Below are 61,993 nucleotides of genomic sequence, written 5' to 3'. Positions count from 1 at the left end.
ATATCAATAAACAATACAGTGGATGCAAAATCTATAACTGAAATAAATAAAAGCAATGAGTGTAGGGTAAAATAAAAAGTGAACTAAATATGAATTAATAAATTTACCAATTTCTTTATAAAAATAAGCCATTCAAACAATAGATCCATATTCTACTGCTATCTTTACAAAAGTTGCATATTTGAATTCATTTTTTTCTAACCCTTAACTGATGAAATATAAAAAATAAATAGGAAAATAAAAGTATTAAGAATTTATAAGGGTTATAAACAAAATAACATAAATTTGTATATGATTTTCATAATTTTTGAAGGAGAAGAGATAAAACTAAAAACAAAAAAGACAATATACCAATAAAAGTTTAGTGAATGTGATTCATGGTGAGCTGAGCCAACTAATTAATCAAAATTTCAAAAATCTAAATCTAAAATTAGAAAGCAAAATAGCATTTTGCAATGGACGGAGAGCATTATCTTTATATACATGGTTAAAAATTATTCTACATTCAAAAAAAAATAAATGTAAAGTAAAAAATACTTACAAGGTAACCGATGATTAATTTAATATTATTGCAATCTTCTCTTTAGAGGAGAACAAATTATATTATATTTTAATCTCTTTACTTTTTGATTAATTAGTTAGCTAGCGTTTTTTGAACCATGAATCTCATGCACGTTTCACAGCTCTCTTTTTTGTTTTTAGCTTTAGGTTTCTTTCTTGAAACTTTAACTTATTTTTTTAATTGAAAGGCTATGAAAATAAATATGTAAATTTACATTGTTTTGTTTTGACTCCAATTCTTTTAGAAATTTCTAAAGTTATACCTATATCAATAAATAATATAGTGGGTGCAAAATGTATAACTGAAATTTTAGGCATAAATCTAGATAAAAGCAACAAGTGTAGAGAAAAATAAAAAGTGAACTAAATATGAAATAATAAATTTACCCATTTCTTTATTAAAATAAACCATTGAAATAATAGATCCATATTCTACTGCTATCTTTACAAAAGGTGCATATTTGAATTTATTTTTTTCTAACCCGTAAATGATGAAATATCAAAAATCAATAGTAAAAAAAAAGTATTAAGAATTTATAAGGGTTATAAACAAAATAACATAAATTTGTATATGATTTTCATAATTTTTGAAGAAGAAGAGATAAAGCTAAAAACAAGAAAGGCAATATACCAATAAAATTTTTTGAATGGTATTCATGGTCAGCCAACTAATTAATTAAAATTTCAGAAATCTAAATCTAAAAGTAGAAAGCAAAATAGTATTGTGTAATAGACAGAGAGCATTGGCTTTATATACATGGTTCAGAACTGTTCTGCATACAAAAAAAATATGTAAAATAAAAAATACTTACAAGGTAGCCGATGATTAATTTACAACTATTGCAATATTCTCTTCAGAGGAGAACAATTTTTATAATTTTTGCATCTATTTACTTTTTGATTAATTAGTTAGCTAGCCTTTTTTCCAACATGAATTTCATGCACGTCCCACAGCTCTATTTTTTGTTTTTATCTTTAGGTCTCTCCCTTGAATCTTTAACTTTGCTTTTTAAAAAGGCTATGAAAATAAATATGCAATTTTATATTGTTTTATTTTGACTCCAACCTGTTTCAGTGTTGCTTTTCTTTTAGTAATTTCTAAAGTTATACCTATATCAACAAACAATATAGTTGGTGCAAAATCTATAACTGAAACTTTAGGTATAAATATAAATAAAAGCAATGAGTGTAGGGTAAAACAAAAAGTGAACTAAATATGAATTAATAAATTTATCCATGTATTTATAAAAATAAGCCATTGAAACAATAGATCCATATTCTACTGCTATCTTTATAAAATATGCATATTTGAATTCATTTTTTTCTAACCCTTAACCTATGAAATATCAAAAATAAATAGAAAAATAAAAGTATTAAAAATTTATAAGGGTTATAAACAAAATAACATAAATTTATATATGATTTTCATTATTTCTGAACAAGAAGAGATAAAGCTAAAAATAAAAAAGAAAACACACCAATAAAATTTTTGTGAATGGAATTATGGTGAGCCATCTAATTAATCAAAATTTCAGAAATCTAAATCTAAAAGTAGAAAGCAAAAGAGCATTGTGCAATGGACAGACAGCATTGGCTTTATATACAAAGGTTGAGAATTGTTATAGATATAAAAAAAATAAATGTAAAATAAAAAATACTTACAAGGTAGCCGATGATTAATTTACAACTATTGCAATATTCTCTTCAGAGGAGAACATATTTTATAATTTTTGCATCTATTTAGTTTTTGATTAATTAGTTAGCCAGCATTTTTTTTACCATAAATCTCATGCACGTTCCACAGCTCTCTTTTTTGTTTTCTTGCTTAAGGTTTCTCTCTTTAATTTTTAACTTGGTTTTTTAATCGAAAAGGTTATGAAAATAAATACGCAAATTTACATTGTTTAGTTTTGACTCAAATTCTTTTATTAATTTCTAAAGTTATACCTATATCAATAAATAATATAGTGGGTGCAAAATGTGTAACTAAAATTTTAGGTATAAATCTAGATAAAAGCAACAAGTGTAGAGAAAAATAAAAAGTGAACTAAATATAAAATAATAAATTTACCCTTTTCTTTATTAAAATAAACCATTAAAATAATAGATCCATATTCTACTGCTATCTTTACAAAAGGTGCATATTTGAATTTATTTTTTTCTGACCCGTAACTGATGAAATATCAAAAATTAATAGTAAAAAAAATATATTAAGAATTTATAAGGGTTATAAACAAAATAACATAAATTTGTACATGATTTTCATAATTTTTGAAGAAGAAGAGATAAAGCTAAAAACAAAAAAGACAATATACCAATAAAATTTTTGTGAATAGTATTCATGGTCAGCCAATTAATTAATTAAAATTTCAGAAATCTAAATCTAAAAGTAGAAAGCAAAATAGTATTGTGTAATAGACAGATAGCATTGGCTTTATATATATGGTTGAGAACTGTTCTGCATATAAAAAATATATATGCAAAATAAAAAATACTTACAAGGTAGCCGATGATTAATGTATAACTATTGCAATATTCTCTTCAGAAGAGAACAAATTTTATAATTTTTACATCTATTTAGTTTTTGATTAATTAGTTAGCTAGCGTTTTTTCCACTATAAATCCCATGCACGTCCCACAACTCCCTTTTTTGTTTTTAGCTTAGGTGTCTCCCTTGATTCTTTAACTTGGTTTTTTAATCGAAAAGGGTATGAAAGTAAATATGCAAATTTACATTGTTTTGTTTTGACTCCAATTCTTTTAGTAATTTCTAAAATTATACCTATATCAATAAACAATACAGTGGATGCAAAATCTATAACTAAAATAAATAAAAGCAATGAGTGTAGGGTAAAATAAAAAGTGAACTAAATATGAATTAATAAATTTACCAATTTCTTTATAAAAATAAGCCATTCAAACAATAGATCCATATTCTACTGCTATCTTTACAAAAGTTGCATATTTGAATTCATTTTTTTCTAACCCTTAACTGATGAAATATAAAAAATAAATAGGAAAATAAAAGTATTAAAAATTTATAAGAGTTATAAACAAAATAACATAAATTTGTATATGATTTTCATAATTTTTGAAGGAGAAGAGATAAAACTAAAAACAAAAAAGACAATATACCAATAAAATTTTAGTGAATGTGATTCATGGTGAGCTGAGCCAACTAATTAATCAAAATTTCAAAAATCTAAATCTAAAAGTAGAAAGCAAAATAGCATTGTGCAATGGACGGATAGCATTATGTTTATATACATGGTTAAAAATTCTTCTACATTCAAAAAATATAAATGTAAAGTAAAAAATACTTACAAGGTAACCGATGATTAATTTAATATTATTGCAATCTTCTCTTTAGAGGAGAACAAATTTTATTATATTTTAATCTCTTTACACTTTGATTAATTAGTTAGCTAGCGTTTTTTGAACCATAAATCTAATGCACGTTCCACAACTCTCTTTTTTGTTTTTAGCTTTAGGTTTCTTTCTTGAAACTTTAACTTACTTTTTTAATTGAAAGGCTATGAAAATAAATATGTAAATTTACATTGTTTTGTTTTGACTCCAATTCTTTTAGAAATTTCTAAAGTTATACCTATATCAATAAATAATATAGTGGGTGCAAAATGTATAACTGAAATTTTAGGCATAAATCTAGATAAAAGCAACAAGTGTAGAGAAAAATAAAAAGTGAACTAAATATGAAATAATAAATTTACCCATTTCTTTATTAAAATAAACCATTGAAATAATAGATCCATATTCTACTGCTATCTTTACAAAAGGTGCATATTTGAATTTATTTTTTTCTAACCCGTAAATGATGAAATATCAAAAATCAATAGTAAAAAAAAAGTATTAAGAATTTTTAAGGGTTATAAACAAAATAACATAAATTTGTATATGATTTTCATAATTTTTGAAGAAGAAGAGATAAAGCTAAAAACAAGAAAGGCAATATACCAATAAAATTTTTGTGAATGGTATTCATGGTCAGCTAACTAATTAATTAAAATTTCAGAAATCTAAATCTAAAAGTAGAAAGCAAAATAGTATTGTGTAATAGACAGAGAGCATTGGCTTTATATACATGGTTCAGAACTATTCTGCATACAAAAAAAATATGTAAAATAAAAAATACTTACAAGGTAGCCGATGATTAATTTACAACTATTGCAATATTCTCTTCAGAGGAGAACAATTTTTATAATTTTTGCATCTATTTACTTTTTGATTAATTAGTTAGCTAGCCTTTTTTCCAACATGAATTTCATGCACGTCCCACAGCTCTATTTTTTGTTTTTATCTTTAGGTCTCTCCCTTGAATCTTTAACTTTGCTTTTTAATTGAAAAGGCTGTGAAAATAAATATGCAATTTTACATTGTTTTATTTTGACTCCAACCTGTTTCAGTGTTGCTTTTCTTTTAGTAATTTCTAAAGTTATACCTATATCAATAAACAATATAGTTGGTGCAAAATCTATAACTGAAACTTTAGGTATAAATCTAAATAAAAGCAATGAATGTAGGGTAAAACAAAAAGTGAACTAAATATGAATTAATAAATTTATCCATGTATTTATAAAAATAAGCCATTGAAACAATAGATCCATATTCTACTGCTATCTTTATAAAATATGCATATTTGAATTCATTTTTCTCTAACCCTTAACCTATGAAATATCAAAAATAAATAGAAAAATAAAAGTATTAAAAATTTATAAGGGTTATAAACAAAATAACATAAATTTATATACGATTTTCATTATTTCTGAAGAAGAAGAGATAAAGCTAAAAATAAAAAAGAAAACATACCAATAAAATTTTTGTGAATGGAATTATGGTGAGCCAACTAATTAATCAAAATTTCAGAAATCTAAATCTAAAAGTAGAAAGCAAAAGAGCATTGTGCAATGGACAGACGTCATTGGCTTTATATACATAGGTTGAGAATTGTTATAGATATAAAAAAAATAAATGTAAAATAAAAAATACTTACAAGGTAGCCGATGATTAATTTACAACTATTGCAATATTGTCTTCAGAGGAGAACAGATTTTATAATTTTTGCATCTATTTAGTTTTTGATTAATTAGTTAGCCAGCATTTTTTTTCCCATAAATCTCATGCACGTTCCACAGCTCTCTTTTTTGTTTTTTTGCTTAAGGTTTCTCTCTTTAATTTTTAACTTGGTTTTTTAATCGAAAAGGTTATGAAAATAAATATGCAAATTTACATTGTTTAGTTTTGACTCCAATTCTTTTATTAATTTCTAAAGTTATACCTATATCAATAAATAATATAGTGGGTGCAAAATATGTAACTGAAATTTTAGGTATAAATCTAGATAAAAGCCACAAGTGTAGAGAAAAATAAAAAGTGAACTAAATATGAAATAATAAATTTACCCATTTCTTTATTAAAATAAACCACTGAAATAATAGATCCATATTCTACTGCTATCTTTACAAAAGGTGCATATTTGAATTTATTTTTTTCTAACCCGTAACTGATGAAATATCAAAAATCAATAGTAAAAAAAAATATTAAGAATTTATAAGGGTTATAAACAAAATAACATAAATTTGTATATGATTTTCATAATTTTTGAAGAAGAAGAGATAAAGCTAAAAACAAAAAAGACAATATACCAATAAAATTTTTGTGAATGGTATTCATGGTCAGCCAATTAATTAATTAAAATTTCAGAAATCTAAATGCAAAAGTAGAAAGCAAAATAGTATTGTGTAATAGACAGAGAGCATTGGCTTTATATACATGGTTGAGAATTGTTCTGCATACAAAAAATATATATGCAAAATAAAAAATACTTACAAGGTAGCCGATGATTAATTTATAACTATTGCAATATTCTCTTCAGAAGAGAACAAATTTTATAATTTTTACATCTATTTAGTTTTTGATTAATTAGTTAGTTAGCATTTTTTCCACTATGAATCCCATGCACGTCCCACAACTCCTTTTCTGTTTTTAGCTTAGGTGTCTCCCTTGATTCTTTAATTTGGTTTTTTAATCGAAAAGGGTATGAAAATAAATATGCAAATTTATATTGTTTTGTTTTGACTCCAATTCTTTTAGTAATTTCTAAAGTTATACCTATATCAATAAACAATACAGTGGATGCAAAATCTATAACTGAAATAAATAAAAGCAATGAGTGTAGGGTAAAATAAAAAGTGAACTAAATATGAATTAATAAATTTACCAATTTCTTTATAAAAATAAGCCATTCAAACAATAGATCCATATTCTACTACTATCTTTACAAAAGTTGCATATTTGAATTCATTTTTTTCTAACCCTTAACTGATGAAATATAAAAAATAAATAGGAAAATAAAAGTATTAAGAATTTATAAGGGTTGTAAACAAAATAACATAAATTTGTATATGATTTTCATAATTTTTGAAGGAGAAGAGATAAAACTAAAAACAAAAAAGACAATATACCAATAAAATTTTAGTGAATGTGATTCATGGTGAGCTGAGCCAACTAATTAATCAAAATTTCAAAAATCTAAATCTAAAACTAGAAAGCAAAATAGCATTGTGCAATGGACGGAGAGCATTATCTTTATATACATGGTTGAAAATTATTCTACATTCAAAAAAAATAAATGTAAAATAAAAAATACTTACAAGGTAACCGATGATTAATTTAATATTATTGCAATCTTCTCTTTAGAGGAGAACAAATTTTATTATATTTTAATCTCTTTACTTTTTGATTAATTAGTTAGCTAGCGTTTTTTGAACCATGAATCTCATGCACGTTCCACAGCTCTCTTTTTTGTTTTTAGCTTTAGGTTTCTTTCTTGAAACTTTAACTTACTTTTTTAATTGAAAGGCTATGAAAATAAATATGTAAATTTACATTGTTTTGTTTTGACTCCAATTCTTTTAGAAATTTCTAAAGTTATACCTATATCAATAAATAATATAGTGGGTGCAAAATGTATAACTGAAATTTTAGGCATAAATCTAGATAAAAGCAACAAGTGTAGAGAAAAATAAAAAGTGAACTAAATATGAAATAATAAATTTACCCATTTCTTTATTAAAACAAACCATTGAAATAATAGATCCATATTCTACTTCTATCTTTACAAAAGGTGCATATTTGAATTTATTTTTTTCTAACCCGTAAATGATGAAATATCAAAACTCAATATGACGCGAAACCCTATGGCACAAGCCTCAAACCCACACGCACAAGTAGATACGGAATCTAAAGATCTGATAAACCCACCTCCTATGGCACCCCAAACTTAGAGAAGCTGAAACACCAATGATCGAAGGTTTTAGATGAGAATCCGACAAACGGCACAACGAATAGTTGATAAGTTAGCCAAGATTCCTGGTGCAATTGATGAAAGCAAATCCTCACTCTCACTCAAAGCAATACACGCCAAAGGCATGAAAGAAATTATGAAAAGTTTGATTAAAAGCTGCCTCTTACAATTGTTTCTTATCCTTATATAGTAAGGAGAAAAACAAATAAAACCCTAAGACACTCTTCTTGGACCTGACTTAAACACATAAGGTCCAAGCCCAATCACACACTAAAATAACATATAAGTATTAAAACATAAGCCCAAAACATGGCCCAACACTCTAAAACTTAAAAGATAAAGTATGGCCAGAATACAAGCCCAAACAAAGCTAAAATAAAACAAGTGTTAAATAATAAAAATATAGCTAGCCCATCATAACAAAGCTGAATCTGCACAAAAGCCTTACTTGATTTTCACTTTAGGCTTCCATTTGTGTAGTTTTAGCCCATAGGTTTGATTAGGCTCCCTAAGCCTATGATTGCAAGTGTTGCACCAAATCTGTCCCATATGAGTTGAAGCACGCCCCAAATATATATGGATCATATGAATATGATTTTGAACTCCTTTTAGATCCATTTCAATGACATAAGTTTGCTCCACACCATTGTTAGAAATTTGCCCTATTGGATCCGTATCATTCTCTCCTTCTTTAGAAAAGATTCGTCCTAGAATCTTACTGATATTTATGTCATAAAGGGAAGCTTTAGGAACCCATGTATCTTCAAAGACCTCCTTTTGAATAGGTGGAAATAGGATAAAACTTTTGTCATGAATATTTTCATCAACAACCTGCACATCAAGAACAAATGAACTAGGCATAAAAATATTAGTCATAGAAAGATCTTGTGGATGTGACCCATTCTCCTCTACAACTTCCAAAACAGTCTCATTCCCCTCCTCCACCTCATCAATCACGTGCTCCCCATGTCCCTCATCATTCACAACCTCTTCTATAATAAGTTCATTGATGGAATTCTCAACAACAACTATATTAGATTCATGCATTACAACTTCCTCTTCAATTTCAACCTCTATGGAAGTTGAGATTGAAACTTTAGCCTCTTCTTTCTCCTTTTCTTTCTCCACCTTCCCTCCTTGAACTAGTCTTAATTCTTTTCCAGGCTGTTTACCCTCAAACTCACTCTTTTCTGTCATCTTTTCCGCAGAATTCAAGCTCTCACTCCCCTTTGTGGCCAAGGCTGAAGCCTCCCTCTCCCTCTCCAGCATCTTTATGTGATCAACATATACCTCTTGAGGTGATAAAGGAGCGAGTATAACCTTCTGTCCTTCATGAGTGAAGGAGTACTTGTTATTGAACCCATAATGTTGCACCTTTCTATCATGTTGCCACGGTCTTCCCAACAACATATGGCTTGCCTGTATAGGTACCACATCACATAAGATCTCATTCTTGTACCTACCAATAGAAAATGGTATAACTACCTAGCGTGTAACCCTAACCTCACCACAATCATTCAACCATTGCAATCTGTATGGCTTAGGGTGGTCAATAGAAGCCAAGCCCAAATTCTCCACCATATACACACTTGCCACATTTGTGCAACTACCTCCATCAATAATGAGAGTACACACTTTTCCATTAACCAAACACCTAGTGTGAAATATGTTTTCCCATTGTTCTAGGCTTTCTTTCTTAACCTGCATATTCAGACCACGCCTAGCAACAAGCATCTCATAATGTGCAGCAAGCAACACATTATTAACCACCACATCCGAATCATCACAGGCATTATTGCAATTAAGAGTTCTTTGAGGTATTCTTGTAGAAGTGGAAGCTTGTGAGACATTCAAACTCTCCATAGTTTCAGTTAACCTCTCAAGAGTCTTATTGAGCCTTTGCAACTCACCACTGACTGACTTCTTAAAGAACTTATAATCGTTACCCATATTCGATTCACTTCCATCAGTACGATCCACCACATTCTTGTCTTTACTCATCCTACCTTAAATCAACAAAGAACAAAAAGAACTAGCAAATATTGTGTTAAAAAAAGAAAGTACTCAAGTGTTTGCACTCTTACCATTCTTTTGCTGATTCTTCAATTGCACTTTAGAAACTAGGGTCAACCAACCAACCACAAGGTGCGTTTAATGAAACAAAGAAGAAAACCTAAAGAAAGAAGGAAGCGTGCAAAAACTAGAAAGAAGACACTGACAATTTGGAAAGTAACACATGAACTAGGTTTTGTGCTACTTGAAAAATATCACCTAGAGTATAGACACAAGCAAACAATACTCCAGCAATGTCAAGGAAGCAAAAGCAAGCTTAAACAAAAAAAAAGAAACTTAGAAATCAAATAAAAACGAACCTGGACAAAAAATATTGCATTTAATTCACTTCAACGCAAATTAAATATGGATCTACTTAAATCTACCCAAAAAGGAAAGTATCAAAACCCCACAAATAGAATCAGAAAAGAAAAATGCAAATTTCTCTCAGATCAGAAACATGGACGAAAATTCTGGTGTTAAAAGAAGGATTTCACATCAAATCAATTTAGATGCAATTGCCCTAAATGTGCACTTTAGGAAATAGGCAGAATTTCTTTTATCTCCTAATCTGGATTCGACCAAATTTAAAATTCAAAATTCAAATTGATTCCCATAAATTACTGCAATTAATTGAGATAGGTAAGGCAATATATATGAAAAAGGAAGCAAATCACAATTTCGGCCAGATCAAGGTAAATAAGGCAAAGGCGATTTTTTTTTTTTGGATTTCGATTTTTTTTTTATGATTAATAATCAAGAAGGTGCAGCCATGGACACACAAGCTTTCACCGAAAACAACAAGGAAGAAAATGAAAACTCAAAAAAATAACTCTAGATCCTGAGATAAATAAGAATTTACCTCACTTTGGCTTTGATACCAACTGACGCGGAACCCTATGGCTCAAGCCTCAAACCAACACGCACAAGTAGATATGGAATCCAAAGATTTGATAAACCCACCTCCTATGGCACCCCACACTTAGAGAAGCTGAAACACCAATGATCGAAGGATTTAGATGAGAATCTGACAAACGCCACAATGAATAGTTGATAAGTAAGCCAAGATTCCTGGTGCAATTGATGAAAGCAAATCCTCACTCTCACTCAAAGCAATACACGCCAAAGGCATGAGAAGAATTCTGAAATTTTGATTAAAAGCTGCCTCTTACAATTGTTTCTTATCCTTATATAGTAAGGAGAAAAACAAATAAAACCCTAAGACACTCTTCTTGGACCTGACTCAAACACATAGGGCCCAAGCCCAATCACACACTAAAATAACATATAAGTATTAAAATATATGCCCAAAACATGGCCCAACACTCTAAAACTTAAAAGATAAAGTATGGCCAGAATACAAGCCCAAACAAAGCTAAAATAAAATAAGTGTTAAATAATAAAAATATAGCAAGCCCATCATAACAAAGCTGAATCTTCACAAAAGCCTTACTTGATCTTCACTTTAGGCTTCCCTTTGTGTAGTTTTAGCCCATAGGTTTGATTAGGCTTCCTAAGCCTATGATTGCAAGTGTTGCACCAAATCTGTCCCATATGACTTGAAGCACGCCCCAAATATATATGGATCATATGAATATGATTTTGAACTCCTTTTAGATCCGTTTCAATGACATAAGTTTGCTCCACACCATTGTTAGAAATTTGCCCTATTGGATCCGTATCACAATAGTAAAAAAAAAGTATTAAGAATTTATGGGGTTATAAACAAAATAACATAAATTTGTATATGATTTTCATAATTTTTGAAGAAGAAGAGATAAAGCTAAAAACAAAAAAGACAATATACCAATAAAATTTTTGTGAATGGTATTCATGGTCAGCCAACTAATTAATTAAAATTTTAGAAATCTAAATCTAAAAGTAGAAAGCAAAATAGTATTGTGTAATAGACAGAGAGCATTGGCTTTATATACATGGTTGAGAACTATTCTGCATACAAAAAAAATATGTAAAATAAAAAATACTTACAAGGTAGCCGATGATTAATTTACAACTATTGCAATATTCTCTTCAGAGGAGAACAATTTTTATAATTTTTGCATCTATTTACTTTTTGATTAATTAGTTAGCTAGCATTTTTTCCAACATGAATCCCATGCACGTCCCACAGCTCTATTTTTTGTTTTTAGCTTTAGGTCTCTCCCTTGAATCTTTAACTTTGCTTTTTAATTGAAAAGGCTATGAAAATAAATATGCAATTTTACATTGTTTTGTTTTGACTCCAACCTATTTCAGTGTTGCTTTTCTTTTAGTAATTTCTAAAGTTATACCTATATCAATAAACAATATAGTTAGTGCAAAATTTATAACTGAAACTTTAGGTATAAATCTAAATAAAAGCAATGAATGTAGGGTAAAACAAAAAGTGAACTAAATATGAATTAATAAATTTATCCATTTATTTATAAAAATAAGCCATTGAAACAATAGATCCATATTCTACTGCTATCTTTATAAAATATGCATATTTGAATTCATTTTTTTCTAACCCTTAACCGATGAAATATCAAAAATAAATAGAAAAATAAAAGTATAAAAAATTTATAAGGGTTATAAACAAAATAACATAAATTTATATACGATTTTCATTATTTCTGAAGAAGAAGAGATAAAGCTAAAAATAAAAAAGAAAACATACCAATAAAATTTTTGTGAATGGAATTATGGTGAGCCAACTAATTAATCAAAATTTCAGAAATCTAAATCTAAAAGTAGAAAGCAAAAGAGCATTGTGCAATGGACAGACAACATTGCCTTTATATACATAGGTTGAGAATTGTTATACATATAAAAAAAATTAATGTTAAATAAAAAATACTTACAAGGTAGCCGATGATTAATTTACAACTATTGCAATATTCTCTTCAGAGGAGAACAGATTTTATAATTTTTGCATCTATTTAGTTTATTATTAATTAGTTAGCCAGCATTTTTTTTACCATAAATCTCATGCACGTTCCACAGCTCTCTTTTTTGTTTTTTTGCTTAAGGTTTCTCTCTTTAATTTTTAACTTGGTTTTTTAATCGAAAAGGTTATGAAAATAAATATGCAAATTTACATTGTTTAGTTTTGACTCCAATTCTTTTATTAATTTCTAAAGTTATACCTATATCAATAAATAATATAGTGGGTGCAAAATGTATAACTGAAATTTTAGGCATAAATCTAGATAAAAGCAACAAGTGTAGAGAAAAATAAAAAGTGAACTAAATATGAAATAATAAATTTACCCATTTCTTTATTAAAATAAACCATTGAAATAATAGATCCATATTCTACTGCTATCTTTACAAAAGGTGCATATTTGAATTTATTTTTTTTCTAACCCGTAACTGATGAAATATCAAAAATCAATTGTAAAAAAAAATATTAAGAATTTATAAGGGTTATAAACAAAATAACATAAATTTGTATATGATTTTCATAATTTTTGAAGAAGAGATAAAACTAAAAACAAAAAAAAAACAATATACCAATAAAATTTTTGTGAATGGTATTCATGGTCAGCCAATTAATTAATTAAAATTTCAGAAATCTAAATCTAAAAGTAGAAAGCAAAATAATATTGTGTAATAGACAGAGAGCATTGGCTTTATATACATGGTTGAGAACTGTTCTGTATACAAAAAATATATATGCAAAATAAAAAATACTTACAAGGTAGCCGATGATTAATTTATAACTATTGAAATATTCTCCTTAGAAGAGAATAAATTTTATAATTTTTACATCTATTTAGTTTTTGATTAATTAGTTAGCTAGCATTTTTTCCACTATGAATCCAATGCACGTCCCACAACTCCCTTTTTTGTTTTTAGCTTAGGTGTCTCCCTTGATTCTTTAACTTGGTTTTTTAATCGAAAAGGGTATGAAAATAAATATGCAAATTTACATTGTTTTGTTTTGACTCCAATTCTTTTAGTAATTTCTAAAGTTATACCTATATCAATAAACAATACAGTGGATGCAAAATCTATAACTGAGATAAATAAAAGCAATGAGTGTAGAGTAAAATAAAAAGTGAACTAAATATGAATTAATAAATTTACCAATTTCTTTATAAAAATAAGCCATTCAAACAATAGATCCATATTCTACTGCTATCTTTACAAAAGTTGTATATTTGAATTCATTTTTTTCTAACCCTTAACTGATGAAATATAAAAAATAAATAGGAAAATAAAAGTATTAAGAATTTATAAGGGTTATAAACAAAATAACATAAATTTGTATATGATTTTCATAATTTTTGAAGGAGAAGAGATAAAATTAAAAACAAAAAAGACAATATACCAATAAAATTTTAGTGAATGTGATTCATGGTGAGCTGAGCCAACTAATTAATCAAAATTTCAAAAATCTAAATCTAAAAGTAGAAAGCAAAATAGCATTGTGCAATGGACGGAGAGCATTATCTTTATATACATGGTTGAAAATTAATTTACATTCAAAAAAAATAAATGTAAAATAAAAAATATTTACAAGGTAACCGATGATTAATTTAATATTATTGCAATCTTCTCTTTAGAGGAGAACAAATTTTATGATATTTTAATCTCTTTACTTTTTGATTAATTAGTTAGCTAGCGTTTTTTGAACCATGAATCTCATGCACGTTCCACAGCTCTCTTTTTTGTTTTTAGCTTTAGGTTTCTTTCTTGAAACTTTAACTTACTTTTTTAATTGAAAGGCTATGAAAATAAATATGTAAATTTACATTGTTTTGTTTTGACTCCAATTCTTTTAGAAATTTCTAAAGTTATACCTATATTAATAAATAATATAGTGGGTGCAAAATGTATAACTGAAATTTTAGGCATAAATCTAGATAAAAGCAACAAGTGTAGAGAAAAATAAAAAGTGAACTAAATATGAAATAATAAATTTACCCATTTCTTTATTAAAACAAACCATTGAAATAATAGATCCATATTCTACTGCTATCTTTACAAAAGGTGCATATTTGAATTTATTTTTTTCTAACCCGTAAATGATGAAATATCAAAAATCAATAGTAAAAAAAAAGTATTAAGAATTTATAAGGGTTATAAACAAAATAACATAAATTTGTATATGATTTTCATAATTTTTGAAGAAGAAAAGATAAAGCTAAAAACAAAAAAGACAATATACCAATAAAATTTTTGTGAATGGTATTCATGGTCAGCCAACTAATTAATTAAAATTTCAGAAATCTAAATCTAAAAGTAGAAAGCAAAATAGTATTGTGTAATATAGACAGAGAGCATTGGCTTTATATACATGGTTGAGAACTATTCTGCATACAAAAAAATATGTAAAATAAAAAATACTTACAAGGTAGCTGATGATTAATTTACAACTATTGCAATATTCTCTTCAGAGGAGAATAATTTTTATAATTTTTGCATCTATTTACTTTTTGATTAATTAGTTAGCTAGCCTTTTTTCCAACATGAATCCCATGCACGTGCCACAGCTCTATTTTTTGTTTTTAGCTTTAGGTCTCTCCCTTGAATCTTTAACTTTGCTTTTTAATTGAAAAGGCTATGAAAATAAATATGTAATTTTATATTGTTTTGTTTTGACTCCAACCTGTTTCAGTGTTGCTTTTCTTTTAGTAATTTCTAAAGTTATACCTATATCAATAAACAATATAGTTGGTGCAAAATCTATAACTGAAACTTTAGGTATAAATCTAAATAAAAGCAATGAGTGTAGGGTAAAACAAAAAGTGAACTAAATATGAATTAATAAATTTATAGTTGGTGCAAAATCTATAACTGAAACTTTAGGTATAAATCTAAATAAAAGCAATGAGTGTAGGATAAAACAAAAAGTGAACTAAATATGAATTAATAAATTTATCCATTTATTTATAAAAATAAGCCATTGAAACAATAGATCCATATTCTACTGCTATCTTTATAAAATATGCATATTTGAATTCATTTTTTTCTAACCCTTAACTGATGAAATATCAAAAATAAATAGAAAAATAAAACTATTAAAAATTTATAAGGGTTATAAACAAAATAACATAAATTTATATACGATTTTCATTATTTCTGAAGAAGAAGAGATAATGCTAAAAATAAAAAAGAAAACATACCAATAAAATTTTTGTGAATGGAATTATGGTGAGCCAACTAATTAATCAAAATTTCAGAAATCTAAATCTAAAAGTAGAAAGCAAAATAGCATTGTGCAATGGACAGACAGCATTGGCTTTATATACATAGGTTGAGAATTGTTATACATATTGATGATCTGAGATGCAGAGAAATAAGGTTTTTACAATTGGCTCTGTAAAACTTAGAAAAAGCTTAAACCTAGAAGAGAGTATTTCTCCTTTTATAGGTTTCCTTTTGTCTGCTAGTGACGTGCCAATAGAACGAGTATCAGTAGACCACCTGTCCGTGCTACGCTGATACGAACGTACGAGGGAATCAAATCTCTGCCCCATGCATAACGGCCTCTGATTCTCTCAGGGCGCGGGTAGGCGGGTCTGCAAAATGGATGGATGGGTCCTCTTTCGGGTTCTGGGCTGGACCGGAGAGTAGGGACAAAGCAGGGCCTAAATGGGATCGGTCCAAGGTGTAGAGAAGACGAGGCCGGCCTGGTGGAGAGAGCTAGATAAACCCGGTCGTGAGGCTTAATGGACTAGACCCAGTTGGCGTGAGTGGCTTGAGGATCTCTAAGTAATGGGCTATTTTCATGGGCCTGGCCCTAGACGGGGATGAGGTGAACTCAGAGGTCATCACATATAAAAAAAATAAATGTAAAATAAAAAATACTTACAAGGTAGCCGATGATTAATTTACAACTATTGTAATATTCTTTTCAGAGGAGAACATATTTTATAATTTTTGCATCTATTTAGTTTTTGATTAATTAGTTAGCCAGCATTTTTTTTACCATAAATCTCATGCACGTTCCACAGCTATCTTTTTTGTTTTTTTTGCTTAAGGTTTCTCTCTTTAATTTTTAACTTGATTTTTTAATCGAAAAGGTTATGAAAATAAATATGCAAATTTATATTGTTTAGTTTTGACTCAAATTCTTTTATTAATTTCTAAAGTTATACCTATATCAATAAACAAAATAATAGGTGTAAAATCTATAACTAAAACTTTAGGTATAAATCTAGATAAAAACAATGAGTGTAGAGAAAAATAAAAACTGAACTAAATATGAAATAATAAATTTACCCATTTCTTTATAAAAATAAACAATTGAAATAATAGATCCATATTCTACTGCTATCTTTACGAAAATTGCATATTTGAATTCATTTTTTTCTTCTAACCCTTGACTGATTAAATATCAAAAATAAAAAGGAAAATAAAAGTATTAAGAATTTATAAGGGTTATAAACAAAATAACATAAATTTGTATATGATTTTCATAATTTTTGAAGAAAAGAGATAAAACTAAAAAACAAAAAGGACAATATACCAATAAAATTTTAGTGAATGGTATTCATGGTGAGCCAACTAATTAATTAAAATTTTAGAAATCTAAATGTAAAAGTAGAAAGCAAAATAGCATTGTGGAATGGACGGAGAACATTGGCTTTATATACATGGTAAGAATTGTTCTAATACAAAAAAATATATATGTAAAATAAAAAATACATACATGGTAGCCGATGATTAATTTACCAATATTGCAATCTTCTCTTCAGAGGAGAATAAATTTTATAATTTTTGCATCTCTTTACTTTTTAATTAATTAGTTAGCTAGTATTTTTTCTACGATTAATCCTATGCACGTCTCACAGCTCTCTTTTTTGTTTTTAGATTTAGGTCTCTAACTTGAATTTTTAACTTGATTTTTTAATCGAAAAGGCTATTAAAATAAATATGCAAATTTACATTGTTTTGTTTTGACTCCAATTCTTTTAGTAATTTCTAAAGTTATACCTATATCAATATACAATACAAAGCAATGAGTGTAGGGACAAATAAAAAGTACCCATTTCTTTATAAAAATAAACCATTGAAACAATAGATCCATATTCTACTGCTATCTTTACAAAATGTGCATATTTGAATTCATTTTTTTCTAACCCTTAACGGATGAAATATACAAAATAAATAGGAAAATAAAAGTATTCATAATTTATAAGGGTTATAAACAAAATAACATAAATTTGTATATAAGTTTCATAATTTTTTAAGAAGAAGAGATAAAGCTAAAAACAAAAAATACAATAAACCAATAAAATTTTAGTGAATGGGATTCATAGTCAGCCAACTAATTAATCAAAATTTCAGAAATCTAAATCTAAAAGTAGAAAGCAAAATAGCATTGTGGAATAGACGGAGAGCATTGGTTTTATAAACATGGTTGAGAATTGTTCTACATACAAAAAAAAATATAAAATGAAAAATACTTACATGGTAGCCAATGATTAATTTACCACTATTGCAATATTCTCTTCAGAGGAGAACAAATTTTATAATTTTTGCATCTCTCTACTTTTTAATTAATTAGTTAGCTAGCATTTTTTTGACCACTAATCCTATGCACGTCTTACATCTCTCTTTTTTGTTTTTAGCTTTAGGTCTCTCTCTTGAATTTTTAACTTGATTTTTTAATCGAAAAAGGCTATGAAAATAAATATGTAAATTTATATTGTTTTGTTTTCACTCTAATTCCTTTAGTAATTTCTAAAGTTATACCTATATCAATAAACAATACGGCGGCTGCAAAATCTATAACTGAAACTTTAGGTATAAATATAGATAAAAGCAATGAGTGTGGGAAAATAAAAAGTGAACTAAATATGAATTAATAAATTTACCCATTTCTTTATAAAAATAAGCCATTGAAACAATAGATCCATATTCTACTGCTATCTTAACAAAAGGTGCATATTTTAATTCATTTTTTTCTAACCCTTAACTGTTGAAATATCAATAATAAATAGGAAAATAAAAGTATTAAGAATTTATAAGGGTTATAAACAAAATAACTTAAATTTGTATATGATTTTCATGATTTTTGAATAAGAAGAGATAAAGCTAAAAACAAAAAAGACAACATACTAATAAAATTTTTGTGAATGGTATTCATTGTGAGCCAACTAATTAATCAAAATTTCAGAAATCTAAATCTAAAAGTAGAAAGCAAAATAGAATTATGGAATGGACGGAGAGCATTGGCTTTATATACATGGTTGAGAAATGTTCTACATACAAAAAAAATAAATGTAAAATAAAAAAAACTTACAAGGTAGCCGATGATTAATTTACAAGTATTGCAATCTTCTCTTCAGAAAAGAACAAATTTTATAATTTTTGCATCTATTTACTTTTTGATTAATTAGTTAGCTAGCGTTTTTTCCACCATTAATCCCATTCACGTCACACAGCTCTCTTTTTTTTTTTTTGCTTTAGGTTTTTCTCTTGAATTTTTAACTTGATTTTTTAATCGAAAATGCTATGAAAATAAATATGCAAATTTACATTGTTTTGTTTTGACTCCAATTCTTTTATTAATTTCTAAAGTTATACCTATATCAATAAACAATACAATAGGTGCAAAATCTATAACTGAAACTTTAGGTATAAATCTATATAAAAACAATGAGTATAGGGAAAAATAAAAAGTAAACTAAATATTAATTAATAAATTTACCCATTTCTTTATAAAAATAAGCTATTGAAATAATAGATCCATATTCTACTGCTATCCTTACAAAAGGTGCATATTTGAATATTTTTTTTCTAACCCTTAACTAATAAAATATTAAAAAAAATAGGAAAAGAAAAGTATTAAGAATCTATAAGGGTTATAAACAAAATAACATAAATTTGTATATGATTTTCATAAATTTTGAAGAAGAAGAGATAAAACTAAAAACAAAAAAAAAATATACCAATAAAAGTTTAGTGAATGTGATTCATGGTGAGCCAACTAATTAATAAAAATTTCAGAAATCTAAATCTAAAAGTAGAAAGCAAAATAGCATTGTGCAATGGACGAAGAGCATTGGCTTTATATACATGTTGAAAATTATTCTACATACAAAAAAATAAATGTAAAATAAAAAATACTTACAAAATAACCGGTGATTAATTTAATATTATTGCAATCTTCCCTTTAGAGGAGAACAAATTTTATAATTTTTGAATCTCTTTACTTTTTGATTAATTAGTTAGCTAGCGTTTTTTCAACCATGAATCCCATGCACGTTCCACATTTCTCTTTTTTGTTTATAACTTTAGGTTTCTCTATTGAAACTTTAACTTTGTTTTTTAATTGAAAAGGCTATGAAAATAAATATGCAAATTTACATTGTTTTGTTTTGACTCCAATTCATTTAATAATTTCTAAAGTTATACCTATATCAATAAACAATATAGTAGTTGCAAAATATATAACTGAAACTTTAGGTATAAATCTAGATAAAAATAATGAGTGTAGAGAAAAATAAAAAGTGAACTAAATATGAAATAATAAATTTACCAATTTCTTTATTGAAATAAACCATTGAAAAATTAGATCCATTTTCTACTGCTATCTTTACGAAAGCTGCATATTTTAATTCATTTTTGTCTAACCCTTAACTAATAAAATATCAAAAATATATTTTACAACTATTGCAATATTTTCTTTAGAGGAGAATAAATTTTATAATTTTTTCATCTATTTACTTTTTGATTAATTAGCTAGCTAACGTTTTTTCCAACATGAATCCTTTGCACGCCCCACAGCTCTATTTTTTGTTTTTAGCTTTAGGTCTCTCTGGAATCTTTAACTTGGCTTTTTAATCGAAAAGGCTCTGAAAATAATTATGGAAATTTACATTGTTTTGTTTTGACTCCAACCCTATTTCAGTGTTCTGCTTTTCTTTTAGTAATTTCTAAACTTATACCTATATCAATAAACAATATATCGGTTGCAAAATCTATAACTGAAACTTTAGGTATAAATCTAAATAAAAGCAATGAGTGTAGAGTAAAATAAAAAGTGAACTAAATATGAATTAATAAATTTACTAATTTCTTTATAAAAATAATCCACAATATATCCATATTCTACTGCTATCTTTGCAAAAGGTGCATATTTGAATTCATTTTTTTCTAACCCTTAACTGATAAAATATCAAAAATAAATAGGAAAATAAAAGTATTAAGAATTTATAAAGGTTATAAACAAAATAACATAAATTTTTATATTATTTTCATAATTTTTGAAGAAGAAGAGATAAAACTAAAAACAAAAAAGACAATATACCAATAAAATTTTAGTGAATGTAATTCATGGTGAGCCAACTAATTAATCAAAATTTCAGAAATATAAATCTAAAAGTAGAAAGCAAAATAGCATTATGCAATGGATGAAGAGCATTGGCTTTATATACATTGTTGAAAATTATTCTACATACAAAAAAAAAATAAATGTAAAATAAAAAATACTTACAAGCTAACCAATGATTAATTTAATATTTTTGCAATCTTCGCTTTAGAGGAGAACAAATTTTATAATTTTTGAATTTGTTTACTTTTTGATTAGATTGTTAGCTAGCGTTTTTTCAATTGAAAAGGCTATGAAAATAAATATGCAAATTTATATTGTTTTGTTTTGACTCCAATTCTTTTAGTAATTTCTAAAGTTATACCTATATCAATATACAATACAGTGGGTGCAAAATCTATAACTGAAACTTTAGGTATAAAGCTAGATAAAAGCAATGAGTGTAGAGAAAAATAATAAGTGAACTGAATATGAAATAATAAATTCACCTATTTCTTTATTAAAATAAACTATTGAAACAATAGATTCATATTCTACTGCTATATTTACAAAAGGTGCATATTGGAATTCATTTTTTTCTAACTCTTAACTCATGAAATATCAAAAATAAATAGTAAAATAAAAGTATTAAGAAATTATAAGGGTTATAAACAAAATAACATAAATTTGTATATAATTTTCATAATTTTTGAAGAAGAAGAGATAAAACTTAAAACAAAGACAACATACCAATAAAGATTTTGTCAATGGTATTCATGGTGAGCCAGCTAATTAATTAAAATTTCTGAAATCTAAATCAAAAAGTGGAAAGCAAAATAGCATTGTGAAATTGACGGAGAACATTGGCTTTATATACATGGTTGAGAATTGTTCTGCATACAAAAAATAAATGTAAAATAAAAAATATTTACAAGGTAGCCGATAATTAATTTACAACTATTGCAATCTTCTCTTCAGAGGAGAATAAATTTTATAATTTTTGCGTCTATTTACTTTTTGTTTAATTAGTTAGCCAACGTTTTTTCCACCATGAATCCCATACACGTTCCACAACTCTCTTTTTTATTTTTAGCTTTAGGTCTCTTCCTTGAATCTTTAACTTGGTTTTTTAATGGAAAAGGCTATGAAAATAAATATGCAAATTTACATTGTTTTGTTTTGACTCCAACTCTGTTTTAGTGTTGTGCTTTTCTTTTAGTAATTTCTAAACTTATACCTATATCAATAAAAATATAGTGGGTGCAAAATCTGTAACTGAAACTTTAGTTATAAATCTAAATAAAAGCAATGAATGTAGGGTAAAATAAAAAGTGGACTAAATATGAATTAATAAATTTACCCATTACTTTATAAAAATAAGCCATTGAAACAATAGATCCATATTCTACTGCTATCTTTACAAAAGTTGCATATTTGAATTCATTTTTTTCTAACCCTTAACTGATGAAATATCAAAAATAAATAAGAAAATAAAAGTATTAAGAAGTTATAAGGGTTATAAAGAAAATAACATAAATTTGTATATGATTTTCATAATTTTTGAAGAAGAAGAGATAAAGTTAAAAACAAAAAAGACAATATACCAATAAAATTTTAATGAATGTGATTCATGGTTATCCAACTAATTAATCAAAATTTCAGAAATCTAAATCTAAAAGAAGAAAGCAAAATAGCATTGTAGCGTGGACGGACAACATTGGCTTTATATACATGGTTGAGAATTGTTTTACATACAAAAAAAATAAATGTCAAATAAAAAAAAAAACTTATAAGGTAGCTGAAGATAAACTTACAAGTATTGCAATCTTTTCTTCAGAAAAGAACAAATTTTATAATTTTTGCATCTCTTTACTTTTTGATTAATTAGTTAGCTACCATTTTTTCCACCATAAATCCCATGCACATCTCACAGCTCTCTTTTTTGTTTTTAGCTTTAGGTTTCTCCGTTGAATCTTTAACTTAGATTTTTTTGATCGAAAAGGCTATGAAAATAAATATGCAAATTTATATTGTTTTGTTTTGACTCCAATTCTTTTAGTAATTTATAAAGTTATCTCTATATCAATAAACAATACAGTGGGTGCAAAATCTATAACTGAAACTTTAGGTATAAATCTAGATAAAAGCAATGAGTGTAGGGAAAAATAAAAAGTGAACTAAATATGAATTAATAAATTTACCCATTTCTTTATAAAAATAAACCATTAAAATAATAGATCCATATTCTACTGCTATCTTAAAAAAAAGGTGCATATTTGAATTCATTTTTTTTAACCCTTAACTCATGAAATATTAAAAATAAATAGAAAAATAAAAGTATTAAGAATTTATAAGTGTTACAAACAAAATAACATAAATTTGTATATGATTTTCATAATTTTTGAAGAAGAAGAGATAAAGCTAAAACGAAAAAAGATAACATACTAATAGAATTTTTGTGAATGGAATTCATGGTGAACCAACTAATTAATCAAAATTTCAGAAATCTAAATCTAAATGTAGAAAGCAAAAGAGTATTGTGCAATGGGAGAGCATTGACTTTATATACAAAGTTGAGAATTGTTTTACATACACAAAAAAAATAAATGTAAAATAAAAAATACTTACAAGGTAGACGATTATTAATTTACCACTATTGTAATATTCTCTTCGGAGGAGAACAAATTTTATAATTTTTGCATCTCTTTACTTTTTGATTTATTAGTTAGCTAGCATTTTTTCCAACATGAATCTGATGCACGTCCTACAGCTCTCTTTTTTGTTTTTAGCTTTAGGTCTCTCTCTTGAATCTTTATCTTGGTTTTTTATTCGAAAAGGCTATGAAAATAAATATGCAAATTTATATTATTTTGTTTTGACTCCAATTCTTTTAGTAATTTTTAAAGTTATACCTATATCAATAAACAATACAGTGGGTGCAAAATCTATAACTGAAACTTTAGGTATAAATCTAGATAAAAGCAGTGAGCGTAGGGAAAAATAAAAAGTGAACTAAATATGAATTAATAAATTTACCTATTTCTTTATAAAAATAAGCCATTTAAACAATAGATTCATATTCTACTGCTATCTTTACAAAAGGTGGATATTTGAAGTCATTTTTTTCTAACCCTTAACTGATGAAATATCAAAAAACAAAAAAAAGAAAACAAAAGTTTTAAGAATTTATAAGGGTTATAAATAAAATAACATAAATTTGTATATAATTTTCATATTTTTTGAAGAAGAACAGATAAAGCTAAAACCAAAAAAGATAACATACTAATAAAAGTTTTGTGAATGGGATTCATGGTGAGCCAACTAATTAATCAAAATTTCAGAAATCTAAATCTAAAAGTAGAAAGCAAAAGAGCATTGTGCAATGGACAAAGAGTATTGACTTTTTATGCATGGTCGAGAATTATTTTACATACAAAAAAATAAATGTAAAATAAAAAATACTTACAAGGTAGCCGATGATTAATTTACAATTATTGCAATCTTCTCTTCAGAAAAGAACAAATTTTATAATTTTTGCATCTCTTTACCTTTTGATTAATTAGTTAGCTAGCGTTTTTTCTACCATAAATCCCATGCATGTCCCACAGCTCTCTTTTTTGTTTTTAGCTTTAGGTTTCTCCCTTGAATCTTTAACTTAGATTTTTTGATCGAAAAGGCTATGAAAATAAATATGCAAATTTATATTGTTTTGTTTTGACTCCAATTCTTTTAGTAATTTTTAAAGTTATACCTATATCAATAAACAATACAGTAGGTGCAAAATCTATAACTGAAACTTTAGGTATAAATCTAGATAAAAGCAATGAGTGTAGGAAAAAATAAAAAGTGAACTAAATATGAATTAATAAATTTGCCCATTTCTTTATAAAAATAAGCCATTAAAATAATAGATCCATATTCTACTGCTATCTTTAAAAAAGGTGCATATTTAAATTCATTTTTTTCTAACCCTTAACTGATGAAATATTAAAAATAAATAGAGAAATAAAAGTATTAAGAATTTATAAGAGTTACAAACAAAATAACATAAATTTGTATATGATTTTCATAATTTTTGAAGAAGAAGATAAAACTAAAACCAAAAAAGATAATATACTAATAAAATTTTTGTGAATGAGATTCATGGTGAGCCAACTAATTAATCAAATTTTCAGATATCTAAATCTAAATGTAGAAAGCAAGAGAGTATTGTGGAATGGGAGAGCATTGGCTTTATATACAAAGTTGAGAATTGTTTTACATACAAAAAAAATAAATGTAAAATAAAAAATATATTTACAAGGTAGCCGATGATTAATTTACAACTATTGCAATCTTCTCCTCAGAGGAGAACAAATTTTATAGTTTTTACATCTCTTTACTTTTTGATTAATTAGTTAGCTAGCGTTTTTTCCACCATGAATCTCATGCACGTCCCACAGCTCTCTTTTTTGATTTTAGCTTTAGGTCGAATCTTTAACTTAGTTTTTTAATAAAAAAGGCTATGAAAATAAATATGCAAATTTACATTGTTTTGTTTTGACTCCAATTCTTTTAGTAATTTCTAAAGTTATACTTGTATCAATAAACAATACTGTGGGTGCAAAATTTATAACTGAAACTTTAGGTATAAATCTAGATAAAAGCAATGAGTGTAGGGAAAAATAAAAAGTGAACTAAATATGAATTAATAAATTTACCTATTTGTTTATAAAAATAAGCCATTGAAACAATAGATTGATATTCTACTGCTATTTTTACAAAATGTGTATATTTGAATTCATTTTTTCCTAGCCATTAATGATGAAATATAAAAAAAAATAGGAAAATAAAAGTATTAAGAATTTATAAGGGTTATAAACAAAATAACATAAATTTGTATATGATTTTCATAATTTTTGAAGAAGAATAGATAAAACTAAAAACAAAAAAGACAACATACCAATAAAATTTTTGTGAATGGGATTCATGGTGAGCCAACTTATTAATAAAAATTTCAGAAATCTAAATCTAAAAGTAGAAGTTAAAGAGCATTGTGTAATGGACGGAGAGCATTGGCTTTATATACATAGTTGAGAATTGTTGTACATACAAAATAGATAATTGTAAAATAAAAAATAATAATAATAAAAAAATCAGAAGCCGAAGACTTAAAATTGCAGGGTTTTGATTCAATAGAGAGCAACTTAAAAAGAAAAGGATACAAAATCCTTAAAGTGTCGACCATCGTAGAAAGCGAAGAAAACTAATGTAATTGCAATTACAGGTGCATTAGGCTACAGAGCACTTAGCTTTCAAAGCTTAAGAAAGCAAACACAAAAATTGACGTATATATAGCCGCTTTGGAGTGATCATATTGGAACTCCTTACAAGGAAGTCTCTAGGAGAAGCAATGAATGGTGTGGATTTGCCTTGATGGGTTGCTTCTATTGTTAAAGAGGAGTGGACTAATGAAGTTTTTGATTTGGAATTAATGAAGGATGCATCTATATTCGGTAATGAATTGCTCAATAAATTGAAACTAGCTTTGCATGGTGTTGATACTTCACCCTTTGCACGGCTTGAGGTTCAACAAGTCCTTCAGCAATTAGAAGAGATTAGACCAGATGCTGCTGCTGCTGCCAGTTCCGAGCATTCTGGAGATGTTGCAGGAGTTCCCTCAGTGAGTGATTAAGGAAGCAATTCTAAGAAGATATATAGTAGTAGAGTATAATTCTTTAATTCTTAAGTATTGGTTTTGAGTAATAATTTCTATGTCTATAAATACAAGATTGTTTGAACCTATTTAAGGATATTAATATTTTTTTCAACAATAATAAGATTAATTTTTGAATTTATTTCAAGGAATCCACCATAATTGATGGTTATAATAAAACAGCTGTATTATAAAGTTTTTCTATTATGAGTTGATAATTTTTCAAACACTAAGGGTTACTGGATTGTTTGAGAGGTCGCCAGAAGCCTTTGATTATACGAGCAAAAGGATCATCCTTTATTATTTTCTTCAGAATCCACAAACTTTCCTACAGGTCGTCTTTTTGCAACATAGAATTTGAGTCGCAATCTTATTGTTGTCCAAACTCATAATGGATATAACAGACGGCTGGTCCAACCATAAAACGTAAATATAATCATTTGCTTAGTAATATTATATCACAATTATCGACGATAACAATATTAAATAGTAATAACCATAAAAATTAGCTATGAAACATATTGTATCGAAAGTAAAATCTCTCTCACACATTCATGGAAGAACTCAAGAATGCCACCTCTCATAGTGATGACCGCTGGATTTCACTACCCCGGTCTGAGGCCTGACCTATGACGACAGCCCTTTACCTGAAGGCTTTTAAGCCCCCCGCATGAATTAGGTCCAGCCCACTCGGCCTTAAGACCACACCCCTTCTTAAACCTCTCAAATCGGGCCAGCCCAATCTTTTCGGCCCTCAGCTCAGACCTTCCTTGGGCTTCAGTCCTAATCTCACCTTCCAGCCCGATCCGGAGGAGAAAAGGTGGCCAGCCCATTCACCTTGTGGGTCCATCCGCATGCGTACCAAGGAGAATTAAATGGCCGTTACGCATGAAGCAGAGATCTGATATTCTCGTACGTTCGTATCAGTATGGCAGAGACAGGTAGCCCAATGGCAGTGAGGCCGTTACATGCCACTGACAGATAAAGGAAAAGAATAAAAGGGGGGGGGAACATTCTCTCCTCTAGGATCAAGCTTACACAACCCTTGTAAAACCCTATTTTCTGGATCTCAGATCATCAATTAGCGCCGTCTGTGGAAACGAAGGAACGTAAAAGAAAACCTATTACTATACCCATCATGAATGACACGCCTATCAAATTGCCATGGTCTACCCAACAAAATATATCCAGCCTGCATGAGTACAATATCACAAGTAACCTCATCTACATACTTGCCAATAGAAAATGACACTTTACATTGCTTGGTTACCTTTGTCTCGCCACTATCATTCAACTACTGAAGTCTGTAAGGATTAGGGTGTTTAATAGTTTCTAGTCCTAATTTATCAACTAAAATAGTACTAGCACAATTAACTTGACTACCCGAATCTATTATCATGCAACAGACTTTACCACCTATCAAACAACGAGTGTGAAAGATGTTTTCACGCTGTTCAAGCCCCTCTTCTTTAATAGAAACATTTAAAGTACGCAATATGACCAAGGACTCTCCCTGAACATGATACTCTTCTATCTCTACATTAGAACAATCTTCTAAAGGTGGTATTTCATCAGAATCAGAATCAGTTTCGGAGACTATCTCATCTCCCCTCACTATCATGGCACGTTTATTAACACACTCATTGGCATAATGCCCACGCCCTTTACATTTAAAGCATTGAATATCTCTAGTCCTATTAGATTTAGGGGCTGATTCATTTTTACCATGAGAGTTGGATGTTTCTTTGGAAGGTAACATGCCTTTTTGAGTTGAAGACTTATCAAACCTTTTAGGATCAGTCTTGGTGTTCTATTTGGAACCCCATTTGCTGTTGGAGTTTTGAGCAGCCCTGTTACTCCCCCATCTATTTCGGCCTATTTGTCTTTCCACCTTAATGGCAATGTTCACCAAATCTTCCAAATCAACATATGGTTGCAAATCAACCACATCAGCAATCTCCTTGTTTAGACCACCAAAGAAACGAGCCATGGTCTGGTCTTCCTCCTCCACTATGTTTGCTTTGATCAGGAGCAACTTCATCTCCTTATGATACTCATCAACAGATTTTGATCCTTGGGTTAATCTTTGCAACTGATGATGGAGATCTCTATGGTAATAAGTAGGCACATATTTCTTCCTCATGATTCGCTTCATCCCTTCCCAACTAGCAATGGGTAACTCTCCATTCCTTCTCCTAGATTTCACAAGCTCATCCCACCATATTAGTGCATAGTCTGAAAACTCAAGGGCAACAAGTTTTGCCTTCTTATCGTCGGAATAGCTTTGACAGTTAAAAACCATCTCCACTTTACGCTCCCACTCTAAATAGGCATCAACATCAGCCTTACCATTGAAGCTTGGAATCTTCATCTTTATGGAGTTCATATTGTTATCTACATAGGGTACACGATCATTGAACCTTCTGGCTCGGAAAGGGGCTGATTGTGCCACATTTTCCTCTTCATAGGATGGATCGTGTGTATCACGATCCCTTGATTGGACTTGCCCTTTGAAGATCTAAGGTTGTCCTCAAGGTTATCCATTCTCAAATTTAGCTTCTGAAAGCTATCCATGAAAGCTTTATACATATCTTTAAGATCAAACGTAGGGTCAGAAGTATCACCATTGTTAGAAATTTACCCTATTGGATCCGTATCATTCTCTCCTTCTTTAGAAAAGATTGGTCCTCGAATCTTGCTGATATTTATGTTAAAAAGGGAAGCTTTAGGAACCCATGTATCTTCAAAAACCTCCTTATGAATAGGTGGAAATAGGATAAAACTTTCGTAATGAATGTTTTCATCAACAACCTGCACATCAAGAACAAATGAACTAGACATAAAAATATTAATCATAGAAAGATCTTGTGGATGTGACCCATTCTCCTCTACAACTTCCAAAACAGTCTCATTCGCCTCCTCCACCTCATCAATCACGTGCTCCCCATGTCCCTCATCATTCACAACCTCTTCTATAAGTTCATTGATAGAATTCTCAACAACTACATTAGATTCATGCATTACAACTTCCTCTTCAATTTCAATCTCTATGGAAGTTGAGATTGGAACTTTAGCCTCTTCTTTCTCCTTTTCTTTCTCCACCTTCCCTCCTTGAACTAGTCTTGATTCTTTTCCAGCCTCTTTACCCTCAAACTCACTCTTTTCTCTCATCTTTTTTGCAAAATTCAAGCTCTCACTCCCCTTTGTGGCCAAGGCCAAGGCCGAAGCCTCCCTCTCCCTCTCCAGCATCTTTATTTGATCAACATATACCTCTTGAGGTGATAAAGAAGCGAGTATAACTTTCTGTCCTTCATGAGTGAAGGAGTACTAGTTATTGAACCCATCATATTGCACCTTTCTATCATGTTGCCACGGTCTACCCAACAACATATGGCTTGCCTGCATAGGTACCACATCACATAAGATCTCATCCTTATACCTACCAATAGAAAATTGTATAACCACCTGGCGTGTAACCTTAACCTCTCCACAATCATTCAACCATTGCAATCTATATGGCTTAGGGTGTTTAATAGAAGCCAAGCCTAATTTTTCCACCATATACACACTAGCCACATTTGTGCAACTACCTCCATTAATAATGAGAGTACACACTTTTCCATTAACCAAACACCTAGTGTGAAATATGTTTTCCCGTTGTTCTAGGCTTTCTTCCTTAACCTGCATATTCAAAGCACGCCTAGCAACAAGCATCTCACAATGTACAGCAAGCAACACATTATTAACCAACACATCCGAATCATCACAGTCATTATTGCAATTAGGAGTTTTTTGAGGTATTCTTATAGAAGTGGAAGCTTGTGAGACATTCAAACTCTCCATAGTTTCAGTCAACCTCTCAAGAGTCTTATTGAGCCTTTGTAACTCACCACTGACTGACTTCTTAAAGAGCTTATAATCGTTACCCATATTCCATTCACTTCCATCAGTACGATCCACCACATTATCTTTACTCATCCTACATTAAATCAACAAAGAACAAAAAGAACTAGCAAATATTGTGTTAAAAAAAAGTACTCAAGTGTTTGCACTCTTACCATTCTTTTGCTGATTCTTCAATTGCACTTCAGAAACTAAGGTCAACCAACCAGCCATAAGGTGCGTTTAATGAAACAAAGAAGAAAACCTAAAGAAAGAAGGAAGCGCGCAAAAAACCTAGAAAGAAAACATTGACAATTTGGAAAGTAACACATGAACTAGGTTTTGTGCTACTTGAAAAATATCACCTAGAGTATAGACACAAGCAAACAATACTCCAGCAATGTAAAGGAAGCAAAAACAAGCTTAAACCAAAAAAAGAAACTTAGAAATCAAATAAAAACGAACCTGGACAAAAAAAATTTGCATTTAATTCACTTCAACGCAAATTAAATATGGATCTACTTAAATCTATCCAAAAAGGAAAGTATCAAAACCCCACAAATAGAATCAGAAAAGAAAAATATAAATTTCACTCAGATCAGAAATATGGACGAAAATTCTAGTGTTAAAAGAAGGATTTGACATCAAATCAATTTAGATGCAATTGCCCTAAATGTGCACTTTAGGAAATAGGCAGAATTTCTTTTATCTCCTAATCTGGATTCGACCAAATTCAAAATTCAAAATTCAAAATTCAAATTAATTCCCATAAATTACTGCAATTAATTGAGATAGGTAAGACAATATAGATGAAAAAGGAAGCATATCACAATTTCGGCCAGATCAAGGTAATAAGGCAAAGGCGATTTTTTTTTTTGATGATTAATAATCAAGAAGGTGCAGCCATGGACACACAAGCTTTCACCGAAAACAACAAGGAAGAAAATAAAAACTCAAAAACCCTAGATCTTAAAATAAATCAGAATTTACCTCACTTTGGCTCTGATATCAATTGACGCGGAACCCTATGGCACAAGCCTCAAACCCACACACACAAGTAGATATGGAATCCAAAGATTTGATAAACCCACTTCCTATGGCACCCCACACTTAGAGAAGCTGAAACACCAATGATCGAAGGATTTAGATGAGAATCTGACAAACGCCACAACGAATAGTTGATAAGTAAGCCAAGATTCCTGGTGCAATTGATGAAAGCAAATCCTCACTCTCACTCAAAGCAATACACGCCAAAGGCATGAGAAGAATTCTGAAATTTTGATTAAAAGCTGCCTCTTACAATTGTTTCTTATCCTTATATAGTAAGGAGAAAAACAAATAAAACCCTAAGACACTCTTCTTGGACCTGACTTAAACACATAAGGCCCAAGCCTAATCACACACTAAAATAACACATAAGTATTAAAACATAAGCCCAAAACATGGCCCAACACTCTAAAACTTAAAAGATAAAGTATGACCAGAATACAAGCCCAAACAAAGCTAAAATAAAACAAGTGTTAAATAATAAAAATATAGCAAGCCCATCATAACAAAGCTGAATCTTCACAAAAGTCTTACTTGATCTTCACTTTAGGCTTCCCTTTATGTAGTTTTAGTCCATAGGTTTGATTAGGCTCCCTAAGCCTATGATTGCAAGTGTTGCACCAAATCTGTCCCATATGAGTTGAAGCACGCCCCAAATATATATGGATCATATGAAAATGATTTTGAACTTCTTTTAGATCCATTTAAATGACATAAGTTTACTCCACACCATTGTTAGAAATTTGCCCTATTGGATCCGTATCACTGGGGTTCCGTATCATGGATGCACGAGGGGATGGACCATATCAAGTGCTGAAACGGATCAATGACAACGCATATATAATTGATCTGCGAGGTGAGTTTGGTGTAAGTGCTACCTTTAATGTTTCTGATTTGTCTCCTTTTGATTTTAGTACAGATTCGAGGACGAATCCTTTTCAAGAGGGAGGAGATGATGTAAGCACAATCAACAACACCAAAAATTATGAGCTAGCATTGCCTCAAGGACCAATTACGAGGTTGAGATCCAAGAGGTTGAAGGAAGCACTTCAAGGATTCATGAAGGAATATATTAAAGCTTTGCAAGTTCATTTTGAAGTTGAAGTACAATTTGGTCATTCCAAGTCAATTAGGCCGAATGTGTCCTTATTGACAATTCAAATTTTGTATTTATAGTGGGTAGTTAATTAGTAGTGGGTAGTTATTTAGCAGTTGGTAGTTAACTAGTAGTGGATAGTTATCCAGTAATGGATAGTGGTATAGATCATGAATCCATGCAGAGTAATGGGTAGTAGTATAGATCATGGGTCCATACATAGTAGTGGGAAGGGGCAAAGATCATGGGTCTTTATTTAGGTTATATTAAGCATCTCTTTTTCCATATTGTGGACAGATTATCAATTATTCAATACAATTGCTTTATGCGATTCTTCTTTGAGAGCTTAAGAGAGATCTTGGTTCTTAACATTGCATCACGAATAAGGTTTGATACTAACTTGTATGTTTCTTATTCTTGCTGCTTTTAAAATCAATCAGTTATAAGTATTCTTAATTGCATGTTAATTAAGGGTGTGTTAGATTGGGGAATTATTTTCTGAACTAAGTTCTTTTTACTAGGGTATGTGTCGTTTCAGCCTTTAATAGGCTAGGGTTCCGCATCTAAAAAGATTAAAAAATAAAGAAAAAGACAATAAAAGGATACAAAGGAGAAATAGAAACCAAGCTGACAAAAATATACCTTGAGTCTAGACCCATTCTTGGATTTCAGACATTAATTGGCATCGACTGTGAGAATGAAGGAGATCTTATCATCACCGGAGTTCTCATTTCCATTCACCCACTGAAATCCATATGGCCAACTATGGCGCAAACTATACAGGAATCAACCCGAACGACCTGAATTCGACTCAGGAAGGTCTGGTGTTCTCATTTTCTAGCTCAAAAGCACTAGTAAACCAGTCACCCGCGTTACTTAGCCCCTCACTAAGTTCAACTGGAACCATGCTTTGGACCTCCCTGTCTGACCAAGAACTTCAAAACATGACCCTCCAGTTACAAAACACTGCCCACTGACTAAGCCAAATGTTACAATAAAGAGGACTCAATACCCCATTGAGCAGACCATCCACAGCAGAAGGGCTCAGCCTCAACGAGCCCCAACTCACATCAAACTACCATATCCCCCAACAAAGCAACAAGATGACAGAAGAAGGAGATGGGGAAGCAAGTAGAAGAAATGAACCAGTGACCCGAGTAAAGGGCATGATAGCAAGAAAGCTCATTGAAAATAACAAAGTAGAGAGCTGCTCTTTTGAACCCGCAGAGAGATCAGGAAGTGAAGAGATAGAAAGAAAAAGAAGTTACCGCTTAGAAAAGAGGCCTAGAAGGGAAGACACTGATGTAGATCAAAAGCTAGAAAAATTGAAAGAGCAGCTGTTGATGGAGCTAGAGGCCCGAGACAACAGTGGTCACCTATTGCCAACCCAAGCGGATTCAATAGGATACAATACCGAAGCAGTTCATGATGCCAAAAATGAATATAGACTTCACTATATTTTTTCTCCTATTTACGGGAACACTATAAGTATTTGTTGGAAAATAAAAAAATAAAATACAATTTTGGAGACCCAAAAATTAACCCAAATGGCACTGTTAGTGTTATTAGAAATAAAAAGGGTGAAAAGAAAAAAAAAAAGCAAATTTATATAACCTAGTACAAAGAACCCATATAATATGTTAATATTTCTTTATTTATGAGCTCGTTTAAAAGATGGGCCTTGAGCTCGAGGTCCAAGAGCTCAAGTTGATTTCACGGTCGGGATCAAAGAGCTCGGCTCAATTTCAGATTCAGAAAACACACTGTTTGCAGCACATGCTTAATCTGTCATTCGTCCTTACTAAAATTTCAGATTTAGAATGAAATTTCGACCAAACCCATAGTGTTGATCTTCATGAAGTCCCAACAAACATCAATCCAAAGAAAAACCCATGATTTAGACTGAAATACTACGTATAACTTCAACCAAACAAACACAAACCCATGAAATTTCAACAACCGAATGGCTAGATGACAGTCGCATAATGGAATACAACAAACAAACAGCAAAAAAAACATGTATTTGCAACCAAACCAACACAAAACCATGAAATTTCAACAACCAAATCGATAGAGTTAGAAATACTAACTGACTGAATAAGAATCGAGGCAGATGAAATCGAACAACGGTAACAAAATGGTAGCAGCAGATGAAATAGAACAATTGTGGCACGCAGCTGAAACGAAGCAGTAGATTAAATCGAAGAACAGGGCTGCTCCTTGTCAAGATCAATCGAACAACGGTGAAAAAGTACAATGCGTGCAGCGGTGAGGTGGTGGACACAGCTACAACGACGGTTAACTGCAGCTGCTCCTTCTCGTTCTCCAGTTGAACCACTGGTCGAAAGCTGTGCGTCGGAGCGGCTGATGGCTACCTTTACAGATGCGTGCTTTGATATCTAGAGATGGTGAATTTGTAAGGTTAGAGAGAATATTAGTTCAGGAATATTTTCTGACTTATATCGGAGTCTTCAGATTTTGAAAGATTGATTTCAATTTGATGTCTAGTTTAATTAAGACTCTACACTTTTAGTCAAGATAGTTCAATTCTAAATTTTTTTAATTAAATTACTGTTATTCAAAAGTTAAATAAATTTGTATTAAATATAATATTATTTTTTAATAATAAAATATTATTTTAATATATTAATTAAAAAATAATATTTTATTATTAAAAATAATATTATATTATATTAAAATTTACTTAATCTTAATAAAAATGCATAAAATTAATTGGTTTAAAATTTTAAATTTAATTTATTCAAGTAAAAATATAAAGATTTAATTGAAGAGTAAATTATATTTCAACTTTAACTGAACTATTATTTAATTGAAGGATTCCTTTGTTAATGATTTAAAAAACCACTTATTAGAGGAGCAGGAGAATGCTGAATGAATACAGATAAAATTGATGTTAAAATATTAAAAATAAATTACTCGAAAGATCACTCATAATTTTAATTCGATAATAAGTGTATAAGAGATTTTAGGTTTTAATCATTTTATTTTTAATCTTCATTTTAAATAAATTAAATAAATAACTTTGATGATTTAAATGAGCTATGTAAATTTTTAAGGCTATTTTTTAAAAGAAAAGTTTCAAAACATAGCAGGAAATATGTTGTTTTTTCAAAATCCTTAGTTGGACACATTAATTTAGAGAATGTAACAATAAAGTATATAAATTTTATATTTATACAACATAAAAGCTTATCTTATCTATAATAATAGGCTGTAGGTTAGTTTACTTACCGTAATACTTAATAAATTTTAGAAGTAAGGATAAAAACATACCTCTATTTTTTTCTTATTTTTAATTATATCTTACTTTTTATAATTTGTTAATTAAATTTTACACTTTTATATTTATTTTAATTATATTTTATCATTAAATTTTATTAATTTCTTAATGAAAATGTCATGATGCATCATCATCACGTCACTATGCTACATTAAAAAAATTCAAGATATTACAATTTAAAATATTAAAGTTTAATTGATAAATTTTTAAAATTTAAGATACAATTGAAAATTTTTTTAAAGATTAGGATTTTTTTAATATTTCTTCTAAAATAAAAATTTATAATATTAAAAAAATATTTACATTATTATTATAAATTTTTAATTTTATTAATAACTTAGTATATTAATTTAATTTTAAATTAACCCACACTAATTATCATTATAATTTAAAAAATATATAATTAATAATATAGTTGAAAGTAAAAAAATATTATTTTACTTACATGATTAATAATTAATAAGATAAGCTTTTATGTTGTATAAATATAAAATTTTTAATTTTACCTTTCTTATAAAAGCTTATCTCTACATTTACTTTCCGCTTGTAGACAAAGGCAATAAAAATAGTTAGAAAAAAGTGCTATAAAATGATAACTTTATCGTCTAATAAACAACAATGTGTTTGCTGATTCGAGCGCTCCACTTTATGATTTATGCATGTTTAAGTCTTCTACTGATCTCTATTATAATTTTTTCCTTTTATAAAAAATAATCTCTATCAATAATTTCACTACAATTATTATTATTAATTGAACTTCAATTGGATTTCCACTCCAACAGGGTTAACAATCTTGACACCCTATATATTTAAATTAGGGCTAACAATTTTGATACCAATTATAACAGGTCGGCCTAAACTGACTCAAATAATTTGAGTTAATCATTTTGGGCTAAATGAAAAATGAGTTCAGTTTAGGTTAGGCTGTTACAATAGTGCGAGTCTTAGCGGAGCATTGAATATTACGATGTTCTAGTCTTCCTTCCTGTAAGTAATACTTCTGCAACCGCATGTCAGATTATCATACTCTTGCCACCTGTCCTTATCCTATGATGACAGTTCATGACTTACTTTTGGTGATTATTATGTTGTATCAGAGGTCCCTCCACTAGTCTTCAACTCTTTAGATTTGAAGATTATAGTTGTTTTCACGATCTTGGACATGCGGTATACTCGGTTTGACTCCTCATACCCACATCTCTTCACCTGTTTCTAGACATAAATGATGATTGCCTTGCTTCTCAAGCCGCAATTACAAGTCATCGAAACAATTTGTATAAAAAGCCTTCTTCTCCTCCGATCACCACTTTTTCTCTCAACTGCTCTATTTTCTTTGAAAAAGACTTGACCACCCAGTCTCCTATTCTCGCATTCTCTTAAGGTAATTCTTGTTTCTTTTCGACACTTCCCAAGATGAACATCTCTTAGTCATCTTCTTCTTGTGGAAGCTCCACTTCAAATTCCTCTTCCGGTGACCTCATCCACACACCTGCTCCTATCATTCTGCTAAGGGTGATTCACGACAACAACAACCTCCTCGTGAAGGATATCGTATCTGTGTTAATAGAAAATGACATAGATCGCCTATATAATCACTACTAGATCTCCTGAGAACTCTTTCGGGTTCATGCTCCAAACTCGCACGTTTGTATGAATCACCAAATCCCTGCAGAGGATACCATCATGGTTTATGAAGAGCAACTGAAGGTGGGTATTTGGTTTTCTATGGACTTGTTCTTCGTTGAAGCTTTCTATTTCCACAAGCTTGCAGTCGCACAATGATATCCCAACAGCTGGAGGATTCTGGTGGCTTTCCGCTTTCTCTATTTCAACAACAATATCGAGCCAAGTGTTGAACTCTTCTCCCAATTATACCAACTAGGTACTTGGAAGAATAAAGAATTATGATTCTTCAGTGAGAAAAAGCGCCAGACTCTTTTTAACCGAATACCCTCTTCCCTGAAGCGCTGGAAAAACAATTTCTTTATTCTTCACCACAGGATATCCGGGGATTTTGAATGGCTCCAGACTGACTGGAATCTACATATGGAGGTCAAGAAGGATGGGGTCCAGCCATAGCGAGATTAGGAAGAGGCTTTAGACTTCCTCCAAAGGATGGCCTTGACCCAAAGAGTAGATAGAAATCAACATGGCGGTGAGGAGTACCATTTTCTCCTAGAAAAGTCAATAGCAGGCGGAATAAGCTCGGGCCCCTCAACCTCCCGGCCTTCAAAACCCTCAGGAAAGTGCTCCCCACACTGCAGAGCAAGGTATTTTTCCTTCAAAATTTTGATATCTTTTAATCTACACTACTTACTCACTTTTTGCTCTGCGTAAGTATGGCTGGTAAAGGAAAGAACAAGTTCGTCGAAGCAGCACGTTCTGCTCACAAAGACAAAGTTGCTGCTGGAACATCCAGTCCACCTCCTAAACGAGCTTGCCGAGCAGATAAGATCATTATACTTCCTCCTCCCCCTCCTTCACCTACAACCAAGGAACCAAGCCCCACTCAACTCAAGTCTTCTTCAAGGGGCACTCCTTCTCTTGCCCCTGTCCAAATTGAGCCTTCGCAAAAAGAGGTGAGAAATGAGGCCACATGGCTTTGGGACATCCAACACTTGGCAATGGTATTGACCAAGACGAACTCACTTTTAGAGGAACCCCAACTGTCATTCCTCATAGCTAAGAATGCCCAAAGGCTTGGAGATCGTCATCGCTTGAATGCAGTCGAGACAGATGAACTCTATGACAATATCATCGACTCCACAATGGAGAGTGTCTTGTGCACATAAATGGCTAAGGAACGAGACAAGACTTTGAGGTGAGAGTTCGAGGGCACAGGAGATGGATAAAAACTTCTTCCAAGAGTAGTGCTCGAGACTAAATGCTCGGATCAGTGGAGAGCATGATGAAGAGACCCTAGAGTCTGTAGATAAGCTCCAGGTAGACCTAGACAAGACCCATGCTGCAAAAAGCCATAGTTGAGGCTTATGCCAAGACTATTGAGGATCAAGTCGCCGATCTTCAATGGCAAGTTCAGGTGCTGCAGTCTTAAGCTCAAGAGAACCGAGCCGCCACAGAGAACGTAGTTGAACTAGAGTCTGAGCTTCAAGTGACGATAGCCCGGGGTTGGGAGATGTTTGTCCAAGGTTAGGACTCCATAAAGAAGGAGCTTATCAGGCAATTTCGTGTGGACTCTTGGATTGATGACATCTTTCCGGACAAGGAGGAGGAAGATGAAGGTAGGCAGGATGAAGAGAGGCTAGTTAAAGACAATCCCTCCAATCCAACTTCTGATAAGAATGTAATAGCTATAGCTGACAATGTAATAGAAGCTCGAGAAGAGGCAACTGATGATGTCCCTCCTGCCCTGTAATATTCCCTTTTAGTGAAAAACTTTTCCTTCCATCTTATCTTTATTTTTACCAAGTATTGTAGGATCGGTACTCGACAAAGAGTGAACATAACCAGAACTCTCGTCTAGTTATTTTCACAGATCAATTGCCAAATCAAACTTAAATAACTTGGACAATTACATTAATGGAACTAACACTAGGTTGATTGGTTGGCGGTACTCGTCTTGTGGCATAACAAATACCTTAAATAATATTATTAATGAGACTAACATCCAGTCATGAGTCTGGCGGACACCTGCCTCATGGCTTTGGCATAAAACACATTAGATAATTTTGCTAATGGAATTAACACCCGATCGTGAGCGTGGTGGATACCCGTCTCGTGATTTTGGCATAAAATGCATTAGATAATTCTGTTAGCTAGACTAATACCCGCTCATGAGTCTAGCAGATACCCACCTCATAACTTTAACATAAAATGTCTTAGACAATTTTGTTAACGGGACTAACACCTAGTTGTGAGCTTGGGGGATACCCGCTTCGTGGCTTTGACGTAAAACCACAATACCCGAGAGTCTGGTCTTGGTGTAACAATTGAGTGGATTGCAACGGGAACATTACAAAATTGAGTATGGGAGAATTATCATGTCTCACATCAGTGAGTGAAGAAAAATTTAAGGGGTATATATCGGCTAGCTTAGAAACTACTAAGTAACTTGAGTTAAGCCTTTTGGTCTAAATGCAAAATGAATCCAAAAGTTATTTGAGTCAGTTTAGACCGGGCTGTTACACTTATCCTGAGTAGATCAAGTCTTTCACGGAACAAACCATTAGTGGATATAATCTAGCAGATCTCTATTATGCCTATAATCGCGTGATTCCTTATCACTACTGGTACCAGTCGAATTTTCAAAAGATTCGGTAACTAACTCCATCTTCTTACGGTATAAAAGTAAATATGCACAAAATTCAATATACACACTCATTCTAAGTTTAAAGTAACCTATTACACTCGCTCTTTCTAGTAAGTTACTGATTTGAGCGTTGGAATAACCGTCCATAAACGTCAACCACTTCACGTTTTCTCTTTTTGCAGGTTGACCAATAGCAATTCAGCTCTATTTTCGACCATAGCAATATCAAAAGGTCTTTAGATTTAAAAAATATATTATATAGATTTTTTATTAATTTTAGTAATTAATTATTTGAAAAAAAATCTAAAATGTTTATAATTTGGCTAAATTAATAGACCCTTTTAAAAATTTTAAGACATTATTTTTTCAAAATTAAAAGATCAACTATTAATAAAATTTTTCTATATCAAATAAATTAAATTATAAAAACTTAATAAATAAAATTAACAAAGTGCGTAATTAATAATTTTTTTTACAATTATATGGATTAACTGAAAAAAAATTCTTTTAAGTTAAAATTATTACAATAAAAAATTTAATTTAATTAGCTATTAAGAATTAATTTATTTTAAATTTTATTATTTAAAATTAATTTTAGAGTTTTACTATTCCAATATAAATTCTTTTCTATTAAGAAATATAATTTTAATAGTTTAATATTTACTAAAACTATTATATATCTTACCGATAAAAATAAACAGTATATTATTTTTTAATATAAAAAGAGTATCTTATTATATCTTATTAAAAGATGTGGTTCATAATAATTTTTCTCTCATCAGTATCATTTGTGATTTTTTTTTTAATTTTTTGATATATTTAATTTGTTTGTCCTAAATGAAATTATATTGTATTTTTTTCAAATCATATATTCTTTTCAATTTTTTCAATTAAATTAATATTTTATCCGTCTTATATTTTTATTATTTTTATTTTTTAAATTATTATTCACTTTATTTTTTAAATTATGACTATTATAAACTTATATAATTCATCTTATTTTTAAAATAATCTCTCATCATTTTTTTTAAATATTTAAAATATCACTTAATATTTAATAAAATTTAATATATTTAAAATGAGTATAATAAAAAATTAATAAAAATTAATTTTTTTAATATGTATTAAAAAATAAAATAAATAAAAATTATAGTATGGAAAGACTATATAGTTTATGATTTTCTTAATTCTTTATTTGATTATTAAACTTAAAAAAAATTTACTTAATCTTATAATTTATTAGCTAATTTCTTAATTTTAAAAAATGTCTTTTTAAAAAATTTACTAGTTAATTTTTTTATTTATTTTAAATATTAAATATTTTACTATTTAACTCTCATAGTTTTAAAAAAAATTTATTAGTTGGTTCTTATATTTATAAAAATTTTATTAATTAATTAGAATTTTTTTTATAATATTTAGTGTCTAAAATTACTCTTCAATTAATAGAATTTAAAATATTAAAAATATTTTAATATATTTTTTAAAATAAAGAGATCAATTAATAAGTTTTCAAATAATATATAAATTAAATAGTAATTTTTTTAAAATTAATATATTATAATAATTTTATAATAAAATTAAAAATTAATAAAAAAATATATAAACTCTTTTTTTATATAATTTTTATCTATTCTTTTTAACTATCTCAAACTATTATTCATTTTCTTTAGACATAGTTAATGTACACATTAATTATTATAATTTATTTGATTTTTAAAATAATCTGCCATCAATTATTAAAATTTTTTTTAATATTAAATAAAATTTTAAAATTTTAAAATAAATATAATTAAAAATTTAATAAAAATATAAAATATATAAAAATTATAAAAGAAAATACAAATATATAAAATTCCCACAGCGTCTTTTTGCGGGATGCTAGGAAAGCATTTTGAATTCTAACCAAAAGCTGAAACGCGCAAATTATCATATTCGATACTGTTGGACAGCTAAAAGAACAACACTTTCCCCCACACCAAACGCGCACACACCTGTGCACAGCTAAGCTCATGAGACCTTCCCATGCGTTTTCTTCTCACTCGTCTCTTCCTCGCTATATATTACTACCCAGCCCATCTTTCTCTACACACCCTTCTCTCCTCTTGCACAGCTACAATCGAATTCAATACCAAAATGGCTTCTTTAAACATGGTGCTTTCGCTATTTATCTCTGTTCTTGTCTCCTCTTTGATGGTTTCTTCTGCCAGCAACTTTTATAATGATTTTGATATTACATGGGGAGACGGCCGAGCTAAGATTCTCAACAATGGACAACTTCTCACTCTCTCCCTTGATCAAGCTTCTGGCTCTGGATTTCAGTCCAGGAATGAATATCTCTTTGCAAAGATTGATATGCAGCTCAAGCTTGTCCCTGGCAACTCTGCTGGCACTGTCACCGCCTATTATGTATGTTTTTCATTTCTTTTGCTGCTGTTTCTGCTATTTATTTCAATTATGTGATTATAGTCATAACATTGTGGATTTTGAAATTGAATCTGCAGTTAAAATCAAATGGGTCCACTTGGGATGAGATTGATTTTGAGTTCTTGGGAAATTTGAGCGGGGATCCTTACATCCTCCACACTAATGTGTTTAGCCAAGGCAAAGGTAACAGAGAGCAGCAATTCTATCTGTGGTTTGACCCAACTGCTGATTTCCACACGTATACCATTCTATGGAATCCCCAGAGGATCATCTTCTCTGTAGATGGCACCCCAATTAGAGAGTTCAAGAACTTGGAATCAATGGGTGTTCCATATCCAAAGAATCAGCCAATGAGAATTTACTCTAGTCTATGGAATGCTGATGATTGGGCAACAAGAGGTGGTCTAGTGAAGACAGATTGGAGTAAAGCTCCATTCACTGCTTCCTATAGAAACTTCAATGCAAATGCATGTGCTTGGTCTAATGGGGTATCTTCCTGTGGGACTTCAAACTCCATGACAAATTCATGGCTGTCAGAAGAGCTTGATTCAACAAGTCAAGAGAGGCTGCAATGGGTGAGGAAAAACTACATGATATACAACTATTGCACAGATGCCAACAGATTTCCCCAAGGCTTCCCTCCTGAATGCAACTTATCTTAGGCCTACAACACTGAGATTTCCTCATTTCTACTTGAACATATATTATTCTTTTATTCTTTTATTGGTTTTGTTATTTGAAAAAAAACTGTAAATTATTATTTCTCCTTAATCCTCTGTTCGCTATTTGGCTTTCTATTTTCAATCTGTAAGAAAAATATGCTATGGAAATCGCATTTACACAGTTGTTGTATTCAAAATGAGTGTACAAAACTTTTAATTTATAAAATATAACTACTTATTTATAAATAAATAAAATATTGAAGCATAATTTATAAAATTATAAAGATTTATTTGTAAATAAATATATTATTTAGGATCAACTTGTGCAATTATAAGTGAGTATTTATAATTAATAAAATATTTGTGATCAAATTTATTATAGTATTAGAATAAATTAAACAAAATATAAAATTTAAATTAGAAAACTAAACGGGAGATTTAATCAAACTTGAGGGATTGTATTGCCTCTCTACAAGTAAGAGATTTAACAATTAAAGGATCAACAATATTCTAGAAAATCTTGCAACCCTAGACATAAGATTCTCCTCTACTGTTTCGGCCAATCATAGCACCTGCACTTTGAGAAATCTTTAAAAAACAACTCCATCAAAATTAAGTTTCATGCAATTATTACCAAGAGGTTCTTAAGAGGATGGAGACTGGGTTGTTGTCTACTATGAAGATTGATTTGAGACATTGTGCAAGCTTGAATTCTTCAAAATATTTCAAGGCTGAATAATGGCTTCTTAGAATATTTCGTACCTCTTCCTCAGTGAAGTTGGTCGCAAGATATTCAGTTTTCACGAGTGAAAATCATCATCAATGAGTTGACTTACTCATAGAATTTAAGAGATCATGGCCATGTTTCTTTGAAGGCATACTAGGGAATGATTTCATTGTCCATCATGTTCTTTGTAAGGGATAATATGTCCATCTTCCAAGTACCATTGAATTCCTCTTTCTAGAACTGCTTGGCCCTATAAGATAATCTGCCATCTCCACAAAGTATTCCTTCATTGTCTTAATTGCAAAAACAAAGAGGAACGAAAATATTTTCCTCTAAAAACTCGGCTAAAGAGAGATACAGATTGAGAAATTAATCTCCACCCTTGTTTTTCCAATAGAGCTATATATTAAAGCATTTCAGTTCTTAGATCCCAAGACACCCTGCAATTTGGAATCCCATAAATGTTTCTACCCAATCGAATGAAGTTCTTTTTTTCCTTATTTTTTATTGTTCCTATTAGAAATTAGCAATTAAGGCATTAATTATTTATTAAAAGACTTACGAGTTAATGTGCAAGTTCATGTTTCTTTGCAGTGTGATAACCAAGCAGCCATTCATAAAGCTAACAACCCCGTTTTTCATGAAAGAACCAAGCATCGTGACATAGATTGCCATCTGGTCAGGAAACAACTCCAAAAAGGTTTTGTTACTCCTGTTCACGTGTCATCCACTTCTCAACTTGCGGATGTCTTCACTAAGCCATTGGCCACTCCACAGCTCTCTTTTTTGTTTTTAGGTTTAGGTTTCTCCCTTGAATCTTTAAATTAGTTTTTTAATCGAAAAGGCTGTGAAAATAAATATGCAAATTTACATTGTTTTGTTTTGACTCCAATTCTTTTAATAATTTCTAAAGTTATACCTATATCAATAAACAATACAATGTGTGTAAAATCTATAACTGAAACTTTAGGTATAAATCTAAATAAATGCAATGGGTGTAGGAAAAATAAAAAGTGAACTAAATATGAATTAATAAATTTACTCATTTATTTATAAAAATAAGCCATTGAAATAATAGATCTATATTCTACTGCTATCTTTACAAAAGGTGCATATTTGAATTCATTTTTTTCTAACCCTTCACTGATGAAATATCAAAAATAAATAGGAAAATAAAAGTATTAAGAATTTATAAGGGTTATAAATAAAATAACATAAATTTGTATATGATTTTCATAATTTTTAAAGCAGAAGAGATAAAACTAAAAACAAAAAAGGCAACATACCAATAAAATTTTTGTGAATAGGATTCATGGTGAGGCAACTAATTAATCAAAATTTCAGAAATCTAAATCTAAAAGTAGAAAGCAAAAGAGCATTGTGCAATGGACGGAGTGCATCAGCTTTACATACATGGTTGAGAATTATTCAACATACACAAAAAATAAATGTAAACTAAAAAATACTTACAAGGTAGCCGATGATTAATTTATAACTATTGCAATCTTCTCTTCAGAGGATGACAAATTTTATAATTTTTGAATCAATTTACTTTTTGATTAATTAGTTAACTAGCATTTTTTTCACCATGAATCCCATGCACGTGCCACGCTCTCTTTTTTATTTTTAGCTTTAGGTCTCTCCCTTAAATCTTTAACTTGGTTTTTTAATTGAAAAGGCTACGAAAATAAATATGTAAATTTACATTATTTTTTTTTTACTCCAACTCTGTTTCAGTACAGTGGGTGCAAAATCTATAACTAAACTTTAAGTATAAATATAGATAAAAGCAATGAGTGTTGGGAAAAATAAAAAGTGAACTAAATATGAATTAATAAATTTACCCATTTCTTCATAAAAATAAGCCATTGAAACAATAGATCCCTATTCTACTGTTAACTTTACAAAAGATGCATATTTGAATTCTTTTTTTTCTAACCCTTAACTGATGAAATATCAAAAAAATAGGAAAATAAAAGTACTAAGAATTTATAAGGGTTATAAACAAAATAACATAAATTTGTATATGATTTTCATAATTTTTAAAGAATAAGAGATAAATCTAAAAATAAAAAAGACAACATACCAATAAAATTTTTGTGAATGGTATTCATGGTGAGCCAACTAATTAATCAAAAATTTCAGAAATCTAAATTTAAATGTAGAAAGCAAAAGAGCATTGTGCAATAGACGGAGAGCATTGGCTTTATATACATGGTTTCTACATACAAAAAAAAATAAATGTAAAATAAAAAATACTTACAAGGTAGCCGATGATTAATTTACAATTATTGCAATTCTCTTTAGAGGAGAATAAATTTTATAATTTTTGCATCTCTTTACTTTTTATTTATTAGTTAGCGAGTGTTTTTTCCACCATGAATTCCATGCACATTCCACAGCTCTCTTTTTTGTTTTTAGCTTTAGCTTTCTCCCTTAAAACTTTAACTTGGTTTTTTACTCGAAAAGGCTATGAAAATAAATATTCAAATTTACATTGTTTTGTTTTGACCCAATTCTTTTAGTAATTTCTAAAGTTATACCTATATCAATAAATAATACAGTGGGTGCAAAATCTATAACTGAAACTTTAGGTATAAATCTAAATAAAAGCAATGAGTGTAGGGTAAAATAAAAAGTGAACTAAATATAAATAAATAAATTTACCCATTTCATTATAAAAATAATAGATCCATATTCTACTGCTATCTTTACAAAAGGTGCATATTTGAATTCATTTTTTTCTAACTCTTAACTGTAGAAATATCAAAAATAAATAGGAAAATAAAAGTATTAAGAATTTATAAGGGTTATAAACAAAATAACATAAATTTGTATATGATTTTCATAATTTTTGAAGTAGAAGAGATTTCAGTAAAAACAAAAAATACAATATACCAATAAAATTTTAGTGAATGTGATTCATGATTAGCCAACTAATTAATCAAAATTTCAGAAATCTAAATCTAGAAGTAGAAAGCAAAATATCATTGTGCAATAGACGGAGGGCATTGTGTTTTTATACATGGTTGAGAATTGTTCTGCATACAAAAAAAAATATGTAAAATAAAAAATACTTACAAGGTAGCCGATGATTAATTTATAACTATTGCAATCTTCTCTTCAAAAGAGAACAAATTTTATAACTTTTACATCTATTTGCTTTTTGATTAATTAGTTAGCTAGCGTTTTTTCCACCATGAATCCCATGCACGTCCCACAACTCTCTTTTTTGTTTTTAGCTTAGGTCTCTCCCTTGATTCTTTTAACTTGTATTTTAATCGAAAAGGGTATGAAAATAAATATGCAAATTTACATTGTTTTGTTTTGACTCCAACCATGTTTCAGTGTTGTGCTTTTCTTTTAGTAATTTAAAGTTATACCTATATCAATAAACAATACAGTGGATGCAAAATTTATAACTCAAACTTTAGTTATAAATCTAAATAAAAGCGTGTAGGGTAAAATAAAAAGTGAACTAAATATGAATTAATAAATTTACCCATTTGTTTATAAAAATAAGCCATTGAAACAATAGATCCTTATTCTACTACTATATTTACAAAAGGTGCATACTTGAATTCATTTTTTCCTAACCTTTAACTGATAAAATATCAAAAATAAATCGAAAAATAAAAGTATTAAGAATTTATAAGGGTTATAAACAAAATAACATAAATTTGTATATGATTTTCATAACTTTTGAAGAAGAAGAGATAAAGCTAAAAACAAAAAAGAAAACATACCAATAAAATTTTTGTGAATAGGATTCATGGTGAGCCAACTAATTAATTAAAATTTTGGAAATCTAAATCTAAAAGTAGAAAGCAAAATAGCATTGTGCAATGGAAGGAGAACATTGGCTTTATATACATGGTTGAAATTGTTCTGCATACAAAAAAAAATATATGTAAAATAAAAAATACTTACAAAGTAACCGATGATTAATTTACAATTATTGCAATCTTCTCTTCATATGAGAACAAATTTTATAATTTTTGCATCTCTTTACTTTTTGATTAATTAGTTAGCTAGCATTTTTCCACCATGAATCCTATGCACATTCCACAGCTCTCTTTTTTGTTGTTGGCTTTAGGTTTCTCCCTTAAACTTTAACTTGGTTTTTTAATCGAAAAGGCTATGAAAATAAATATGCAAATTTATATTGTTTTGTTTTGACTCTAATTTTTTTAGTAATTTCTAAAGTAATACCTATATCAATAAACAATATAGTTGGTGTAAAATCTAGAACTGAAACTTTAGGTATAAATCTAGATAAAAACAATTAGTGTAGGGAAAAATAAACAGTGAACTAAATATGAATTAATAAATTTACTCATTTCTTTATAAAAATAAGCTATTGAAACAATAGATTCATATTCTACTGCTATCTTTACAAAAAGTGCATATTTGAATTCATTTTTTCCCAACTTTTAACTAATAAAATAGAAAAAATAAATCGATAAATAAAAGTATAAATAATTTATAAGGGTTATAAACAAAATAACTAAAATTTGTATATGATTTTTATAATTTTTGAAGAAGAAAAGGTAAATGTAAAAACAAAAAAGACAACATACCAATAAAATTTTTGTGAATAGGATTCATAGTGAGCCAACTAATTAATAAAAATTTCAGAAATCTAAATCTAAAAGTAGAAAGCAAAATAGCATTGTGCAATAAACGGAGAGCTTTGGCTTTATATACATAGTTTTAAATTGTTCTGCATACAAAAAAAATATATGTAAAATAAAAAATACTTACAAGGTTGCCGATGATTAATTTACAAATATTGCAATATTCTCTTTAGAGGAGAACAAATTTTATAATTTATGCATCTATTTACTTTTTGATTAATTAGTTAGCTAGCGTTTTTTCCACCATGAATCCCATGCACGTCTCACAGCTCTCTTTTTTGTTTTTAGCTTTAGGTCTCTCCCTTGAATTTTTAACTTGGTTTTTTAATCAAAAAAGCTGTGAAAATAAATATGCAAATTTACATTGTTTTATTTTGACTCCAACCCTGTTTTAGTGTTGTGCTTTTCTTTTAGTAATTTCTAAAGTTATACTTATATCAATAAATAGTACAGTAGGTGCAAATATATAACTGAAACTTTAGGTATAAATCTAAATAAAAACAATGAGTGTAGGGTAAAATAAAAAGTGAACTAAATATAAATAAATAAATTTACCCATTTCATTATAAAAATAATAGATCCATATTCTACTGCTATCTTTACAAAAGGTGCATATTTGAATTCATTTTTTTCTAACTCTTAACTGTAGAAATATCAAAAATAAATAGGAAAATAAAAGTATTAAGAATTTATAAGGGTTATAAACAAAATAACATAAATTTGTATATAATTTTAATAATTTTTGAAGTAGAAGAGATAAAAGTAAAAACAAAAAATACAATATACCAATAAAATTTTAGTGAATGTGATTCATGATTAGCCAACTAATTAATCAAAATTTCAGAAATCTAAATCTAGAAGTAGAAAGCAAAATATCATTGTGCAATAGACGGAGGGCATTGTGTTTATATACATGGTTGAGAATTGTTCTTCATACAAAAAAAAATATATGCAAAATAAAAAATACTTACAAGGTAGCCGATGATTAATTTATAACTATTGCAATATTCTCTTCAAAGGAGAACAAATTTTATAACTCTTACATCTATTTACTTTTTGATTAATTAGTTAGCTAGCGTTTTTTCCACTATGAATCTCATGCACGTCCCACAACTCTCTTTTTTGTTTTTAGCTTAGGTCTCTCCCTTGATTCTTTTAACTTGTATTTTAATCGAAAAGGGTATGAAAATAAATATGCAAATTTATATTGTTTTGTTTTGACTCCAACCATGTTTCAGTGTTGTGCTTTTCTTTTAGTAATTTAAAGTTATACCCATATCAATAAACAATACAGTGGATGCAAAATTTATAACTCAAACTTTAGTTATAAATCTAAATAAAAGCGTGTAGGGTAAAATAAAAAGTGAACTAAATATGAATTAATAAATTTACCCATTTGTTTATAAAAATAAGCCATTGAAACAATAGATCCTTATTCTACTACTATATTTACAAAAGGTGCATACTTGAATTCATTTTTTCCTAACCTTTAACTGATAAAATATCAAAAATAAATCGAAAAATAAAAGTATTAAGAATTTATAAGGGTTATAAACAAAATAACATAAATTTGTATATGATTTTCATAACTTTTGAAGAAGAAGAGATAAAGCTAAAAACAAAAAAGAAAACATACCAATAAAATTTTTGTGAATAGGATTCATGGTGAGCCAACTAATTAATTAAAATTTTGGAAATCTAAATCTAAAAGTAGAAAGCAAAATAGCATTGTGCAATGGAAGGAGAACATTGGCTTTATATACATGGTTGAAATTGTTCTGCATACAAAAAAAAATATATGTAAAATAAAAAATACTTACAAAGTAACCGATGATTAATTTACAATTATTGCAATCTTCTCTTCATATGAGAACAAATTTTATAATTTTTGCATCTCTTTACTTTTTGATTAATTAGTTAGCTAGCGTTTTTCCACCATGAATCCTATGCACATTCCACAGCTCTCTTTTTTGTTGTTGGCTTTAGGTTTCTCCCTTGAAACTTTAACTTGGTTTTTTAATCGAAAAGGCTATGAAAATAAATATGCAAATTTATATTGTTTTGTTTTGACTCTAATTTTTTAGTAATTTCTAAAGTAATACCTATATCAATAAACAATATAGTTGGTGTAAAATCTAGAACTGAAACTTTAGGTATAAATCTAGATAAAAACAATTAGTGTAGGGAAAAATAAATAGTGAACTAAATATGAATTAATAAATTTACTCATTTCTTTATAAAAATAAGCTATTGAAACAATAGATTCATATTCTACTGCTATCTTTACAAAAAGTACATATTTGAATTCATTTTTTCCCAACTTTTAACTGATGAAATAGAAAAAATAAATCGATAAATAAAAGTATAAATAATTTATAAGGGTTATAAACAAAATAACTAAAATTTGTATATGATTTTTATAATTTTTGAATAAGAAAAGATAAATGTAAAAACAAAAAAGACAACATACCAATAAAATTTTTGTGAATAGGATTCATAGTGAGCCAACTAATTAATAAAAATTTCAGAAATCTAAATCTAAAAGTAGAAAGCAAAATAGCATTGTGCAATAAACGGAGAGCTTTGGCTTTATATACATGGTTTTAAATTGTTCTGCATACAAAAAAAATATATGTAAAATAAAAAATACTTACAAGGTTGCCGATGATTAATTTACAACTATTGCAATATTCTCTTTAGAGGAGAACAAATTTTATAATTTATGCATCTATTTACTTTTTGATTAATTAGTTAGCTAGCGTTTTTTCCACCATGAATCCCATGCACGTCTCACAGCTCTCTTTTTTTGTTTTTAGCTTTAGGTCTCTCCCTTGAATTTTTAACTTGGTTTTTTAATCAAAAAGGCTGTGAAAATAAATATGCAAATTTACATTGTTTTATTTTGACTCCAACCCTGTTTTAGTGTTGTGCTTTTCTTTTAGTAATTTCTACAGTTATACTTATATCAATAAATAGTACAGTGGGTGCAAATATATAACTGAAACTTTAGGTATAAATCTAAATAAAAACAATGAGTGTAGGGTAAAATAAAAAGTGAACTAAATATAAATAAATAAATTTACCCATTTCATTATAAAAATAATAGATCCATATTCTACTGCTATCTTTACAAAAGGTGCATATTTGAATTCATTTTTTTCTAACTCTTAACTGTAGAAATATCAAAAATAAATAGGAAAATAAAAGTATTAAGAATTTATAAGGGTTATAAACAAAATAACATAAATTTGTATATAATTTTAATAATTTTTGAAGTAGAAGAGATAAAAGTAAAAACAAAAATACAATATACCAATAAAATTTTAGTGAATGTGATTCATGATTAGCCAACTAATTAATCAAAATTTCAGAAATCTAAATCTAGAAGTAGAAAGCAAAATATCATTGTGCAATAGACGGAGGGCATTGTGTTTATATACATGGTTGAGAATTGTTCTTCATACAAAAAAAAATATATGCAAAATAAAAAATACTTACAAGGTAGCCGATGATTAATTTATAACTATTGCAATATTCTCTTCAAAGGAGAACAAATTTTATAACTCTTACATCTATTTACTTTTTGATTAATTAGTTAGCTAGCGTTTTTTCCACTATGAATCTCATGCACGTCCCACAACTCTCTTTTTTGTTTTTAGCTTAGGTCTCTCCCTTGATTCTTTTAACTTGTATTTTAATCGAAAAGGGTATGAAAATAAATATGCAAATTTATATTGTTTTGTTTTGACTCCAACCATGTTTCAGTGTTGTGCTTTTCTTTTAGTAATTTAAAGTTATACCCATATCAATAAACAATACAGTGGATGCAAAATTTATAACTCAAACTTTAGTTATAAATCTAAATAAAAGCGTGTAGGGTAAAATAAAAAGTGAACTAAATATGAATTAATAAATTTACCCATTTGTTTATAAAAATAAGCCATTGAAACAATAGATCCTTATTCTACTACTATATTTACAAAAGGTGCATACTTGAATTCATTTTTTCCTAACCTTTAACTGATAAAATATCAAAAATAAATCGAAAAATAAAAGTATTAAGAATTTATAAGGGTTATAAACAAAATAACATAAATTTGTATATGATTTTCATAACTTTTGAAGAAGAAGAGATAAAGCTAAAAACAAAAAAGAAAACATACCAATAAAATTTTTGTGAATAGGATTCATGGTGAGCCAACTAATTAATTAAAATTTTGGAAATCTAAATCTAAAAGTAGAAAGCAAAATAGCATTGTGCAATGGAAGGAGAACATTGGCTTTATATACATGGTTGAAATTGTTCTGCATACAAAAAAAATATATGTAAAATAAAAAATACTTACAAAGTAACCGATGATTAATTTACAATTATTGCAATCTTCTCTTCATATGAGAACAAATTTTATAATTTTTGCATCTCTTTACTTTTTGATTAATTAGTTAGCTAGCGTTTTTCCACCATGAATCCTATGCACATTCCACAGCTCTCTTTTTTGTTGTTGGCTTTAGGTTTCTCCCTTGAAACTTTAACTTGGTTTTTTAATCGAAAAGGCTATGAAAATAAATATGCAAATTTATATTGTTTTGTTTTGACTCTAATTTTTTTAGTAATTTCTAAAGTAATACCTATATCAATAAACAATATAGTTGGTGTAAAATCTAGAACTGAAACTTTAGGTATAAATCTAGATAAAAACAATTAGTGTAGGGAAAAATAAATAGTGAACTAAATATGAATTAATAAATTTACTCATTTCTTTATAAAAATAAGCTATTGAAACAATAGATTCATATTCTACTGCTATCTTTACAAAAAGTACATATTTGAATTCATTTTTTCCCAACTTTTAACTGATGAAATAGAAAAAATAAATCGATAAATAAAAGTATAAATAATTTATAAGGGTTATAAACAAAATAACTAAAATTTGTATATGATTTTTATAATTTTTGAATAAGAAAAGATAAATGTAAAAACAAAAAGACAACATACCAATAAAATTTTTGTGAATAGGATTCATAGTGAGCCAACTAATTAATAAAAATTTCAGAAATCTAAATCTAAAAGTAGAAAGCAAAATAGCATTGTGCAATAAACGGAGAGCTTTGGCTTTATATACATGGTTTTAAATTGTTCTGCATACAAAAAAAATATATGTAAAATAAAAAATACTTACAAGGTTGCCGATGATTAATTTACAACTATTGCAATATTCTCTTTAGAGGAGAACAAATTTTATAATTTATGCATCTATTTACTTTTTGATTAATTAGTTAGCTAGCGTTTTTTCCACCATGAATCCCATGCACGTCTCACAGCTCTCTTTTTTTGTTTTTAGCTTTAGGTCTCTCCCTTGAATTTTTAACTTGGTTTTTTAATCAAAAAGGCTGTGAAAATAAATATGCAAATTTACATTGTTTTATTTTGACTCCAACCCTGTTTTAGTGTTGTGCTTTTCTTTTAGTAATTTCTACAGTTATACTTATATCAATAAATAGTACAGTGGGTGCAAATATATAACTGAAACTTTAGGTATAAATCTAAATAAAACAATGAGTGTAGGGTAAAATAAAAAGTGAACTAAATATAAATAAATAAATTTACCCATTTCATTATAAAAATAATAGATCCATATTCTACTGCTATCTTTACAAAAGGTGCATATTTGAATTCATTTTTTTCTAACTCTTAACTGTAGAAATATCAAAAATAAATAGGAAAATAAAAGTATTAAGAATTTATAAGGGTTATAAACAAAATAACATAAATTTGTATATAATTTTAATAATTTTTGAAGTAGAAGAGATAAAAGTAAAAACAAAAAATACAATATACCAATAAAATTTTAGTGAATGTGATTCATGATTAGCCAACTAATTAATCAAAATTTCAGAAATCTAAATCTAGAAGTAGAAAGCAAAATATCATTGTGCAATAGACGGAGGGCATTGTGTTTATATACATGGTTGAGAATTGTTCTTCATACAAAAAAAAATATATGCAAAATAAAAAATACTTACAAGGTAGCCGATGATTAATTTATAACTATTGCAATATTCTCTTCAAAGGAGAACAAATTTTATAACTCTTACATCTATTTACTTTTTGATTAATTAGTTAGCTAGCGTTTTTTCCACTATGAATCTCATGCACGTCCCACAACTCTCTTTTTTGTTTTTAGCTTAGGTCTCTCCCTTGATTCTTTTAACTTGTATTTTAATCGAAAAGGGTATGAAAATAAATATGCAAATTTATATTGTTTTGTTTTGACTCCAACCATGTTTCAGTGTTGTGCTTTTCTTTTAGTAATTTAAAGTTATACCCATATCAATAAACAATACAGTGGATGCAAAATTTATAACTCAAACTTTAGTTATAAATCTAAATAAAAGCGTGTAGGGTAAAATAAAAAGTGAACTAAATATGAATTAATAAATTTACCCATTTGTTTATAAAAATAAGCCATTGAAACAATAGATCCTTATTCTACTACTATATTTACAAAAGGTGCATACTTGAATTCATTTTTTCCTAACCTTTAACTGATAAAATATCAAAAATAAATCGAAAAATAAAAGTATTAGGAATTTATAAGGGTTATAAACAAAATAACATAAATTTGTATATGATTTTCATAACTTTTGAAGAAGAAGAGATAAAGCTAAAAACAAAAAAGAAAACATACCAATAAAATTTTTGTGAATAGGATTCATGGTGAGCCAACTAATTAATTAAAATTTTGGAAATCTAAATCTAAAAGTAGAAAGCAAAATAGCATTGTGCAATGGAAGGAGAACATTGGCTTTATATACATGGTTGAAATTGTTCTGCATACAAAAAAAAATATATGTAAAATAAAAAATACTTACAAAGTAACCGATGATTAATTTACAATTATTGCAATCTTCTCTTCATATGAGAACAAATTTTATAATTTTTGCATCTCTTTACTTTTTGATTAATTAGTTAGCTAGCGTTTTTCCACCATGAATCCTATGCACATTCCACAGCTCTCTTTTTTGTTGTTGGCTTTAGGTTTCTCCCTTGAAACTTTAACTTGGTTTTTTAATCGAAAAGGCTATGAAAATAAATATGCAAATTTATATTGTTTTGTTTTGACTCTAATTTTTTTAGTAATTTCTAAAGTAATACCTATATCAATAAACAATATAGTTGGTGTAAAATCTAGAACTGAAACTTTAGGTATAAATCTAGATAAAAACAATTAGTGTAGGGAAAAATAAATAGTGAACTAAATATGAATTAATAAATTTACTCATTTCTTTATAAAAATAAGCTATTGAAACAATAGATTCATATTCTACTGCTATCTTTACAAAAAGTACATATTTGAATTCATTTTTTCCCAACTTTTAACTGATGAAATAGAAAAAATAAATCGATAAATAAAAGTATAAATAATTTATAAGGGTTATAAACAAATAACTAAAATTTGTATATGATTTTATAATTTTTGAATAAGAAAAGATAAATGTAAAAACAAAAAAGACAACATACCAATAAAATTTTTGTGAATAGGATTCATAGTGAGCCAACTAATTAATAAAAATTTCAGAAATCTAAATCTAAAAGTAGAAAGCAAAATAGCATTGTGCAATAAACGGAGAGCTTTGGCTTTATATACATGGTTTTAAATTGTTCTGCATACAAAAAAAATATATGTAAAATAAAAATACTTACAAGGTTGCCGATGATTAATTTACAACTATTGCAATATTCTCTTTAGAGGAGAACAAATTTTATAATTTATGCATCTATTTACTTTTTGATTAATTAGTTAGCTAGCGTTTTTTCCACCATGAATCCCATGCACGTCTCACAGCTCTCTTTTTTTGTTTTTAGCTTTAGGTCTCTCCCTTGAATTTTTAACTTGGTTTTTTAATCAAAAAGGCTGTGAAAATAAATATGCAAATTTACATTGTTTTATTTTGACTCCAACCCTGTTTTAGTGTTGTGCTTTTCTTTTAGTAATTTCTACAGTTATACTTATATCAATAAATAGTACAGTGGGTGCAAATATATAACTGAAACTTTAGGTATAAATCTAAATAAAAACAATGAGTGTAGGGTAAAATAAAAAGTGAACTAAATATAAATAAATAAATTTACCCATTTCATTATAAAAATAATAGATCCATATTCTACTGCTATCTTTACAAAAGGTGCATATTTGAATTCATTTTTTTCTAACTCTTAACTGTAGAAATATCAAAAATAAATAGGAAAATAAAAGTATTAAGAATTTATAAGGGTTATAAACAAAATAACATAAATTTGTATATAATTTTCATAATTTTTGAAGTAGAAGAGATAAATGTAAAAACAAAAAATACAATATACCAATAAAATTTTAGTGAATGTGATTCATGATTAGCCAACTAATTAATCAAAATTTCAGAAATCTAAATCTAGAAGTAGAAAGCAAAATATCATTGTGCAATAGACGGAGGGCATTGTGTTTATATACATGGTTGAGAATTGTTCTTCATACAAAAAAAAATATATGCAAAATAAAAAATACTTACAAGGTAGCCGATGATTAATTTATAACTATTGCAATATTCTCTTCAAAGGAGAACAAATTTTATAACTCTTACATCTATTTACTTTTTGATTAATTAGTTAGCTAGCGTTTTTTCCACTATGAATCTCATGCACGTCCCACAACTCTCTTTTTTGTTTTTAGCTTAGGTCTCTCCCTTGATTCTTTTAACTTGTATTTTAATCGAAAAGGGTATGAAAATAAATATGCAAATTTATATTGTTTTGTTTTGACTCCAACCATGTTTCAGTGTTGTGCTTTTCTTTTAGTAATTTAAAGTTATACCCATATCAATAAACAATACAGTGGATGCAAAATTTATAACTCAAACTTTAGTTATAAATCTAAATAAAAGCGTGTAGGGTAAAATAAAAAGTGAACTAAATATGAATTAATAAATTTACCCATTTGTTTATAAAAATAAGCCATTGAAACAATAGATCCTTATTCTACTACTATATTTACAAAAGGTGCATACTTGAATTCATTTTTTCCTAACCTTTAACTGATAAAATATCAAAAATAAATCGAAAAATAAAAGTATTAGGAATTTATAAGGGTTATAAACAAAATAACATAAATTTGTATATGATTTTCATAACTTTTGAAGAAGAAGAGATAAAGCTAAAAACAAAAAAGAAAACATACCAATAAAATTTTTGTGAATAGGATTCATGGTGAGCCAACTAATTAATTAAAATTTTGGAAATCTAAATCTAAAAGTAGAAAGCAAAATAGCATTGTGCAATGGAAGGAGAACATTGGCTTTATATACATGGTTGAAATTGTTCTGCATACAAAAAAAATATATGTAAAATAAAAATACTTACAAAGTAACCGATGATTAATTTACAATTATTGCAATCTTCTCTTCATATGAGAACAAATTTTATAATTTTTGCATCTCTTTACTTTTTGATTAATTAGTTAGCTAGCGTTTTTCCACCATGAATCCTATGCACATTCCACAGCTCTCTTTTTTGTTGTTGGCTTTAGGTTTCTCCCTTGAAACTTTAACTTGGTTTTTTAATCGAAAAGGCTATGAAAATAAATATGCAAATTTATATTGTTTTGTTTTGACTCTAATTTTTTTAGTAATTTCTAAAGTAATACCTATATCAATAAACAATATAGTTGGTGTAAAATCTAGAACTGAAACTTTAGGTATAAATCTAGATAAAAACAATTAGTGTAGGGAAAAATAAATAGTGAACTAAATATGAATTAATAAATTTACTCATTTCTTTATAAAAATAAGCTATTGAAACAATAGATTCATATTCTACTGCTATCTTTACAAAAAGTACATATTTGAATTCATTTTTTCCCAACTTTTAACTGATGAAATAGAAAAATAAATCGATAAATAAAAGTATAAATAATTTATAAGGGTTATAAACAAAATAACTAAAATTTGTATATGATTTTTATAATTTTTGAATAAGAAAAGATAAATGTAAAAACAAAAAAGACAACATACCAATAAAATTTTTGTGAATAGGATTCATAGTGAGCCAACTAATTAATAAAAATTTCAGAAATCTAAATCTAAAAGTAGAAAGCAAAATAGCATTGTGCAATAAACGGAGAGCTTTGGCTTTATATACATGGTTTTAAATTGTTCTGCATACAAAAAAATATATGTAAAATAAAAAATACTTACAAGGTTGCCGATGATTAATTTACAACTATTGCAATATTCTCTTTAGAGGAGAACAAATTTTATAATTTATGCATCTATTTACTTTTTGATTAATTAGTTAGCTAGCGTTTTTTCCACCATGAATCCCATGCACGTCTCACAGCTCTCTTTTTTTGTTTTTAGCTTTAGGTCTCTCCCTTGAATTTTTAACTTGGTTTTTTAATCAAAAAGGCTGTGAAAATAAATATGCAAATTTACATTGTTTTATTTTGACTCCAACCCTGTTTTAGTGTTGTGCTTTTCTTTTAGTAATTTCTACAGTTATACTTATATCAATAAATAGTACAGTGGGTGCAAATATATAACTGAAACTTTAGGTATAAATCTAAATAAAAACAATGAGTGTAGGGTAAAATAAAAAGTGAACTAAATATAAATAAATAAATTTACCCATTTCATTATAAAAATAATAGATCCATATTCTACTGCTATCTTTACAAAAGGTGCATATTTGAATTCATTTTTTTCTAACTCTTAACTGTAGAAATATCAAAAATAAATAGGAAAATAAAAGTATTAAGAATTTATAAGGGTTATAAACAAAATAACATAAATTTGTATATAATTTTCATAATTTTTGAAGTAGAAGAGATAAATGTAAAAACAAAAAATACAATATACCAATAAAATTTTAGTGAATGTGATTCATGATTAGCCAACTAATTAATCAAAATTTCAGAAATCTAAATCTAGAAGTAGAAAGCAAAATATCATTGTGCAATAGACGGAGGGCATTGTGTTTATATACATGGTTGAGAATTGTTCTTCATACAAAAAAAAATATATGCAAAATAAAAAATACTTACAAGGTAGCCGATGATTAATTTATAACTATTGCAATATTCTCTTCAAAGGAGAACAAATTTTATAACTCTTACATCTATTTACTTTTTGATTAATTAGTTAGCTAGCGTTTTTTCCACTATGAATCTCATGCACGTCCCACAACTCTCTTTTTTGTTTTTAGCTTAGGTCTCTCCCTTGATTCTTTAACTTGTATTTTAATCGAAAAGGGTATGAAAATAAATATGCAAATTTATATTGTTTTGTTTTGACTCCAACCATGTTTCAGTGTTGTGCTTTTCTTTTAGTAATTTAAAGTTATACCCATATCAATAAACAATACAGTGGATGCAAAATTTATAACTCAAACTTTAGTTATAAATCTAAATAAAAGCGTGTAGGGTAAAATAAAAAGTGAACTAAATATGAATTAATAAATTTACCCATTTGTTTATAAAAATAAGCCATTGAAACAATAGATCCTTATTCTACTACTATATTTACAAAAGGTGCATACTTGAATTCATTTTTTCCTAACCTTTAACTGATAAAATATCAAAAATAAATCGAAAAATAAAAGTATTAAGAATTTATAAGGGTTATAAACAAAATAACATAAATTTGTATATGATTTTCATAACTTTTGAAGAAGAAGAGATAAAGCTAAAAACAAAAAAGAAAACATACCAATAAAATTTTTGTGAATAGGATTCATGGTGAGCCAACTAATTAATTAAAATTTTGGAAATCTAAATCTAAAAGTAGAAAGCAAAATAGCATTGTGCAATGGAAGGAGAACATTGGCTTTATATACATGGTTGAAATTGTTCTGCATACAAAAAAAAATATATGTAAAATAAAAAATACTTACAAAGTAACCGATGATTAATTTACAATTATTGCAATCTTCTCTTCATATGAGAACAAATTTTATAATTTTTGCATCTCTTTACTTTTTGATTAATTAGTTAGCTAGCGTTTTTCCACCATGAATCCCATGCACATTCCACAGCTCTCTTTTTTGTTTTGGCTTTAGGTTTCTCCCTTGAAACTTTAACTTGGTTTTTTAATCGAAAAGGCTATGAAAATAAATATGCAAATTTATATTGTTTTGTTTTGACTCTATTTTTTTAGTAATTTCTAAAGTAATACCTATATCAATAAACAATATAGTTGGTGTAAAATCTAGAACTGAAACTTTAGGTATAAATCTAGATAAAAACAATTAGTGTAGGGAAAAAAAAATAGTGAACTAAATATGAATTAATAAATTTACTCATTTCTTTATAAAAATAAGCTATTGAAACAATAGATTCATATTCTACTGCTATCTTTACAAAAAGTGCATATTTGAATTCATTTTTTTCCCAACTTTTAACTGATGAAATAGAAAAAATAAATCGATAAATAAAAGTATAAATAATTTATAAGGGTTATAAACAAAATAACTAAAATTTGTATATGATTTTTATAATTTTTGAAGAAGAAAAGATAAATGTAAAACAAAAAAGACAACATACCAATAAAATTTTTGTGAATAGGATTCATAGTGAGCCAACTAATTAATAAAAATTTCAGAAATCTAAATCTAAAAGTAGAAAGCAAAATAGCATTGTGCAATAAACGGAGAGCTTTGGCTTTATATACATGGTTTTAAATTGTTCTGCATACAAAAAAAATATATGTAAAATAAAAAATACTTACAAGGTTGCCGATGATTAATTTACAACTATTGCAATATTCTCTTTAGAGGAGAACAAATTTTATAATTTATGCATCTATTTACTTTTTGATTAATTAGTTAGCTAGCGTTTTTTCCACCATGAATCCCATGCACGTCTCACAGCTCTCTTTTTTTGTTTTTAGCTTTAGGTCTCTCCCTTGAATTTTTAACTTGGTTTTTAATCAAAAAGGCTATGAAAATAAATATGCAAATTTACATTGTTTATTTTGACTCCAACCCTGTTTTAGTGTTGTGCTTTTCTTTTAGTAATTTCTACAGTTATACTTAT

At 28.3% G+C, this 61,993-nt stretch overlaps 1 protein-coding gene across 1 annotated transcript; it reads left to right on the top strand.

The window, feature by feature from the left end:
* The first annotated feature begins 42,556 nt into the window (after nt 1-42,556).
* On the top strand, nt 42,557-43,746 carry LOC122721685 (probable xyloglucan endotransglucosylase/hydrolase protein 23). The gene is made up of 2 exons (XM_043950076.1): nt 42,557-42,885; nt 42,981-43,746. The coding sequence occupies exons 1-2, from the start codon at nt 42,613-42,615 to the stop codon at nt 43,563-43,565; spliced, it is 858 nt and encodes a 285-aa protein (XP_043806011.1). The 5' UTR covers nt 42,557-42,612; the 3' UTR covers nt 43,566-43,746.
* Nucleotides 43,747-61,993: the final 18,247 nt, after the last annotated feature.

Source organism: Manihot esculenta, chromosome 14 (genome assembly GCF_001659605.2).
Source record: "Manihot esculenta cultivar AM560-2 chromosome 14, M.esculenta_v8, whole genome shotgun sequence".
NCBI lineage: Eukaryota > Viridiplantae > Streptophyta > Magnoliopsida > Malpighiales > Euphorbiaceae > Manihot > Manihot esculenta.
Note: the sequence above shows the minus strand (reverse complement) of the source record. Positions and strands in the feature narration are given on the sequence as shown.

What these genes read in the sequence shown, in the direction of transcription:
- LOC122721685 (XM_043950076.1), top strand. Translation starts at nt 42,613, where the DNA reads ATGGCTTCTTTAAACATGGTGCTTTCGCTATTTATCTCTGTTCTTGTC. An exon ending in GCACTGTCACCGCCTATTAT is followed by an intron (nt 42,886 to 42,980) that starts GTATGTTTTTCA and finishes TTGAATCTGCAG; the next exon opens with TTAAAATCAAATGGGTCCAC.